This window comes from Lycium barbarum, chromosome 3, assembly GCF_019175385.1.
Source record: "Lycium barbarum isolate Lr01 chromosome 3, ASM1917538v2, whole genome shotgun sequence".
Classification (NCBI taxonomy): domain Eukaryota; kingdom Viridiplantae; phylum Streptophyta; class Magnoliopsida; order Solanales; family Solanaceae; genus Lycium; species Lycium barbarum.
In genome coordinates, this window is record NC_083339.1 from 10,566,306 (window position 1) to 10,638,394 (window position 72,089).

At 34.5% G+C, this 72,089-nt stretch overlaps 4 protein-coding genes and 1 pseudogene across 5 annotated transcripts; 4 read left to right on the forward strand and 1 right to left on the reverse strand.

Annotated features, from left to right (window-relative positions):
• Positions 1–11,464: 11,464 nt before the first annotated feature.
• LOC132630297 (heat shock cognate 70 kDa protein 2-like) lies at positions 11,465–15,898 on the forward strand. Its single transcript, XM_060345884.1, has 2 exons — positions 11,465–11,764; positions 13,974–15,898. Exons 1-2 carry the CDS (start codon positions 11,551–11,553, stop codon positions 15,707–15,709), a joined length of 1,950 nt encoding a protein of 649 aa, XP_060201867.1. The 5' UTR covers positions 11,465–11,550; the 3' UTR covers positions 15,710–15,898.
• A 2,422-nt stretch (positions 15,899–18,320) lies between these two features.
• On the reverse strand, positions 18,321–21,400 carry LOC132630298 (uncharacterized). 2 transcript variants are annotated; one of them, XM_060345885.1, is made up of 3 exons: positions 20,936–21,400; positions 19,651–20,520; positions 18,321–19,429 (listed from the first exon to the last, which is right to left on the reverse strand). In XM_060345885.1, the coding sequence occupies exons 2-3, from the start codon at positions 20,348–20,350 to the stop codon at positions 18,639–18,641; spliced, it is 1,491 nt and encodes a 496-aa protein (XP_060201868.1). In that variant the 5' UTR covers positions 20,351–20,520; positions 20,936–21,400; the 3' UTR covers positions 18,321–18,638. The 2 variants fall into 2 exon arrangements, with proteins under 2 accessions (XP_060201868.1, XP_060201869.1); XM_060345886.1 differs by having other exon boundaries at positions 19,651–20,217; positions 20,936–21,398.
• A 10,973-nt stretch (positions 21,401–32,373) lies between these two features.
• LOC132630286 (glucan 1,3-beta-glucosidase-like) lies at positions 32,374–45,944 on the forward strand (annotated as a pseudogene).
• A 546-nt stretch (positions 45,945–46,490) lies between these two features.
• On the forward strand, positions 46,491–47,063 carry LOC132633728 (RING-H2 finger protein ATL51-like). Its single transcript, XM_060350225.1, has one exon. The coding sequence runs from the start codon at positions 46,547–46,549 to the stop codon at positions 47,027–47,029; it is 483 nt and encodes a 160-aa protein (XP_060206208.1). The 5' UTR covers positions 46,491–46,546; the 3' UTR covers positions 47,030–47,063.
• Positions 47,064–59,132: 12,069 nt separating this feature from the next.
• On the forward strand, positions 59,133–63,438 carry LOC132630299 (beta-glucuronosyltransferase GlcAT14C-like). Its single transcript, XM_060345887.1, has 4 exons — positions 59,133–59,812; positions 61,600–61,675; positions 61,790–61,905; positions 62,880–63,438. The coding sequence occupies exons 1-4, from the start codon at positions 59,251–59,253 to the stop codon at positions 63,392–63,394; spliced, it is 1,269 nt and encodes a 422-aa protein (XP_060201870.1). The 5' UTR covers positions 59,133–59,250; the 3' UTR covers positions 63,395–63,438.
• The last annotated feature ends 8,651 nt before the right edge of the window (positions 63,439–72,089 follow it).

Consider the following 72,089-nt stretch of genomic DNA (forward strand, 5'->3'; position numbering starts at 1 on the left):
GATATTTATAAAACTATAAAAGAACAAGCAAATAACTAAAAAAGTCTATAAGAATTGGGCGGGTTGACTTATGACCATCTTTTTAGCCCATTTCAGCCATATTAGTTTTGGCGAGTCATCTCAACTCATTTTGATTTGCTCAAATTCAGCTCAACCCTCTATTTAGCTTCCCTGGTTAATTCTATAGTATTAAAATTAGTGTTAAGGACAATTTTGATCCAATAGATGAAACAAGGGCAAATTTAAGCCATTTTCATTTCGTTAGGATCATCTTTTACTCTTTTCTTCTATCAATTAACGAATTCTGCCCTTTTTCTTTTCTTTTCTTTCCTTACGATAGGTATAACCAATAACATGTGCCCAAAGCATAATTAGGTGCCTAACCATTTGAAACCCCACGAAAAAATATTTCATAAAGCAAAACTAAATTTTTTTAAATCAGAAGAAGGAACTAAAGGAGAAAAGACAGAGGTATGGAATTTTTTTTCATATAGAATATTACTGCGTTAAAAAATCACAACAAGAATTCCAAGTATTCATTTTTTTTCTTTCGTTGGAAATGCTGTAACACTCTTATTTCTTACTTGATGATTAACTTTTTCTTTTAAAAAAGAGTTCCAATAACAAAACAGCTTATACAACTGCGAATAGAGAATTTGTATTTCTTAAAATTTAATTAAAAATTATATATTAAATAGTAATTGACTTAAACTCTAAGAATGATACGATAAAAGAAATCAAATTCAGTCATACTTTGATACGCTATATTACTTATTGTAATTTTAAGTCATCTCATGTTTCAGTCGAGGACCGATATAATCAATTTAAAAGGAAACAGTAGAATAAATATTTAGTTGACAATTTAATGTCGGTAATCAAATTTTATATTTCATAAAATTCTCAATGGGTAAAAGATTCATTTAAAATACTCAAAGTGATCTCATAATCTCCTATATATTTTTTTTTATATAATTCGTGTCGTAAGTGGCGCCACCTTTTTATTGATTAAGGGAAATATACAAAACAGAGGCAGAGGGGGACTAGGCCAAAAAAACCTCTGTCATCGAGCCTACATTAGGGAACTATACAAGGGTAATTCACGACCCATAGATTGAGGAAAAATAGCAAAAAGTCAACTCTCAAAAAAAATTATTCTTGTGATGTCTGTGTCTTATGGAGGGTAGTTGAATTTTGTCTAGAATATATGGCCCGAACCCAGATATAGGAAGCTCCTTTGAATAAAAAATTCTAATTTCAGCATTGTTTATCCCGTATCTGGCTAAGGCATCCGCAACCTGATTTGATTCTCTTTAGCAGTGTTGAATCTCAGAATCAGTACTTGAGAGAATCATTCTAATATCCATAATGATGTTGTGCAGATTCCACGCCAAATTGACTTTTCCTTTTATCATATTAACAATCAATTGAGAATCACATACTAGGATAAAATTCGAGAAGCCATTTGAGGTACACTAGGAAACCCCTATATATGCAACTTTGGCTTCGGCTAAATTACTGGTGGCTGCTCCAACATTCCTAGAAAAGGCCATAATCAAGCTTCCATCCGAATTTCTCACGACTCCTTCAGCCCCTATTTGATTATCCCCATTGCGACTACTATCCGTATTAATTTTCACCCAGCCTGGCCTAGGTTTAACCCATTTAACCAGAATGGTCTCAGTATGAGGAGTAAGTGAGGAAACTAGATCGCAAATGGATTGCCACTGCCAGGGCCAAGCAACGCTGCCCAAATTCTTAGATATGGCCCATCTCATATGATAAATTACCTGATGCTTCACTCTAGCAAATGAGACTCTGGTAGTCCCATATTTTGAAGTACATCTTGCTTTCCAAATTTCCCAAAAGATGACAATAAGAGTTATTCGAAGGATACTTTGGTGCATAAAATTCAAAGGCTTCATGGACCATCATTTAACAAGCATATTATTAACGAAACTGTAGTCACAGACTACCCCAAGAGAAGAACCAAAATATTGCCATAATCCAACAGCTAGATCCCCCATAAAAAAAGTACGGTGTATAGTTTCATCGCGAGGAGTACTGAAACATGCACAATCAATATCCATTTGTATCCCAAATTTGTCAAGCGTCTCATAGAATGGAAGCTTCCTCTTTACTAATCTCCAAGCCAAGAAGGACATCTTGAATGGAAGGAGTTTGTGCTACAGTCTATCAGAAACGGGATCTTTATCCTGAGCCTGTCTAATACAATTCCAAGAAGAGGAAATAGAAAAGAAACCATTAGTAGAAAGCATCCAAATAGGGGAGTCGGGGATATTATAATTACCACTTTTAATAGAGAGGATATGTTCTGCCAAAAATTTAGGAAAGTTCATATACTCGATGTGCCACTGTCCTTCTTGGATGTTATCCTTCACAGGTTGAGATGTCGGACTGTTAGGGATGATAATTTCTGTATTGGCTCTCATACCAGTCCACTTGTCCCACCACAAGCTCGCATTACAATCATTGATCCTCCAGAGTAAATTATCTTCAGTGATACTCTAACTTTTAGCATCTCCTTCCAACAATGAAAGTGACCTCTTTTCCATTCCCTATTCATAGGATGAGTGATTTTGCAATATTTTGCCTTAAGAAAAGTAGACCAAAGAGAGTTACAAGTAGGGCTGGGCATAAATACCGAAAATCAAAAAACCGAACCGAACAGAATCGAACTTCAAAAAATCGAAACCGAAAGAACCGAACCGAACAAGTTTGATTCGGTGTTCGGTGTCCACTTTCGAAAAATCGAAACCGAAATAACCGAATCGAAGTTTCATAAAAACGAACCGAAGAACCGAATGTCCACCGTAGTTTATTCTCTTCTTGACAAGTATATTCTCTCACATTTGGTGAGAGCTTGGAGAAATTAGGAGCTGTATTGATGTAAAGGCTACTCGAACTAATTTTTTATTAGTAGTTTTAATTATTTTGCCATTACTTGGTAGGACCATATTCTGTGAAATCAACTTAGAGTTGAGATACTCTTAGGTTGATTATAGTTTTTTACTCTTGCAAAGCGTAGTTATTCATTTTGTAATTGATTTCGTTATTTTCATTATTAATAAAAAAATTCACTAAGCTCGCTGCTCAGTGGTATAATATTAGTTAATAATTTTTTTTCGAGCGGAGGTCTATCGGAATATTTCAACAAACTCGAACACTTTATGGTTTACGTTTTCAGAAACTTCAGTGTTCGGTTTTTAGAGTTTGGTTCTTCGGTGTTTCGGTTTAAATCGAAATTTAATACATTACCAAAAAAAATTAAAATAGTCCAAGCCCCATTAAGTTTAAGCCCCAAAAAAACTCAATTGTAACAAGCCCTCTTTTGCTTTTATAACCCTAATTTTCCACTATCCTTAAAAAAGTAAGGTGACTAAGATGTGTCTTTAGGATTAATGTATGTCTTTTATGTGTTTTTTTAATTATTCTTACTGTATGTATATCACACCTAGTAATCCTATATCATAGTTATAGTTTTCAGTTCTTGTGTATCCTGTTTGTTTGATTTTGATTTTAATTTATCAGTTTTATGTTTTATTTCTTTTGAAAATATGAATTAGTGTAAATGGAATCGATTCTAATATCATATCAAAAAGCCCGAATCGAAAAAATCGAAACCGAACCTAACCAAACTTCAAAAAACCAAAATCGAAAGAACTGAACCGAACTAGTTGGGTTCGGTGTTCGGTGTTCAGTGTCCACCTTCAAAAAACCGAAACCGAAATAGCCGAATCGAAGTTTAATAAAACCGAACCGAAGAACCGAACGCCCACTGTTGACACCCAATTTTGTCCCTCCTTTATTTAGTTTTATTCACTCGGGCGTCTAAATTTATTGACGAGCTAAATACTTTATTTCCACTACTACTAATATCATTACTTTTATTTTTGACATTACAAGTATCACTTTCCTACAAATTTCAGATGATTCGTCATCATTTCATTTTTTCGGATTTGGACTCGTTAAATTTATTACAAGACAACACTTTGCAAAATATTTATTTTTACATATTAATTATTTATCGTCTTTACATAACATATATTATACCAGTTATTAATTTGGAAGCCCAAAATAATTAAATAGCGGAGGAAGGATCAACAATTTTCAGCCAAATTAATGGCCCAAAATACCAATGCAATATTATTTCCCTACCCAATTAAACAACCCACATTTTAATACCCAACCCATATCTTCAACCCAACTAAAATACCCAAACGGACCAGCCCATTTTCTATCCTAACGGACCAGCCCAAACGAAATGGATCCGGTCCGGCCCAAATCTTAAATCCCTAATCCCCCTTTCTTTTCCCTCATTTCCTCCGCTCCCTTTCTCCTTCTCTCTCTCCCTCACACCACCTCCATACTCCCCTGTTCCCCACCTTCTCCGCCACCTGCCACTTCCACCACACCTGTTCCACTTACTTCTGTCCCCCTCACGTTCTCTGTCACTCCACCATCGCTATCTCTGCTCCCCACTCACCACTGTCCCCCACGCCTATCTCCCACGCTCCTTTCTTTAATCTAACAAGCGAAACCCTATAAAGAGAACGAAATTTGAGTCGTTTGAGGGAGGGGATTTTTGGGAGCAAAAAGCCGAATCAACTTTAGACAAACAAGATCAAAAACCACGAAAATCCCACAAAACACATGTTTTAATCAACAAAGACAGCGAACGATTACTCTATTTTCTTTCATTTTCTGTTTAAAATTTTAGTTTCTTTAATCGATTTCGAGCTCGTCGTGTCGAGTAGATTCGAGACCTCGTCGACACCCACTTCACTGCACACAAAAGAGGTACACCTCGATACATTGATTGCTCATAATCTTTAGTTTTCTGTTTTGGTTAAGATTTTATTTATACTGATATATGTTTGGTGATTATGTAGTTTCTTTGTGGTCGCGTTATTTGTTTGATGTTTGGGTGCTGTTATGGATAGGATATTAATTGCTAAAATGAATTTGAAAGATGTATACTGTATTTTGGATGTTTAGACTGAATTTCCAGGGCTTAGAACCTATTTCAAGTCGAATATACATAGGATATACAATGGGTTATCAAGGTAAGAAGGAGATATACATTCGATATACATCTGATATACACGCCGCAGTGTGTATATCTTAAGTATATCGTATATGTGATCAAAACAGCTCGACATTGTCCTTTTTTCTCTATTTATTCTAAATAACATATTTGATTATGAATATAATTCATCCCAGTTTAGATATGATGAAACGATTATACGACGTGTCGAATTAGTTAGCTTGAGATTTATGGCGATCTACAGGGTCATGTCTATTCGTTTAGGCTGATAGGATTCATATTGAATGGCTAGCTTGAGACTTAGGTCAGCTTACTATATCATCGCTGTGTGTTTTAAGTCGAATTCGATTAACGCTAAATGATAGTTGTTGGTCTGGTTAGTCATAGTTTTCTTCATCTTAGTTTGTTCTTCATTTAGTTCTGCTTTTTTTTAGATACTCGTAGCTTAGTTCTGTTCTTAATTTTATTTCTGCTTTAGTATGTAATCCTCAGTCCTCTCCCTTTCAATTTCAGCCTTTAATTCTTATTAATATGTGGTTATTGAGTAATCAATCTTAGTCCATAAATGATTGGCGTTTGTACCTCATTCATTTAGTATGGATGCAAGTTAGCTCTGTTTTGTTTGAATAACGACCCTTGTGAACTGTTTGTTATAACTGCAGATTGAGTCTGTTTCCGGAGTTCAACTTTATTTCTTTTCAGTCTCCCTCTCTTGATTTGTTTAAAGAAATGAAAAGATTTTAGCTGGGTGGTCTAAGTTCTTTTTTCTCATTCTTCACTTGAGATATTGGTCTCTTTCGAAATTCGGGACTGAGCAGTTAAGGATAGAGTTGATGCCCTCTGGTTTTTCTTTTCAACTGCACTAATAGAAAGGAACAGGTTATTAGCTAAAAATAGAATTTCTATGCCTAAGATCTTAATCTTCAGTTGCTTTGCAGTTTATAGTTATGTATTACATGTTTTTTTTATATCTTAATAATATATTGTTGTCAATTTGACTTTAATATTTTGTATGCCAAATGAATGATCATCGGCCTAGTGTCCTAATCTGTTGAGGATCACCTAAGTTTGGCCTAAGCCATACTACCAGTTTCTGCCAGATTTTCTTCTCGTTTCAGTTTTGTTTATGTATTACTCTTGTATTTTGTGCTCTGTTTGTTCAATTCGGTTTTACCATATTCATTCCTTAGATTGATTCAGTTGTATGCATAGTATCTAGGCTTTTTCCTTCCTTCTCTTTTGTTTGATCTAGTGATCATGGTTAGTGTAGGTAATCTTATATCTATTTGGCATAATGTTTATGATTCGATTGGCACAGTTATTTGACTGGTCATCTGCCTTCGCGGTCAAATCTAAAAAACACTGCATTCGCATAAAAAATATCATGTGTGGGCTCTGTTCTTCATATGTAAATGAATTTGTTTATTTTCGTTGTGACTCAGTGTACATTTGATTAAGTCAGTTCAGTCCCCGTTCTATTCAGTCTTCCCTTTTCTCGTGCTCTGCTATTATGCCTTATTTGTTTGAAGTTGGAAGATGAAATCTTGATGGTACCAGTTTGAAAGGATTGTGTCCTATGTGCGTCCTACGTTTACTATTGTTTTAGAATGAAGCTAGTGAATCCTCTGCCACCGAATGGCATTCATGTTGGCTAAAGCACTTTTATATCAGATGGTTGTCTATGTGTGAAATATGCGTTTACTCTATTTTTTTTGGTTAGTACCATATAGACATATATCCCGTATTCAATTGGAGCTTAGATGAGCACATAGGGATTTGGTCTTAAAAAAAATAAAAAGGGGACATCGAATCTTAAAACATTGTTAGTGTTTATTGCTGCCATTTTTAGGAGTTGTTTGCTTTATATACTATAATGTAGGCTGTAGTGGAGTCGTGTATATGAATGTATGTGCGAAATATATTTGAATATACATAAGATATACATCACCGATTGAGCTGTCTTGAGTTTATATTTGATTATATACTAATCCCTTTCTTTTTGTTTTTTTTTTATGCATGAACATCGCATACGAGTCCCTCAGACTCGTCTTCCTCCGCATATGGTGTTGGGCTAACAGCCCAACATAATTCTTCTCTTGTCCAGCCCTGTCCACGGCTAAAGATAATAAATGTGAGTTATTGGGCCAAGGCCCAATAAATGGTAACAGCCCACAACAACAGCAAATGGGCCGCAGCAGCAATCCGAGAAATGGGCCTAACCCATTCGCTCTTTACTACTCTCTTCCTTATGTTTATTATTATGTATTTTATTTGCCTTATACGACTAATATTTTATTTTGTCTCATTAGATTAGATGAACCGTAGTGAAGTTACCGAAATTAATGGGTTTGATTTTTTTAATAAAATGGGTAGGAAGAGCCAATGATTAATTGCGTAAGTTTCATTTTCCTCTTTTATGATAAAACTACTTATAGCATCTATACCATTATATTTTCTACTATTGGAATAATTGATTTGCAAAATGGCATGACAACATATTTTAAATCACGGGAATCATGTTATTCTCATGAACTTTAAAGACGTCATTAATACATAAATACTAATCCAAGCGTATATTTTATAAACATTTTCAAGATTTATCCAATTATACACATTTTTAGTCGAAATTAGTTAAATAAAGAGTAGAAAAAAAGAAAAAAAAATCGAAAAGAAATTCATGGACTTTTCATCATATTTAAGAACATAAGTTCAGGCATTTATATACCATCAGATTCATGTAATACCATTTTTATTTAAAGATCACTTTTGCCAAACCATCCTTTAATATGCTATTATCCATAGGCAAATCATTCTATTTTCTACAAATCTTATTTTGGATAGCATTACTATATTTTTCATTTAAGGCCTTAGCAATATCTTTAAGTCTCATTTAACGTTTAGAATCTTCTTTTACGCAAATTATTATGTTTTCAACAAGTATTATTTTAAACAACACTATTATATTTTCGTTTAAAACCCTAACAACATTTATAAGTCGTATTTCAAAAAAAAAAATAGCATTAAAAGTACTCTTTTATACAAATTATTATTTTCTACAAGTTCTATTTTAAATATCATTTTTACATGTCTATCTATAACTTTAGTCATACTTACAAGGCTACTTTCTTTTTTCTATAATATTATATTTACACTTAGCCTAATTAATTATAAGTCTGGTCGGTTAACCATTGTTAATGGGTCTTAAAGGATGCCTAATACCTTCCCTTTAGACTAATTGAACCCTTACCTAGAATCTTAAGTTTCGCAGACCTTAAACAGAGCTAACTTTAGAAAATAACTTTAATAAACTTTAGGTGTCCTAATTCATCATAAATAATTAGGTGGCGACTCCTTAAAACAAAACAAAAATAGGAATCCCCAATATGTCGTACTTCTTACTTTAACCCGGTTAAAATGGGGTATGACACCCACCCCTAGTTACAAGTTCTGAAATGCCACGATTCTTTAATCGTTAATGCATTATTGATATCTGACATAGAACGAAATCCAGCACCCACCCTCAGAAGCAGGATAACACAAGTTAATCCAAGAGCTCCAATGGTGCTTATGTTTCTCCTCAGTCGACCCCCAATAGAATCTTTGCAATTTTCTTTCAATATGTTTGAAAGTAGTTATTGGAGGCTCCATATCAGTTAATAAATGGATGGATTGAGATTGAAGAACATGTTTGATCAAGACAGCTCTTCCTCTACTCGAAAGTAATTTCACTTGCCAACCAGCAATTTTCTTCACAATCTTGCAAACCACATCATTGAAGTGGAGATCAAGTTCCTCCCCACATAAAGGGGGCAACCAAGATACATGATGGGAAAGTTTTTATACTCGTAACCAATTAGGTTATTGATTCTAGTAATTTCAGAGGGGAAAGTTTTGGGAGCTACTAAGAAGCAACTCTTATCATCATTGATCTTCTGCCCGGATATGTTGGCATAACTTTGAAGGGTTTTCCTGATCAGTGTTAGAGACCTCTTATTGCCTGAAGTAAAAATAATAATAGCATCAACATAGGCCAAATGAGTGATTTGTGGTCCCTGTCTAAGCATAGAGAATCTATTAAAACGAGCATTAGTACGAAGATTATTGAGCATCTTGGAAAGTACTTCTGCCCCCATGTTAAAGAGTTTTGGAAAAAGAAGGTCTCTTTGCTTCAAACCTCTGGTGGAATGAAAGAAACCATTCCTTGAGCCATTGATGAGGATAGAATACCATACGTTGTTGGTGGATCTCCTTACCAGGTTTGTCCATCTATCAGAAATGCCAAATCTACCAAGAACAGCTAATAAGAAGTTCCAATCCATTAGATTGTATGCTTTGGACATATCAAGCTTAATGACAACATTTCCTCCATCAAGTATCTTTCTTGATACCATGAATAAGTTCTTGAGCTAAGAGGACATTCTTTGTGATTAGTCTACCATGGATGAACCTCGACTGATTCTCATAAATGATGTTAGGAAGAATTGTAGCCAACCTATCACACAAAATCTTAGAAATAATTTTTTTAGTAAAATTACTAAAGCTAATTGGCCTTAAATCAGAGAAAGAGGTTGGGTTATCAATTTTTGGGAATAAGTAAAAAGATTACTAGTGTAAAATTTTGTAAGTGTTGCCCCATTGAAGTAGCTTTGGACAAAATCAATCAAGTCCTTTTTAATGATAGTCCGGCAAGATTGGTAGAAAACTCCACCATAACCATCAGGTCCGGGACAACTATTAGGATCCATGGCAAAAGCAACATTTTTAATCTCTTCCTCGTTAGGAATTGCAGTCAACATGTCATTATCCTCTTCAGTAATCAACTGATCAATACACTCTAATCCTTGAATCTGAGTTGGCTCATCCGATTTAAAGATGTTTTCAAAATGCTGCACAACTGCTTTAGAAATTTGTCTATAGCTAGTGATCCATTGCCCATGTTGGTCTCTGATTTTATGCAAAGTGAGTCTTTTCCTCTTATCTTTGATGGGAGCATGAAAATATTTGCTATTGGAATCTCCCTCATCTAACCATCTGACATTGGCTTTTTGTCTGAGAATAGATTGTTCACATCTAAGCCATTTGGTGTAATTAGCTTGGGCATGATGCATGTCTTCTCTAGCATCCTCCCCGATGTTGTCTATATACTCAACTTCAAAAGTCTGCATCTTCCTTTTCCACTCCTTAACATTGTCATAAACATTGCCAATATGAGTTCTGGAGCAATTACTAAGAGCGGTGGTCAGGAGTTTCAGCTTTTGATGAAACTACTTCTAGAAAATTTAGCATCCCACTCTTGATTAAAGAAAACTCTATCGAGTCTTTTCCAAATTCTATGAGGAAGACCACCTTTTTCTCATTAGCATCCATAATAACATTAAAGTCTCCACAAATGCACTATGGTCCTTGAATAATATTGTTACAGACTCTCAAACTATCCCAAAGAGGAACTCTTAGGTTCTCCTTGTTCTTAGCGTAAATAAAGCTCTCCCAAAAGAAACCAGTCTCCCCTTTCTTGTTGAATTTCACATTTAAGTGTTGTTGTTCATCAATAATGACCATGGCATCAAAATAAGTTAACCAAAATCACCAAATCTTTCCATTTGGGTTAGAGTAACAGCTGTCCGAACCTATCCTCCTTCTATATTGATCAATCAAACTTTTATCAAGTCTTTAAAATTAAAAGTGACTATTCCGAACTTTAAATGCAGGGCAAAATTTCACCATTTTAAATAGTTCAAGGGAAAATCTGGCTCACTTCCATTTATTTTAGGGTAACCATTAGTAGGAAGGATACACTTAGGTCACTTGGAGGGCATATTTTAAGCCAAAAACATAATTGAGATAAATTTGACCTATTCTAAGGCCCCGTTTGTCCATAGATACCAAAAAAAATTTCACTTTTTTTTGGAATTTTGGAGTTGGAGTTGGAGTTGTGTTTGATCATAGTTTTTGAAATTATAGTTTTTGGTGAAATGTAATTGTAAAAAAGTGATTTTTTTTTGAAAAATAATTTTTTTGAGTTTTTGGTATTTCGGAATACAACTCCAAGTTGTATTCAGAATTTTCATGGCCAAACGCTGATTCCGAAAAAAATTGAAAAAAAAATTCGGAATAAAGTGAATAATTTTTATGGCCAAACGGCAGCTAAATAGTTGATTATTTTTGGCCTATTTTTCACACCCAACAACTTAAGGGTTGTCAAGTGGAAACAACAACCATCTCAAAATATTATTAGTCCGGGTTTAATAGCACCAGTCAAATCTGACTGGCGAAGTCATCCTATTCCACAATCACAGACCGCCCATCTCACAGATCCAACGGTCACAATCTAACTCCCCCTTTTAGGGTTACCGAACATTCTAGAACCCTTCCCCCCTATAAAACCTCAGCCTTCTCTATTCATACTTCCTCCTTACAAACCCTAGTTCCTCAAACCTCTCTTAAACCGCGCCGACACCAAAACCCAAAAGTAGATCGATACAATTATGGCCGGTAAAGGAGAAGGACCGGCAATAGGTATCGATCTAGGCACAACATACTCATGTGTTGGTGTATGGCAACATGATCGTGTTGAAATCATTGCTAATGATCAAGGTAACAGAACAACACCATCGTATGTTGGATTTACTGATACTGAGAGACTTATTGGTGATGCTGCTAAGAATCAAGTTGCTATGAATCCTATCAACACTGTTTTCGGTATGATTTCCAAACTCTCTTTTTATATTTTCATGTGTAATCAAGTAGATCTCGATCTTCGATGGAATATACGTTTTTTTTTTGTTATTTCAATTTGTTTTACAATTTTTGCTTATTGATAGTTAGTTTAGTTAACTTTTTTCGTGCTACATTGGACTAGATTAACTGTAAAATTTAGATTTATATATTCCGAGGCTAGATTAAAATTATTTCTTTAATCTGAGATCTATAGTTTATTTATTGTTGATTTATATATTGTCGTGGTTATTTCAATTTGTTTTACGCTTTTTTTGCTTATTGATAGTAGATCGGACTAGATTTACCGTAAAACTAAAATTAATGTATACAGAGCTACTGCATAAGTATATACTAGAAATTTTCATGCGTACTTGTGCACTTACTAATTTTTTTGGATATAAATCTATACTAGATCTAGTTTTTTTTTTTTTTAAATTTGGATATTAATTAGACGAGAAGTATTAGTTCTGTTTACTAGTATGTGATATTGTTTCCAATTTGTTTGACTTTTTTTTGGCTTATTGATACTTGATAGAAAGTTTAATTTTTTGGTGCTAGATTGGATTAGATTTACTATAAGGTTAAATTTTTTGAGACTAAAGTTGATTTATTTGCTTGAAATTTTCATTTTCTTACTTGTGCATTTACTATAAATCTACTAGATCTAGTCCTTTCAATTATAAATTGGATATTAATTAGTAATAGTCCTATCTTACAAGTTTTTGCTTATTGATAGTCAGTTTAGCTAAATTTTCTCGGTACTCCGATCTACTGTAAAATTTAATTTACTATATTCATAGGCTATAGTAAAAAAAATTCCAACTTGTTTTGCGTTTTTACTTATTGATAGTCAGTTAGGTAATTTGTCGTGATATATCAGACTTAAACATTTAAATTTAAATATTCAGAGGCTAAAGTAAAATTATTTGTCCAACCTGTTTGACGTTTTTGATTATGGATAGTCCGTTTAGTTAACTTTTAGTGCTAGATCGGACTACATTTACTGTAAAAATTAAAATCTATATATTCAGAGGCTAGTCTAGAAATATTTACTTAAGATAATTGTGTGTACTTGCGGGGAGAGGTAATTAGACACGACATGACACAATTACAGCTTACCGAGGACATGACCTTAGATAGGAGGGTTTGGAGGACCCAAATTAGGGTAGAAGGCTAGTAGATAGTCCCGTTATCCGTTCTTATTAGTAGTCGCAGTATCACAATATAATTTCCTGTGCTCTGATTTATGCTATTATCTGCTATTTCGTGTGCTTTCAGACTGCATTATTTTATTTTATATTATTGCTTTGACATGTCGCTTTGAATTTCTTAGCCTCATCTGACTTTTTTTTATGCTTTTATGCTTTTCTTGAGCCGAGGGTCTTTCGGAAACAGCCGTCCTACCTTGGTAGGAGTAAGGTCTGCGTACACTCTACCCTCCCCAGACCCCACGATGTGGGATTTCACTGGGTTGTTGTTGTTGTTGTTGTAATTTTGTGTACTTGTGCAATTACTGATTTTTTGATGTAAATCTACTAGATCTACTTGTATTCAATTAAAATTTGGATATTAAGTAGATGAAAAGTGTTAGTCCTATCTTACAAGTTTCATGTAGTGTATGGTGTCAAATCAACTCTGTATAGGAAGCTCTGCATAAAAATAAGCTTTATATGATGTTTTGACATTGCATGCACAACTTTTTTGTAGCCCGTTTTGTGTTTGACATGTACATTTGAATATTCGAACTATTTTTGTCGCCGGTTCTGTGTTTGACCTGTACTTTTGAAGGTTGGCACTTTTTGTTGGCTGTCTTGTGTTTGATATGTGTTTTTTAAGATTGGTAAAGGTTTGCAAGGCTTGATAGTCTGCTTAGTTTATTGCTGCATCTAGATTCTTGCTCAAGTCCAAAGTCTCTGTCCTTGTATATTCAGCTAGTCTAGTTATTTTGTGTAGATCTCTATGCTTGTTATAGTGGTAATTTGTTACAAGGAGAACAGACTTGGAGAGGGTCTTGTCTTGGTGCTGGAACAATTACATAATATAATATGGTCATTTTATTGGTCAATAAGGCTGTGACTGGAAAACCTTTTTGAAAGTTGAATCTTTAAGTAATTAATAATAGGTAGAGGAAAATTTTGTTTGATTGCAGGTTGTTTTATCTTCTATGTGCTAACCAAAATTTTACATGCAGATGCGAAAAGGTTGATTGGTAGGAGATTCAGTGACTCCACAGTGCAGAGTGACATTAAGCATTGGCCATTTAAGGTCACCCCTGGATCTGGTGACAAGCCAATGATTACTGTCAACTACAAGGGTGAAGAGAAGCAGTTTGCTGCTGAGGAAATCTCTTCTATGGTGCTCATTAAGATGAGGGAGATTGCTGAAGCTTTCCTTGGTTCTACTGTCAAGAACGCTGTGGTTACCGTTCCAGCTTACTTTAATGACTCTCAGCGTCAGGCCACCAAGGATGCTGGTGTTATTGCTGGTCTTAATGTGATGCGTATTATCAATGAGCCTACAGCAGCTGCCATTGCTTATGGTCTGGATAAGAAGGCAACCAGTGTTGGTGAGAAGAACGTCTTGATCTTTGATCTTGGTGGTGGTACCTTTGATGTGTCTCTCCTTACCATTGAGGAAGGTATCTTTGAGGTGAAGGCTACTGCTGGAGACACTCATCTTGGAGGTGAGGACTTTGACAACAGGATGGTCAACCATTTTGTTCAGGAATTCAAGAGGAAGAACAAGAAGGATATCAGCGGTAATCCTAGGGCACTTAGAAGGTTGAGAACTGCTTGTGAGAGGGCGAAGAGGACCCTTTCATCCACTGCTCAGACCACAATTGAAATTGATTCTCTCTTTGAGGGTATTGATTTCTATTCCACCATTACCCGTGCTAGATTTGAAGAGCTTAACATGGATCTGTTCAGAAAGTGTATGGAACCGGTTGAGAAATGTTTGAGAGATGCTAAAATGGACAAGAGCGCTATCCATGATGTTGTACTTGTTGGTGGCTCTACTAGAATTCCCAAGGTTCAGCAACTCCTGCAAGACTTCTTCAATGGTAAGGAGCTCTGCAAGAGCATCAACCCCGATGAAGCTGTTGCCTATGGTGCTGCTGTACAAGCTGCAATTTTGAGTGGTGAAGGAAATGAGAAGGTCCAAGACCTGTTGCTGTTGGATGTTACCCCTCTTTCCCTTGGACTGGAGACTGCTGGTGGTGTCATGACTGTATTGATTCCCAGAAACACCACTATCCCAACCAAGAAAGAGCAGGTCTTCTCAACCTACTCAGACAACCAGCCCGGTGTGTTGATCCAGGTTTATGAAGGTGAGAGAACTAGGACCAGGGACAACAACTTGCTTGGTAAATTTGAGCTCTCTGGTATTCCTCCTGCTCCCAGGGGAGTTCCTCAGATCACAGTGTGCTTCGACATTGATGCCAATGGTATCTTGAATGTTTCTGCTGAGGACAAGACTACTGGACAAAAGAACAAGATCACCATCACCAACGACAAGGGCAGACTCTCCAAGGAGGATATTGAGAAGATGGTTCAGGAGGCAGAGAAATACAAATCTGAGGATGAAGAGCACAAGAAGAAGGTCGAGGCAAAGAATGCTTTGGAGAACTACGCATACAACATGAGGAACACCGTGAAGGACGAGAAGATTGCATCCAAATTGCCTGAAGCAGACAAGAAGAAGATTGAGGATGCCGTTGAGCAGGCAATCCAGTGGCTTGATGCCAACCAGCTCGCTGAGTCCGATGAATTTGAGGACAAGATGAAGGAATTGGAGAGCATTTGCAATCCAATTATTGCCAAGATGTACCAAGGTGCCGGTGGTGACATGGGTGCTGACATGGGTGATGATGCTCCTGCTCCTAGCGGCGGCAGTGGTGCTGGCCCCAAGATTGAGGAGGTCGACTAAGTTGTTGCTGTCCCCCATGTTTTTGGTGTATCAGTTATTTTTTCCCCAAGAACTACATTTTATGATTTCTGCATGGTAGTTAGTAGGTGATGGATAATTTTGCGTATTTTGACTTGTTTATCAAGTACACTATCATTTTTCGGATTTATAATTTTCAGTTTTTGCTATAAAGTTGGCCCATTTGAGCTATGCCTTTAATATCTACTGTTTATCTTGTTTGTTTTATTAGCCTTATGATGTTTTGTGCTTTGTGGCCACCGCTAGATAGGGCTCTCTTTTGGGTAAGAAGTGTTGTGAATGAGAACCGTATGTGTGTCTACCGAGCGAAGACAGATGTACAGTATCGTAGTGTAATTTCTCTTTCAAAACTTAAAAAGTCTTCTCATTTTTGAGAAAAGGACAAAAATGATCCTTTAACTATGATAGTAGGTTTAAAATAGTCCCTTAACTATGAACTTAACGGTTTTAGTCCTTTAAGTTTGTTACAAGTTAACAAAAATGGTCCCTTAACTATGAGAGTAGGTTCAAAATAGTCCCTTAACTATGCACTTAACAGTTTTGGTCCTTTAAGTTTGTCATGAGTTGACAGTTTTAGTCTCGACAAAATATTCATCGAACTCTATTTGTTAGATTTGACGAGAACTATAAATAAAAGGGAAAAATTAGTGAGAACTCTAGATCGGTCAAATATCTCGGGACAAAATCGACGTTAGTCGGTTGTAGGAAAAAACTGAGGAAAAACCTACAGACTTGATAATGTTAAAAAATAGTGTCTCGGAGCACAAAGACCGATGGATTCTGTCGATTAAAATCGAGGTAGTCCATTCGCTAAGTAAAATACACTAGATTCGTTTTTACTGAAAACTAGAGAAAAATAAATACTTCCAGTGTAGTGATTCTTTTTTTTTTTAAATAGTTTCCGCGCATTTTTCCTCAAAAATAACCGATGGACTTTTGTTGGTTTTCGTAAAAAACAATAAAAATAAAAATAAAATAAAAAATAGTGTCCCTCGATTTTATCCATCGGTTTCCGTCCATCATTTTTTTCGCTTGTTTTTGGTAGTGACAACTTTTTTAGTTTCTGCTATTTCTAATGTATTTCTAAAGTCTAGTGTATTTTATTTAGTCGATGGATTCCCTCAGTTTTAATCGATAGAGTCCGTCGGCCTTTGTGTTTCGAGACACCATTTTCTGACATTATCAAGTCTGTAGGTTTTTTCCTATAACCGACTGACGTCTGTCAATTTTGTCCCGAGGTATTTGACCATTTCTTTAATAATGTGTACCTCTCGATGTGAGTTCTCGTAATTTTTTCCTTTTTTTTTTTACAGTTCTAGTCAAATCTAACAAACAGAATTCGATGAATAGTTTGTCGGAGACTAAAACTGTTAACTTTTGGTGAACTTAAGGAACAAAACCGTTAAGTGCATACTTAAGGGACTATTTTTAACCAACCCTCATAGTTAAGGGACCATTTTGTCAACTTATGGCAAACTTAAAGGACCAAAACCGTTAAGTGCATAGTTAAGGGACTATTTTGAACCTACTCTCATAGTTAAGGGACCATTTTTGTTAACTTGTAACAAACTTAAAGGACTAAAACCGTTAAGTGCATAGTTAAGGGACTATTTTGAACCTACTATCATAGTTGAGGGACCATTTTTGTCCTTTTCTCTCTCATGTTTCATTTGAGGATAAGGTTTTCATTAAAGTTTACTTGTTCTGGACGTCGATAAGTTTGTTAGTGTATATATACTATTATTTACTCTTTAAATTGAGACAAGGAAGGTCAACTATGATAATAGGACGATTGCTGATCTGAAAGGTCGAATTGCAAATGAGAGCCTATGGGCCTCTTTTATTTGTTTCACGTTATTTAGGAACTCGTATACTCACCTCTTTATTCCACTATCCCAAGAAAAGTGGAATAAGAAATTAGCACGTATTACCTAGATGACAATTTCTTTCTACACTTATTTAAGAAAGCACAATATTAAAAAGGAAAAGCACTTCATCCAATCAAGAAAGGCTCAAATGGGGACCAACTAAAATCAGTGGATAGCAGCAGTTGCCACCATTGACCACAACCTTTTTGCAATTTGATGATGACATGCACTTGTACAGAAAAAAGCAAGCAAATTTTGATTCAGCTTCCTTCTACTATTATTGCCACATGCTTCACCTGGTCGTATCTTCATCCATTCATAATTACTCAATGCTAGGAGGTCCCGTAGCTACAAGATAGGCGCTCCAAAGTATCATTGATTGAGGTTCATTTAGGTTAACATCGAAAAAGCTCATATACCCTATTTAATCATCAGTACAAAATTCTTCATCCACATATCATTTTCGATGGAGTAATCCTTTTTCTTGTTATCCAAAGAAACACGATTTCAGAAAATTGAACGCTTAAACTATTAAAGTATAATAAACTCAAGTCAGATAAGCTAAAAAGTGTGTGTGTCTGAAAGCTCGAGATTGTAAATAGACAAAGTAACCACCCTAGACGGCTATTTACTTCTTTATCTTGCCTCCAACGCCATATTACGAATACAGGTATACAGTCACATATTTGCAATCAAATCTTGAATACCAATGACCAACTACTGTGTAACACAACATAATGTCCTGTTCCTCTTTCAACCTTTCATAAGAGTGGTAAACTGGCATCGAGTTTCAAGCAACTCTAGAACCTACCAAAATATCAATTACTCCTACTATCTACTTAAAAAACAGGCATCAAATTTCAAAGCAAATAGTGTTGCAACAGAAGCTAAAGCTAGTCTAGAAAACCTACCAACAACACCTAGTGCATGCAAATCGAATATAACATCATACAGTTGCATAAGACCACATTATATGAAAACTAAGTTGGTGCATAATGAAGCACCCTCCCTAACAGCCAACATTACGTTCCATCTCCACTTCTTTAGGTCAACATGAGGTCGTTTCCCCCAAGGTGAGGACGGAGGCAAACACGAACTTCATGTTCTTCAGGCCCTTCACAAAGTTTTGGCACCAACATCTCGAGCACAGTTCCCGATTCATCATAATACGCTTCAATTTTAGCATCTTCCGGAATTCTGGTTGAGAGAGGAATTTCCCTGACAAACTCCCCTGGAGGGCAGTGTTCTGAGGATGAATCGTCAAGCTTGAAAGTTCTGTTCTGTCTGTTGATGAATGGCATCCGAGATGTGCTTAAACAAGACACCTTTATTATCCCGTGTGTGAGCGTGTTTCGCCAGGAAACTTTCACCCTTTGAAGATCTACAAATGGCAAGCTGAGTACGATTAAGAAACCTTGTTCATCTTCATATATGCTTTTTGCAGCTGTGACAGGCCCGTACACATCCCTCATCACCCCACTGAAGTCATGTAACCACTGCGGTTCAGTTGGGTGAACTTCAAGATCAGGAGTTTGATAGGAAGGAGGATTTACTTGCAGATAACACTCGTCTTCATTATTTCCGTGAGGGAAGAAATCCTTTTTCCTTTTGCTGCCATTGGCAGGTAGTAGATCCATTGCGTCCCCGTTGCTGTGACTGGATGGCTGAGTTAACAAATTAAGCCCTGATCCATTTGCCAGTTTCTTCGGATTGGAATGCGAATTACTCTTGATCGACGGGAGTGGTCGTTCAAGCTCAAATTCCGTGTTGGGGAGGTTTCTCCATGAACTGTAATCGCTCGCTTCGTCTGGAATACTGAAGTTGAGTTCCTTACCTGTGAGCAGAGGTGGCAAAATTAGCCCATGAAAACATGACCCACTCAAGTTTGGGCTGTGGTCATTGACCCGCCCATTTCAACCCAACCCATTTCAGTCCATCAAAAAGTTGGGCTGATATGTAGTCCAAATTGACCCATGAGAAATCTTGTCAAAGTATTTTCAAAAAGTCAATTTTTTTATTTTGATATGTTATATATATCGTCATAATAAGCCCTACCTGTGAGTTCCATCCATCTTTTGCGCTCTTCCTCATCAAGAACCATGAGACTGGGAGACCGAACGACCTCAATCCCGTGTATACACTGAGGATTTGATAGGCCCCTGTAGTGCTTCCTCTGCATTCTATGAGATCGAACGAAACCCTTGTCGGCACTGAACGGAAACGGACGCTCCCCTTGACGAGAATGCCCATTCATGTAACTCCGGAGCTGCATCTTACCCAGTGCACTCTCGGGCCTTTCCTTGAAAACCCACATATATAAATTCTCCATGTCATGCTGAACCTTGAATACATCAAGATTGAGATCCGACTTATCAAACCCGGAATATCCATTACTATCCCGTACCATCTTTGCCTTGGAGTTCTCTTTTAGCACGGGCTTAAAATAAAAGCTAAAGAAAACCCAAGCTCCCCAAATGCTATCCAAGCGTTTCGCACATTTCCTTCCAACTTTAGGTGCGGCAAGAGCAGTTTCAGTCTCGTATACTTGGGTTCCAAGCCCAACATCAAGAATATCACAGTGTTCCGAGTTAATCCATGGCTGCGGAGGAGGGCTACGCTCAACTGACAAAGGCAAATTAATGTCAGGGGGACAAGTTATGACTACTTGTCGATTCATCTCGAGGTCTAATTCATCATGTGAAGAAGAGGCACTCGAATCCATGGACAAACGGGTCGAAGGGTGATGATTCTCCATCGACAGTACAGTACCAAAATATAATCTTCTCTTTTCTTGGGGTGCACAAGTTTTACTAACTCACAAATTCTGAACTAGGAATTGACACAATTGCTAATGACAAAAAAAGACTTAATCTTTACAAACAGACCCTAAACTTATTCAACAGAGAATTATTACCTGACAAAACCCTGATTGGAAAAACCAAATATCAGCAAATTCAAGAGAAAATGAATATGGAATTTTGTGGAGCAAAGGAAACCAACAAGATTCACAAAAACCCCTAATTATTATGCAACAAAAGAATGAGATGCTAACAACTGCAATAGAAAATAAAAAAAAGATGCAGAAATGAAATTATCCCTATTTATAGTCAACCCAAATCCAAGAAGTCAACCCTGTAAAGTGCATAAGCTTTCCCCCACAATATAAAAATTGAATCTTGATCACTAACTATGGAAATTATATACTAGTACAAGTTTTTTTTTCCCTGTTCTTTAATAATAAAACTTTATGTAATAGTGGATGGGGATGAGGTAATATTACCAATCAATGAAACCAAAGCCCAAGAAAAGGACTAAATCTGAAGTAATTTTGGAAGAATACCTTAAAGCAGCAGCAACAACAAGGTGGAGGAAAAGAGAAGAAGAAGGGAAATCAATGGACCTAATTAGCAATCCCATATCTTATCTCTTTAGTTTTTTTTTTTTTCTTTTTTCTTTTTCTTTTCTGACTTAGTCGTCGTTGTCTTGGTTTAAGAATTCGTCATACATACGCATACACTAGGCGGAGATAGAGATAGAGAGAGATAAAAAAAAAGATGGGGTTTTTTTTGTGAATTTAAGAGAGAAAGACCAAATGAGGAAGGAGCTTGGAAGATCGGTTTGTAACTGTTGTGGGGGCTGAAAACGGTTCCTGTGGGGGAAGACCCGGTTGTTGGTTTCTGCTGAGATAACACCTAAATATCAAGAATCATCACCGTTTCCCAACCGTGTTTCCCTAAACTTAATCGTGCATATAATATCCAGTCTTACCTCATTAGTGGTGGGGTTGGGTTGGGGTATTTTCAAATTTCAGTTTCGATACATAGGTAATGGGTATTGAAAGTAGATAATGAGTATCCAACTTTTAAAGTTTGGTCCGGTACGGTAAATAAAATTTCGATACCGTATATCTCAAGGGAGTAATAAATATCAAAATTTTAAAGTTCGGTACGATATATTGTGATTCGGCTTGATAATTTGATTTTCGGTGATTTATGCTCATCCTTAATTATTATAGTGAAATGTTCTTATAAAGGATATCTGTTTATAGAGAGGTCTAGGGGTAACTCTTATTGGACTACACAGTGTTTTAAAAGGCAAAGGCGTGGGTGTTAGGGGGGACGTTTTACTTAGTACGGGGCGAGGCGTAAGCCCCAGGCATGAGGCATAAGCCCCATGAATCTTTTAATTTTTAATGTAGTAAAATAGTATAATAACACACAAATTATAAAAAATATATTACTAATTTTTAAAAAATTAAAAACATGATTAAAGAAGCTCATAGAAAAGAAAACTTCTAACATGATTTTACAAGTATAATTAATACAATGATTTAAAACTTATTATGAGATGCAACCAACTCTCACATCTTAACTTTCAAATAATAAAAGAAATCACAATTTCTAAAAACAAGCTACTATCATACTATGATTTACATCCCTAAAAGAAAATAATTAATAAACTTTATCATATTATAATTAAGACATCACTCCTTCATGAATAAAAATAAAATTACTTTCAATTTAAAAAATAATTAATTATGATAATTTTGAGACATAGGACAAATACGTGAAGACCAATGATAAGTAAAGAAGTGAAATTCGGCTATGTATTTTTAAAAGAAATGTTAAGTGATATTCACCATCACAGTGTTCACAAATAGTAAATATGCAATACTACAATTTATTATTTGAGTTACTCTCAATCACCTTATTTCTATAGATGAATAAAATTATTAAGCATCATTCATCTGATAAAGAATTATGAGGGTCAATAATATTAATTGAGCAATTTGACACATAATTTGTGTAAGAACTCTTAGGTAAGCCCTAAGAGTTGGGTGTTAGACGTGTTTAGGGCATCCACTCGGGCACTTAGGGCATAAGCCTCACAGAACTAAGCCCCACACGAAAGCCTCGAGGCATTTTACCAGTGCCCCGCCCAGGGGCGAGCCCCAAGGCGAGTCCCAGAACTGCCTTTTAAAGCACTGGGACTACATAAATCAATATGGACCAGTTCTAAAGATCCGGTGGTGCTGATTTCCTTCTTTGTTTTAAAGGATGTCTTGACTTGTTTCCCTCTTGCACAAGCACTACACACTTTATCGTCGTTGACCTTAATGTTAGGCAACCCAATTACTAAATTTTGGAGACTAATTTGTTCAATTGACCTAGGCCAACATGTCCCAGTAATATTGTCAAGAATGGAAGAAGATTTTGTCCAGCGACTAGCCTTTTCAAGATCGTTTTTAGTTCTAACTAGTTCTGTGCACACTTTTCTAGATCTTTCCTTTTCAAGTTGCAACTAGGTTCTAATCCTTTTCAATTCACTATCAACCTTGAGATGTTGAGTGTTACTAAGATCCTTTCCCTTAGCAGCTAATTTGGATTTCAGTTCCCAATTGGATGAATCAAGTTGTTTAACCTATTCCTTCAGTGAGCAGTTTTTCTTTTCAATTTTGTCTTTACTAGCTTTTATTTCAATAAACTCATATTTTAGACTGGTAAATGCACCGAACAAGTAATCTCTCTTTAAACTCATGTCATGATATTCATCATTAACGGTGATTAGTAAGGAGGTTAGGTTCTTTTAAATAGCATTTCAAGTTTACCTTTTAGGTTTAGAGTGTTTACCTCAGTGTCTTCTTCAATGTTTGAATTTGAGTCTTCGACAACCATGAAAGTTGAGTGAGCAACTTCATTCTCAAAGTCATCACTGGAGCCCGTGTAGATTTCATAGCCTTTGGGTTTCCTTTAATCTTCCTTTCCTGAGTCTTTTCCATCTGCTTTTCCTTATCAGCTCTTTTCCTTCTCCACTCTATCCCCCAAAAGAGGGGTGATCAATCTTTCCACATTTGAAGCAACCACCATTTTGAGATTTGTCACTTCTTCCCTTCCTATAGGTGTTTCCTCTGCTAGTATGTCTTTCGTTTTTGAAATTTTATGAAATTTCTTGAGATCAACGCCATGTCATCCTCATCTGCTTCAGACCATCGCTTTCAGTAGCTTTGAGAGCTATCGACCTTTTAATATTTATTTTCTCATCCCTGGAGTTTTTCATGTCCATTTCATATGTCTTCAAGTTTCCTACAAGTTCATCCAAAAACATGACTCCTATGTCTTTTGCTTCTTTTATTGCAGTGACTTTCATTTTGAATGATGTTGGCACAGTTCTCAAAATTTTGTGAACTGAATTTTCAGTGGTAATGATCTTACCAAGAGAAGTTAATTCACTTACTAGGTATGTGTATCGAGTGAACATCTCAGAGACTCTCTCCCCTGACTTCATCCTAAAGTTTTTATAGCCAGTGGCAAACATAACTTTTCTGAACTTCCTGACTTGACTGGTTCCTTCATAAGCATTTACTAGAGCATCCCGGATTTGTTTGGTAGTTGTACACCCAGAAATTCTATTGTACTCATCTGGTTTAAGTCCACAGATTAAATCATATTTAGCCTTAGCATTCTTCTCAAGCATCTTGTAATCACTTTTTTCATACACTTTTTTTCTTTCTTGACCTTTAACACCATCAAGACCCTTCTTGGTGGGATACTTAGGACCATCAATAATCCTATCCCGCAGTTCAAAGTCTTCAGCATATAAGTCGTCTTCCATTCGAGCTTTCCACAATCCATAGTACTTTCCGTTGAACATTGGTGGTCTGTAGGTTGATTGATCTTAGTCGTGTCCAATTGGTGGTGCAACATTCATCATGGTCTTCTCTTAAGGTGTTAGCCTTTTAAGGAGAGCCCGCTCTAATACTAATTGATATACTGCACTACTCGTTGTTTATCTTATTTTATACCGGATTTTCGCCTAAGAATAGACCATGTTACCCTACCTGTCCAAGCTAGCGTTTGCAGAATAGTAAAGAACAGTAAAGTAAAGACACAATAATTTTACGTCAAAACTACCCGTCTCAAAAAGGGTGAAAAAATCACGACCTACACCTCTGTAGGATTTTCTCTAAACTTCACTACAATAGTGACCTTTACAAATTCAAGTTACAACCTTTGAAACATAGGAACTAAACTCTAATTCCTATCTCAACAATCTCCCTAGACTATTGAGCCCATTCCAAATTATCCCAACTTGAAGTTGAATTTGACTAACGTTTATACCTATACTAATTGTTTCTATGAAAGCTGATAAAGGTACAACTGGATAAACAATCCTAATACATGAATCTAGGCTCAAGAACTGTAAAACATAAACTCGGTTAAACAGGTTCATCAATCTTCTTCCATGTATTAGGGCACACTACAATAGTCAGAACTCTTAATCTCTTTTACTGAAAATATTCGCTCAAGCTCTAATTTTCTCTCTGTGTAAGTGCGTAAATATTTTTCATGGAATTACTTTTACATTTATATATAATACTAGGTTTGCATCAAGTCGACTGAATTCAATCCCTACAAGGTAAGGCCCATTATGAGAGTTAGGGTTTAAGTTGACTTAAGATTCTTGCATTCACACGTCTTCATTGTCCTTGTAGAAGTATGAAGTATATCGATAATTATGGCAAGAAATCCTGCAAACTTGTCCGCCAAGTGTTTACCACAAAACACAAATCCTACTCGAAGTAGGACTCTAAGCTGGAACATGTTCTTGGACTTGGTTCAAGCACATGATTCTTCCTTCTCTGAATCTTCTCTCTGTCTAAGATGGAACATGTCCATGGACATGTTTCATTCACCCTTGTCTTGCAATTATCTCTGATCTATTCACACCTAGCTCATTAGACCTGGTATACTTGCCTTGTTCATTTACTTTGTCAATTATCAAAACTCACACGTGCTAATGCCAGTAACTGATCTTCGCTGCCCTCTTAATGTGGGAGGGGGAGAGGGAAAGTTATGTGCTTTTACTAATATATCTACTACAAATTAATCACATTAATTATAGGGAATGGAGAAAAGAGGAGTTATAGTGATCTTAGACGTGGGAGAAGGAAAGTTCTTTGCTTTTACTATAGATTTAGTAAAATATACAAATTAACCACATTAATTATAGGTAAGGAAAAAAATAACAAAAAGATTTAGAGATTAAAAACTCAAAAAAAGGAGAAAAAAGATAAATAGGTTTCTTGTTCATAGAGAGTTGTCACATCACCTTGTCTATGCCTAGCTTTATATAGATATATAGATTTTCCTATAACAATTAAAAAATATCCAAACAAACTATGTTATTATAGAAAGAATTTACTTGTGTCAAACAAAATGAATGTAAGATAAGAGTATATATGTTTTACTTAATTATGATTAATGATATATATTCGTATTTAAAATTTTTAATTGCTAAATTGAAATTACTCAGTTGGATAAAAATATCAAGTGCAAGTAAGTATTTACCGTTTCATATTACGTTAGTTGATTTCTAGTATTTGTTCTTAATCTTAACGGAGCTTAACCAGAAAGAACAAACAATTTTTTTAAATTATAGTAAAAAAAATATAGGAATAAAGTTGAATCTCTTTTAACATATTTTAACGTGGGTAATTTATCCGGTTTATGTTGGAGATGCATTAACATTCAAGGTAAATATAAGATGATTTGTTAACGATAAAGATTTGAACGATCCTAAACTATAATGAAGGGTTTAAATATAGTGGAGGAATAATATTCTTTTTAAAACTTTTTCCTAAAGATTGGTTTGAGGTCAATTAATTGGTCAAGTACAAATGAAAAAATATTTGTTTTTTTGATGAATAAATATTTTTCACACTCAATGTGCATACTGAATTATACTTATTTATTTTTAAGTATTAATTTAATTCTACTTATTTATTTATTTATTTATTTATTTTTAAGTATTAATTTAATATGAAACACATAGTATTAATTTAATATGAAACACATAGTAAGACTGCGTACATCTTACCCTCCTCATACCCCACTATTGTGGGATTACACTGGGTAGTGACCATAGTATTAACTATTTATGATCGGATAAAATTTGTGTAAAAGCACATAAAAGTATCACATACTCATGCTTAGCGATTGGAACGTTGGTACTCGAGTACCAACCGTGTGGATAAGTACTGAGTACTACTGTCTGGAAGCATCAAGTGAATTCTTTTATGTCTATTAATCACTTCAAGTCCAAATTGGATTTGTGAGCATATGATACGGCAAATGACTAGTACAAAAGAAAGCTAAAAGTCTTCATTATCATTCACATGTAATTATGGGATTTTTTTCTCATTTGCACCGATCAAAAAGGCTTCTTTATAGCGAATATTTTTTATTTATTTACAAATAGATAAGGCTATAGTACTTATCTCCTGTTGTCTGCTAGTATAAGTAAGGGGGTTCTCTACGATATACCTTGTAGTTAAGTTGAGTCAAATATGTAAATTCTTTTAATTTATGATGCTTTAGTTAAGTCCGTTTTAATTTAATGTTACTCTAAATTATTAGTTTCTTTTTGGGAAGAGGACGTATATTACTTTGAACAATCCATTATCTTAGTAATGTCTTCATTATGTGACTACTTTTTCTTCTTTTTAATAGGAGAAAGTGGGAAAACTAGGTAACGTGTGAAAGTAGGATAACTTTTAAACACTTCTTATAAGTTTTTTGAAAACCACGTATAGAAGAGTTAAATGAAGAGAAATCATTAAAGGGAGGATCTAAAAACGTGAGAAAGCACTGAGGTTTTTGAATTCTGACTCTTAGGATGAAACATCTTTGAAACTTTTATAGAAAATTAATAAATGTTTTAAGATGTGCATCCTTATTAGGATTATCATCTTCTAGGGAGCTAAATGATATTTTCTTATGATTAAGTAACATTATAAAGAAAGACAAAGACAGGCAGAATCTGGTAATGCATGATTAGTGTAAAATAATTGGTTACTTTTTATTGATTGAAATAGGGAAAAAACTAAAATAAGTACAATTCTGATTGACCACTTGTGGTTTTAATAGTTTATGAAAAGTGCATGCACATGTTTTCCCTAAAATACAGACTTAGAAAGACTTGTTTATAAATAATTCAGAACATTTAAATTTAAATTTAAAAATAAAAGAGAGTAGTTTTTCTGGTTTCAGACACCATACAAGGAAAACGTGGGAGTCAAGGGCGGACTATGTTTAGGTAAGGGGTTCAATTGGATCCTTTTGTCGAAAAATTACACTTCGCACATGTGACAATGATTTTTTCAGTTAATATAAATTGCTGAATAGTAGAAAGAAATGTTCTAGTATAATAGTAAAAGGGTTCAAAAATTGTTTTAACTCATAGGTTTAAATCTCAAATGTGACATTCTTTTTATTTTATTATATATATATATATATATATATATATATATATATATATATATATATATATATATACACGGGAGTCACTTTTGCTTTATAGTTTAATATAAAATCACGTTGTGTCAAATAACTTCACAATGTTAACTGAAATATTTTAAAAGCAACAAGCACACTCTAGGCACAAAAAAAGAAGAAGAGAAAATAAGGAACAAAAGAGAGAAGTGTCAATTCGTTTCATATCAATAATCGTTTTATATAACACCCACTACCTATACGTGTCTTGGTTAATTGGAATTGGAAATGATCGATCCCTACTTTTATCTTTTAAAAGCAATTATTTTCCACTATTGAATTTGGTACAGATCTTCTCATCTGATAAAGAGTTCACTTTCTCAAAGAAAAAGTAGTAAATGTATATTAAAACCAAATAAGTGTTGTTTAGTAAAGAAGCAAAATGAATTGTGGAAATGTGAATCATAATAATCTTTTTCTTGGCTAAACATGACTACTTAATGATGGCGTAACAATAGTTATTTTTTCATAACAGAAAAAGTGGACTATTTGTAAATTTTACCAAGCGTATGCACTCATTAGCCCAAAGGGTCCAAGCTAACATTGGGTAGGATGGTCAGTTTTTAAGCCCACAATCAAAGTGTAGATATCATTCAAATGTAATTAGAAAGTAGCCACATTTTAATGTGAAGGAAGAACTTCAGCACACGATGGGAGTTCAAAACTTTGATAAGTGTAACACCAATCAGTAGTGAAGCCAGAAATTTCACGAAGGGCATTCAAACTTTGAATAGTAAATTTTTTTACGAGTGGGTGCACCAAAAATTATAAAATTAAACTACACAATATTAGTAAATAATTCTGTTGTATGAATGAGTGCATCGAAATTTTTAAAATCACTTCACAATATTTAACTTTAAAAAGAACCAAAAATTTATTCATTTTTTAATCTAACATGAAGTGAACGGATAGAGAAAAAAAAAGAGAAACAAAGAAGGAAAATCAACCTAGAATCAAACAATTTTTAGGCTTTAAGATTTCACCGGTCTCTGGCGATGGTAACACTAGCAACGAGACATGAAGAATGGAGAGCAGAACCAAATGAGGTTTTTATTAATTTCTTTGTAGAGCCGTTTTTGCTTTCAATTTCCACAGAGTTGTAGAGAGTTTTTGCGATATAATTACTTACTATTAAATAGTATCTTTTAATTAATAATCAATTTTAAGTATTGTTTAGAAAACTTAATGAAAAAAAAAAGAGAATTCAAAGACATATAGGTTGGAACCCAAATGGATATTGGCACTTTTGTTTTGTAAATGAGAAAGTTGGGTGTGAGGTTTGTACTAGTGCTGCTTTCTAACCTACAAGGTGCTTAAAAACAGCTGCCGAGGATCAAACCGGCGCGTATGCAACTTCAGCTCTTCCTGAACACCCTTCAACCAATGGGCTACCACGCTAAGTTGAGTCTAAGGGTGTTCAAAACGAAGTATATATTCATTTAGCGCGTGACATTTTTTTATATACGCGGTATAATTCTCCGGCGAAGGGTGTTCGCCTGAATACCCTTGAAACAGTGTAGCTCCGCTCCTGACACCAATACAATGTGTTGGAGTTCGAATAGTTCTCGGAGTTCAAACTCCAGGAACGATTCATGGAGTTTGAACGTATAAAGGTTCAAATTTCAGGAATTTTTTTTAACATGCGTATTATGGGTGAAATCAATAAAAATTTAAAATATGTATCATGAGTGAAAATATATAAAATATATAAATTTTAAAATAGGTATCATTACGAGAAATAAGGTTATTTTACCTATGGTGCTTCTTTTGAATCCAATGACAATGTCCTCGAGTTCCAACTTATATCCTCCATAGTGTTCTGGAGTTCCAAAAGAGCTAACGGTTGTAAAATAATGTGTAAGTTAAAACTCCATGATTGTGTCCTGGAGTTCGAACAATCTTGTAATAAAAATTGTAGCCAGGAGTTATATTTTATAAATTGGGTTGGAGCATTGATAAATTGGGATTTTAATTTACCAACTTATTTGCATCTTTACATGATTTTTTTGTAGTCTTTAAGTAATGAATATGATTAGATTCTTACATAAGTTGCGTGATTTCAAGTTGTATCTGTTGTGGAGTTAAGAAGAGGGAAAGAATGAAAGGAAATGATCAAAAGAGCCACAATCATGCTAACTTTGGATGTTAACTGAGAAGTTCCATCAGCTAAGGAAGATCGTTAATCGCATTTAAAAATTGCTAATAACAGTTTAAATTGCTAAAGGTGAAACGATGTAATGAAAAGCAAAAATTAGGCCAAGTGACAACTTTTAGAAGTCTAGAATCATCATTGACAGTAGTAGGGGTGTACATGGACCAGGTTGGTTCGGATTTTTTAAACACCAAACCAAACTAATTGCGTCGGGTTTTTAAATTTATATACCAAACCAATAAAATTCGGGTTTTTCAACCTCGGGTTTTCTCGGGTTATTCGGTTTTCACGGGTTTTTCGGGTTATTCGGTTTTCACGGGTTTTTCGGGTTTTTTTTTCCGGAATAGTCTTGATACAAAACATATAACTTTTACTTCAAATATTTCTTTAGTCCTAGTAAGGTACAACTATATAATTAAGTTGTTTCTTAAGAAAATAACACAAAATGTGAGAAAAGTGATGACATTGTATTAAAATATTTAACAAAAGCTAATAAAATCGGTTAAAATAAATATTGCTAATTAACAAGTCATAAAGAAAATGATCATAATCTAAAAATATTAAGTCATGCTAAAATAAGTACAACAAATAAGTATTAATTACATGACAGAGAAAAAAAACTTAAGTTATGTATTTTCACTCTCTAAATCAATTATGCAAAACTAAAGAATAGATATCCAACATTATTGTCATTCCTAATGGTAAATTGAATTTCTTTTGTTAGCATTAGTGTTGAGTTGGTTTTGGTTTGGACTTTATTTGAGTTACTAACATTCATAGGATATAAAACTTATTACAAAATTCTAAATTCAAGCTTGAATAATACGATAATAGATAAAAAATTACGAAAAAATTTAAGAAATATTTATAAATTACATTACAAATAAATATTTTTATGTATAAAATATTTTAAAAATTGAATACATGTAATGTCGGGTTGGTTTGGTTCGATTTGACTTTTTTTAGTTAAAACCAAACCAAACCAATTATGGTCGGGTTTTTTTTTTCAACACCAAACCAAATCAAACCAAACCACTAGTCGGGTTTTTTTCTCGGTTTGACTCAGTTTATCGATTTGGTGCGGTTTGTCGGTTTACTTTGTACACCCCTAATTGACAGAGGCTGAAACGCTAATACGGATGCTAAATCGCCATTGACGGGGATGAAATCGCCACTGACAGGATCAAAATGGCTAAAAGTGATTCAAAATTGCTAATACCGATCTAGGTTGCTTTTAGTGGAAATCAGACTTTCAGAGTGAAGAAAGCAATTCGCTTTTAGCGAAATTCAACTGCTAAAAGCTATCCGGAAAGCGTAATTGAGCATGTATACATGTCTTAATTAAGCCCATAGAGTATAAATAGAATATCTTTTTGTTACTTAGAGAACTTTGGTCGCAGATAATCTTACGGGAGCACCTTGAGGAAATGGGGAAAATGTTCACTTTTGACAAATTTAAAGAATCAAGACTGCTCAGTTAATACTTAAGAAACTATTTTAAACCTACTATCAAAGATAAGAGACAATTTTTATTTTTTTCCTCGGAGTATTACATTAGCATAATCCTCAAGCACTGTCCCGGAAATTTCTAAATTCTCTAAATTGGTTTTAGCTGCTTGTAGCCAAGATTTCTACACCTTCGAGTAATAACCTGGAAACATCAGCTTGCATTTTCGTTTTTTTTCTTCTTCAATTAGCTCTTAAATTTGTGAAAAATGACCCAGAGTGGACTGCTACAGCTCTTTTTATTTTCTCCCTAACCAAATGAAATATTTCTTCAAAAGTAAAACTTAATGTAAGTAATCACACACCACAATATTGAGGTCAAAGAGTTTCATCTCACAAGAGTAATGTTACAGATAAGATCAAGTCCTTGAACCTAATTGCCACAATGGTTTTCCAGTTGACTTTATATATATATAATTAGAGTGATTTTATATAGACAAAAAATAGTTTAATGACTTTTATAAAATAAAAAAAAGCTATAAGTTCGATAATCATTTAGGAACTTAACTCTTTCAACGTAACTGTCAGAGCAAGATGACCTATCGATTAACTGCACCACAATATTTAAAGGCAGAGGACGGACGTTCTATATATGTAGTGTGTACCACGATGTTTGTTAGAAGCGAATATTTTTTGAGTTGACCAATAATTCAAGCCTAATAAACTAACCAGGAATCTGACTTTTTCTTTCATTCAAATTTAAAGTCACGTCCTAATAATATGCTTTTGTTGCTTGACTTGTTACATAAAGTCTTGCTTGAGATCTCTTTAGACCATAACAATTCCAATATGGAACGCAACTTAGAGCCATTAAAGGCAGTAAATCTTGGGGCTTGGCTTGTGTCTGAGGGCTGGATGACACTACCTTGGCTCTTTGATAACATTGTTAACAAAGATCTTTTGGTAACGTCATATTATTTGCTTTCTTCGTCTTATTTTATGTGAAGCTGTTACTGTTTGGAAAGTCAAACAATTTTTTCTTTTACTATAATTTCTTAAAACTTTTTAAAAATATTTTGAATCATTAGCTATGTTGACTTGTAGTATTATTTTGTGTAGTTATCAAACGTGTAAATTTCATTTTTGGGAGTGTTTGGTATGACCAAAAAAGTTTTTCAAGAAAATATTTTCTCAGAAACTAAGTGATTTTCCTACTCATTTTCTTGTGTTTGGTACGCAAGTCGAAAAATGTCATTTTAAGAGCATTTGCATATATTCAAAGCAAAACACTATGAGATTTTTGAATTCGAAGTGTAACTTTTGGTGGTGGGGGTAGGTGGAATGGAAGAGGGGGGAGGGGGGAGGGTAAGGGGCGGGTGAAGGTAGGGGAGGGGTTGGAGGTAGGGCTAAGGGGTAGGTAGGGGGTGGGGTGGGTGGAGGTAGGTGGGGTAGGGGAAAAAATGGACCGTTTTATACTTAAGAAACAAGCATAAAAAAATAGATTGATCACTTTTGGGGGTAGGGGTGGGGGTAGGTAGGTGGTGGGGTAGGCAGGTTGGCAGATGGGTGGATGCGTTGTTGTGGTTTTATTGATCGAAAAATGTTTTCGCTCAAATTTTTAAGAAAAACATTTTCTCCTATTTTGAGGAAAACATTTTTCAAGAGAAAAATAAAAAATAAAAAATTCCATCATACCAAACACACCCTAAATATTGAATAATCTATACTTGAATTCATAGTCAAAATTAAGTGTTTTGTTTCCCGCAGAACTCCTTCACATAAATTGGAGGGAGTACTAAATTGAAAATTAAAGGTTGCAATCTTTTATTTCCATTCTTGTACTGATTTATATTGTTGGTTGATTGTACTACTCTAGGATGGAACTCAAATCCAACTAAAGTCAACGATGCTGAATAAATATGTTACTGCAGAGAATAGTGGGGGTACAAATGTGTTTGCAAACCGTGACAACCCATCTGGTTGGGAAACTTTTACTGTTAAGTTCCTAATCTTTGCCAATTACTCTTCATCGTGTTTATTAATGGTTACAACCCATGTGATCTAGTTTACAGAATATGACTAAATGTATAGGTGTTGTATATTTATATGTATAATATACATATATTATACTTACAATATACATATACTATACATATAATATACATAATCGGTGTATACATTTCGTATATTTCAGTCATATTGGTAAATAAGTTTGGTCAAACTGTACATATTGGTAAGTTTCCGTTTATTAATTCTTTCCTTCATAACACTAACTTCTTTTTGGGGTTTATTGAAGTTATGGAGAGTGAATGACACTTTCTTCAACCTGAAAGTTGTTAACAAACAGTTCGTTGGGAAGTCTAGCCAAGAAGGTAATGCAATTGCAGTAGCAACAATCCCTGGTGATACTGAAACCTTTGAAATTATAAGAAATCCCAATGATCCATCTAAAGTTCACCTTAAAGCTTCCAATGGCCAATTTCTACAGGTCTTTTCCCTTATCTTTGTCCCCATATTGTATTTCAAATTCTCTATTATTCTTTCTATGCATCTACGATTTTAATTCACTATTAAACATATAAAAGCGAAAATATTCTAGAGCAAATAATAAATAAAAAGACTATGCATTTACCAATAGATGGTTTTTAGTATTAGTAATGCGAGGATTAGCTACATAAAATAACTTATATATTATTTTATGCAGGAATTAATTATTCCATCTTTTATTCTGCTTGGAAGACTGCAGGCAGGGCAGGTTTAGAGTGGTTGACTCGACTCTTTAATGTCATCTTTAAGACGGCTAAGATGCCTGAAGAATGGCGATGCAGTACAATGATTCCATTGTACAAGAACAAGGGCGACATTCAAAGTTGCAACAACTACAGAGGGATCAAGCTGCTTGTTATACCCCATTTTAACCGGGTTAAATTAGGAGTACAACATATTGGAGATTCCTAAATTGCTTATTTTAAGGAGTCGCCACCTAATTAGTTTTAAGGTGAATTAGGGCACCTAACTTATTAACTAAGGTAAAGCTAACTAAACCCCGTTAATGGTCTGCTTAAATTCTAATTCTAGGTAAGGGTTCTAATTATCCTAAAGGGAAGGGGTTAGGCAGCCTTTAGAATCCGTTAACTACGGTTTACCGGCCAAACTTAGGTTAATTAATTAATGCTAAATAAGATGCTTAAAATTTAAGAAAATAGCTTGTAAATATTATTAAGGTTTTAAACGTAATAACCCATTTAAACTAACGTAATAACCCATTTAAACTAACTTGTAGAAAAATATAGTAATTTGCATAAAGGAAATGCTTTAAAAAAAAATGAGACTTATAAATGCTGTTAAAATCTTAAATGAAAATAGTAATGCTATCTTAAAATAAGACTTGTAGAAAAAAATATATAATAATTTGCATAAAAGAATGCTTTAGATGATATTTTAAAATAAGACTCTCAAATGTTGTTAAGGTTTAGAAGAAAGAATATAATAATGCTGTTTAAACAAGACTTGTATAATAGTTTGCATAAGAGAATATTTCCAATGCTATTAAAATAAGATTTATAAATATTGTTAAGGCTTTAAATGAAAGTATAATGCCATTTAAGATAATACTTGTAGAAAACACAATAATAGCTTTTAAGAGAAGATTTAACAAACGTGAACTTTAGATAAAAAATTATATTGTATGAATATTGCGATGTGAAAAAGCCTAGACTTATTTTAATATGACGAAAGGGCATGAATTTCTTTCTCTTTTATTAACTTTTTATTTAACTATTTCGGCTAAAATATGTATAATCGGATTTATCCTAAATGTTATAAAGTATACTTGGATTAGTATTTGCATATTAGGGACGTTTTGAAATTCTAAGATAATAAGCATAAATCATGGTTCCTCTAGCTCAAAATATGTAGTCATACTATTTTGAAAAATCAATTGTTCTAATAAAGATAAATACTATAGGTATTATAAATAGTTTTAACGTAAATAAAAGAGAATGAAAATTATGGAATTAATTAGTAACCTCCTTAGATTGACTACCCACCACACTAATTCCCTATAATTCATCTAAGCTAAAAAATAAACAAAGTAGAGGGTTAGTTGCATAATACAAGTTAGATGCATAAAAAAAATAAAAAAATAAAGGGGCAGATAAGGTTAAATGGGGTTTAGCCTATTTTTAGGACTGCTGCAATCTGTTTGCTATTTGGGCTTCGGCCCAGCGAATTTCATATGCTGTTGCTGTGGGCTGTTCCAGTCTATTGGGCTTTGGCCCAGAGTTTTTATGGACTATTTTGCTGCGGACAGAGGGCTTGGACGGAGAGAGGTTATGTTGGGCTTTTAGCCCAACTCCGAATGCGGGAGAAGACGAGTCTCTTGGACTCGTATGCGAGGTTCATGCAAAAAAATGAAAGAGAAAAAGATCAGTATACGATCAATGAATTATGCTAAACATATAAAATATAAACTCAGACAAACCAGCAGATTGTGTATATTCTATATATATTTTAAGTATACCATATATATACACAGTTCAACCACTATACACTTATAACATAGAAAAACAAGGCAACACTCAGACATAGGCAAACCGAGGAATACTCGACCATACGACAAAAATAGACTATTATTGGATTAAGTTTTTCAGATAATGATGGAAACTAAAAAGAATCAAAATGCCAGATTTGTTCACTTTTAAACTGGAAAAGCAGTAACCAAAAAAATAGAAATTACTGCAACTATATTATTATTATTTTAGAAATAACAGTCGGTTATCAACAACAATTAATCAGCAATAGAAGGAGGTTGAAACTTGAGGCGATTTGTTTTGAAATCAAAGCCGACTGTTCTTTCCAAGAGTAGATAAACATAACACAAAGAGGACAAACACCAATAGCTGAACACATTAAATATATCGGCAAGTGCAGATTTAAACCAATCCCACAATTCAACAGACTAAGGAAAGCATTTAAAGGCCTCTATCATTTATAATTCCACTTGGATTCGATCAAACTGCTGTCATACCCCATTTTAACCGGGTTATGGTTTGGGTACAACATATTGGTGATTCCTATTTATTTTGTTTTAAGGAGTCGCCACCTAATTAATTTAACGGTGAATTAGGACACCTAGAGGTTAACTAAGGCAAAGTTAAAACTAAACCTCAATTAATAGTCTGCTTAACCAGTATGATTCTAGGTAAGGGCTCTATATTATCCTAAAGGGAAGGGGTTAGGCATCCTTTAGAATCCGTTAACTTACGGTTATCCGGCCAAACTTAGGTTAATTAATTCAGATTAAATATAATGCTTAACTCTTAAGAAAAATAGGTTATAAATATTATTGAGGTTTTAAAGGAAAAACATAATTATGCTATTTAAACTGACTTGAAGAAATGCATAGTAATCCACTTAAAAATAAAAATTTATAAATGTTGTTAATAATAATTTTTATTATAAAAGTGAGACTGGCAAAATATAATGATTTGTATATAAATAGAAGCTTTTAAGAAAAAACCTAGCCAATATGACATTATATCAGTATAATAGCGTAAGAAATCTAGACTTGTTTTAAAAAAATAGAATGCAGAGATGATGAATTTCTCTCTTTTTTACTGATTTATTTAATTATACTCGGCTAAAAATAGACGTGGTTGATTCAAACTTGAAGAGTTATTTATAATATGTTTGAATTTATGTTTGCATATTAATGATGTTTTGAAATTAAGATAATAAAAATATAACTCCTTTAATTAAAAAAATATGAATTTTATACTATCAACTATTCTAGAAGTAAATATTATGGATACTATAAATGACTTTAATATAAAAAGAAGAAAATGGAATTTATGGAATTGATTGTTAGTCTCTCTTAAACTAACTACCCATTACTAAAACTGAATCTACTAATTCATTAGGATTCATCTAAGTTAATAAAATAAGATAAGGTTAGTCGTACAAGGCAAATAAAAAATACACAACAATAAAGTAAGGAAGAGAGAGAAGGAAAAAGATGAAATGGATCTAGCCCATTTTAAGGCCCAACTGCTGGAACTGTGCACATGATTGGGCTTAGGCCCAGTTTGGATTGCTGCGATCCATAGCTGCTATTGGGCTTGAGCCCAGAATTTTTTTAGCTTCTTATTTTGACTGCGGACAGGGGCTGATTTAGAGATGACTCGAGAAGATTTCGTTAGGCTTTAGCCCAACAACGAATGCAGGAGAAGATCGAGTCTCTCGGACTCGTATGCGATGGTCATGCATAAAATGAAAGGAAAAGGATTAGTACCCAATTGACAAATAAGGCTAAACACACACAATGTAAATAAAATGGATCAGTGGAGTATACTTGCAATATACAAACGCCTATTAAATGTAAAGAGGTATACTGGCCATATCATTTGTTCACCAAAAACCACCACAGATCCCACATAACTAGCGATATACACTAGACAAACAGATCACTTAAAGAAAATTAGGAGTCTTTAGAGACAGGGATACTCTAACTCAAACACTTATTCATACACAAGCAGTTCCCTGTACACAAACTCCTAGACTTCTAATTCATTAAGATATAGCCGCTTTCATCAGACAAAACAATTCCTAATCATGAGTCATTTTAACAAAACACCTTACCATATACCATAAATCAAACCAACATATATACCAAGTTCAACATTATTCTTTAATCATTATTCAAGCACTTCGACAAGATTAACCGTTTAAACTGAAATATGCATAACAGATCGACTTAAAAGAGAGTAAAATCATCATAATAGATCATACATCAATAGAGCAGTCCTCGGGGCTTATCTATTTCCATGATTTGTTTTAACATGATGTTATCACAAAGCATTTATGCAGGTTTATAACATTCGGGTAAAGTCTCGAAAAGAAATCACCCAGGACATGAGGGAGAAAAGGAGAGTTCTAGTTTAAGGAAAAGAAGGAACTAGTTTTAAAACATATTTCGCCTCATCTTAAGTACTGAGCTGGAAAGAACACCTTTTACACATGGAGCATAGCCAAACTAAACTCTATAGTCTGTTAGAAGTTCCAGAAATGATTATTAAGTTAAGCTGCTTCATTAAACAGCAGTCAAACTACACAAATGCTGATGCCCTAACAAACAGGAATCAAACCCAATAAGGCAAAGAAACACATATGAACAATACTAATAACCTAAAACTATCTGGATAAACATGTTTGAACAGGACATGAACATAACTTGAACATGCTTATAATAATCTTAACAGGCACAATAATTAGCTATTAGCATAATCTATTCAAGCCACAAAAGCATGTTGATACTAGACCAATTATACAATTTGAGCAGTATGAAATGTTATAGACACGCTAATGACTACAATAAAACTACCAGCAAGTTAACGACTAGGCTAATATAACCCATACTTAATCCAATAGCAGTTGAACTAAATCAAACTAAGTAACATACTGACAACTGAGCCACCCGAACCAACATGGCATTCTCAAACTACTCCAATATCAAACAAGAAACAATGGGTTATACTGACAACAGGCCAAATCAAAGCGTAACCAAAGTAAACTTGTTTAAGCTAACTGATCATAAGGCTAATGCATACGAACAGGATGGGCAGACTAGCTAGTCCACACCGACACGTGATTAGTCTAATAACATACCAGCAAACAAAGGCAAACTTGCAGCATAAGGGTCAATTTAAACCAGCATATAGAGCTAAAATAGTCACAAAACTAAATTGAACCGGACTAAACCTGTATAACACGACCAGAATAACTGCAAACGAAACTGAAATATGACTAAACAAACAAATCGCACAAACAGTTTCAAACATCCAATCAAATACTAAAACAACTCAAAGGAAAGAAAATACCTTCTCCGAGTGCAGCGAAGTGGGTACGAGCTTCGATATCCACTCGAACACTACAGAAATTCGAACTTGCGTATGCTCGGATTCAAACGAACATCCACAGCAAAAAAAAAATTAATTTTGTGACGATATCGAAAAATTAAAAGTCGATATTTTGAAGGGGAACTGGAACAATTAAAGACTTGTGTTTCGAAATGACTATCAAGAAGTATTAAGGTATTTCTTAGGGGGTTTCTGAATCGAAAAAAAACCTCAGTTTCCTTGGGGAATTTTTTAATCGAAAACCTCTCGGTTCTTGGGGGAATTTTCTGAATCAAAAGAACTCCGTTTTTTGAGGGGGTTTTACTTTCAAAAATCTTATATTTCTTGGGGTAATTTCCTGAACCAGAAAAATCATCCTCTCACCGATTCCACTCCACAACATATTTATAGGTTTTCTTAGGTTTTTTTTTTTTTTTTTGTGTTGAAGAAAGAGGAAAGGGAGCGGGGACAACGAGGAGTGGTGGTGACAGAGGAAACGTGGGGGGAACAGACGCGTGGGGGACAAGGCGGAGTGGGGTGGCAGTGGCGTGAGGAGTGGAGGCGGCAGAGGGAGTGGGGGTGTCAGAGGGCACGGTGGTGAGTGATGGGCAAAAAAAAAAGGGAAAGGGGAGAGAAGAGAGAGAAGGAAACGGGGAGGGGAAGCAGCGGAGGGATGGGAAAAAATGAGGGAAACCCCTAGGGGTTTCCCTTGTTAAATGGGAAATGGGCCGTCCGGGTCGGGTAATAATTTGGGTTGGACTGGTCCGTTTTGAAATATTGGGCTGGTACTTGAGTGTGGATTGGGCATTAAAATGGGTTGGGCTGAATTAAAATGGGCTGGTAAATTAAAATGTGGACTGATTTTGTGAATTGGTCCGAAAATAATATGAGTTGATTGGGCTACTACATTTAAATAAAAGACCTATTTAAATAACTTGTGTTAAAATATTACTTAATATAAAATATGCAATTATTAGTGCTCAGATAAAAAATGGCGTTGTAATAGCCGTGTAATAATATTTCGAAAATCCACAGTAAATAAACACTATTATTTAATTATGCAAAGATAAATGCGATGCGTGTGCGTAAGCTGGTAAAATGCCGAAAATGATAATAATAATAATAATAATAATAATAATAATAATCAGTGCGGTAATAGAATAGTGAAACGCCGGTATTGATAAGAGGCTAGTAATTATAGTAAGATATAATATATATATTTTTTAATTTTCCAAAAATATTAGAAGCGTAAATAGGTATTTCGGAGGAGAGGCGGGACAAAATTGGGTGTCAACAACTGCAGCAAAGCGAAGGGCAATATACAAGGGGAAACCAAGCCGCATGCATGATATACCAGATTTCTGCTTATTTGTTAATACTCAAAGGGGTTCTAGGCAATTCAGTACCTAATTTAAGCTTGACAAGACAAGCAATAGGACCTAGGTGAGCTAAATACTCAATGTTAGCATATTTCATATATTCAGAGCTTCAACACTTATTTTAAATTTTGATGGAAACACCAACGCAGTATTACAGAGGCAGAACTGATTTTAAAGAAAATTTCAATAGTTTATAAGACCACAAAGATCCATTTGATGTCTGGTTAGTCCATTTGATGTGAACGAATATGGTATCGAAAACTATCTTATTCCTACTTCTTCAAATCAAGAACACATAACGAAATGAAGATATGTAATTCCATCATTTCTCGGGTAAAACCAACATTCCAGATGAAATCAATAATCACAGAGGAAAGCATGCTGAACATTCATTTTTTTTTTAATAAAGGAGCAGGACTCAAATATTGCCATCTGGAGATCAAACATGCTAACGAAACCAGCAAGTGCTTTAAATCAAACATGGTCCAATTAATCAACGGACAGGCTACTTAAATGGACATTTGGTGAAAACATTTGATTAAACAACATTCTAAGGACTCCTAGTCAAGCTTATTAATAACATTCTTATGATTTTACCCAAACAACACAATCGTATTAGCATGTCTTTACCCTAAACATGCTCATTACATAACATCTAAACAATAATTCTAGCTAAGCAATATAGGCATACAAGCATTTAACCACTAATCATGCTTACTACTATAATTATAGCTAAACAAATAACATGATTTAATTCCCATAATGCTTATTACTGTAACTCTAACAAAACAACATAATTATCCTAATCAAGCTTACTCTAACACAGGATTAAACACATAGCATAAACAATATAAACAACAACTTAAACAAACAGAAATAACTAAGGAAAGGGGTTTACTGACCTTCTTCGGGTGGTAAATGGGCTGGTCCGAAAATATTAGCTCATTTGGACTCGGATTTGGAGCTCTTTATTGGGCTGATGTGAGGCCTTTTTGGGTTAAAAATATTTCTTCTTACACTGCTTTGAGTTTCTAAATTTAAATAAAAGACCCATTTTAATTAATTATATATTAACGGGTGCCAAAATATTATTTAATATAAAAGTGCGTAATTATTAGTGCTCAGATAACAATAAAATTATGACGTCGTAATAGCCGTGCAATAATATTTTAAAAGTTCAACAGTAAATAAACGCTATTGTTAAATTGTGCAAAATAAATGCGATGCGTGTGCATAAGATGATAAAAACGCTGAAATGATTATAATGCAAATTATGATAATACTGGTAATAATAATGACAACTATAATAATAATAATAATAATAATAATAATAATAATAATAATAATAATAATAATAATAATAATAATAATAATAATAATAATAATGGTAATAATAATGATAAGGATAAGTAACAGCTAATGACGACAATAGAAATAATGAGACGCCAGTAAAAATTTAATAATTATAGTAAAATATAAATAATTACTTCTTAATTTGCTAAAACTATTAGAAGCGTAAATAAATATTTTGGGGAAGACGGGACAAAATTAGATGTCAACACTGCTAAGCCACACTATGAAAGTGTGGGAAAGGGTGTTGGAGATGAGGGTGAGGAGAGGCGTGTCTATCTCAGAGAACCAGTTCGGATTCATGCCGGGGCGCTCAACTACAGAAGCTATTCATCTTATACAGAGACTGGTGGAGCAATATAGGGAGAGGAAGAGGGATTTGCACATGGTATTCATAGACCTAGAAAAGGCATACGACAAAGTGCCGAGAGAGGTTCTATGGAGATGCTTGGAGGCTAGAGGTGTACCTGTGGCGTACATTAGGGCGATCAAGGACATGTATGACGGGGCCAAGACCAGGGTAAGGACTATGGGAGGAGACTCAGAGCACTTCCCAGTGGTGATGGGGTTGCACCAGGGATCAACTCTTAGCCCATTTTTATTCTCCTTGGTGATCGATGGATTGACGCGGCAAATTCAGGGTGAGGTGCCATGGTGTATGTTATTTGCGGATGACATAGTCCTGATTGACGAGTCTCGCAGCGGGGTTAACGCTAAGCTGGAGGTTTGGAGACAAACTCTGGAGTCTAAAGGGTTCAAGTTGAGTAGGACCAAGACAGAGTACTTGGAGTGCAAGTTCAGTGATATAATGCATGAGGCTGACGTGGAAGTGAAGCTTGACACCCAGGTCATACAGAAGAAAGATAGTTTCAAGTATCTTGGGTCTATTATACAAGAAAATGGGGAGATTGATGATGACGTCACACACCGTATTGGTGCAGGGTGGATGAAATGGAGGCTTGCCTCCGGAGTGTTGTGTGACAAGAAGGTGTCACCAAAACTTAAAGGCAAGTTCTACCAAGTGGTGGTTAGACCAACTATGTTGTATGGGGCGGAGTGTTGGCCAGTCAAGAAATCCTATGTTCAGAAGATGAAAGTGGCGGAAATGAGAATGCTGCGATGGATGTTTGGGCACACTAGGAGCGATAGGATTAGGAATGAAGTCATCCGAGATAAGGTTGGAATAGCCTCAGTGAAAGACAAGATGCGGGAAGCGAGACTGAGATGGTTTGGGCATGTGATGCGGAGAGATGCAAATGCCCCAGTGCGGAGGTGCGAGAGGTTGGCCAGCGACGGTTTCAGAAGAAGTAGAGGTAGGCCGAAGAAGTATTGGGGGGAAGTGATTAGACAGGACATGGCGCATTTCCTGCTTACCGAGGACATGACCTTAGATAGGAGGGTATGGAGGACTCATATTAGGGTAGAAGGCTAGTAGGTAGTCGCGTTTATCCTTTCTTACGAGTAGTTATGTTGCTCTATAGTTTCTTGTCTCTTGATTTCTGCAAGTATCTGTTGGTTTATAATGGCTTATTTACTTTCATTGTTTTCATTTTCATAATTGCTTTGATTTGTTTGCCCGTATCTGACCTTTCTTATGCTTTTTCTTGAGCCGAGGGTCTTCCGGAAACAGCCTCCCTACCTAACGTGGGGGTAAGGTCTGCGTACACTCTACCCTCCCCAGACCCTACGTTGTGGGATTCACTGGGTATGTTGTTGTTGTTGTTGTTGTTGTTTATTCTGCATAAAATAATACATAGATTCCCTCATAACTTATACATGTATTAGTTATATATGCGGGTTTCTAAATTTCAAACCAAACATCTATTAGATGTGTTGAATTTTATATATAGCAAAGAAAATGCTACCAAAGATGGTAGTATTACTTATGCATGATTTAATACATGAATAACTTAACTCCTAAATAGCAACCAAACGACTCCTTTTGGCTACCCATTTTCTGTTAAGAAACTTGAACAATATGTTGTTTAACTCAGTTTCCTGTATTTGCATATTTTTTTTCTTCTTTTTAAATTTTGAAGGCAAAATGGGGATCTTCAGTGATGATAGATTAAAAAGGCAGTACTGACTGGTCGGACCAAAATCCATATGTATTTGATATGACCGTTGTTTCCTTGTTACCAGGAGAAAAGCAATTACAGGGAGAATACCAATTAACTAACGGATATGGCCCTGAGAATGCTCCCCAAGTTATGCAGGTAAGTAACAAATGATACTTTTTTTAATCTTATGAAACAATCTTGGGTTTTAGGCCACAATATTGTATAAATCTTTTTCCTCATTTTGCAGTATTCTTGTGTGCAGAACCATTGGAACACTTATATTAAGGAAGATTATTTTGAATTCATGTCCCAAAATGGGATTAATGCAGTTAGAATTCCAGTAGGATGGTGGATCATATATGATCAGACACCACCAAAACCATTTGTTGGAGGTTCACTTCAAGTTTTAGATAATGCTTTTAATTGGGTTGAGTAAGCTTCTTAACTTCATAGCTAAGTATCATTTTAAAATAGAGTGAATACGTTAAAAACCTTCTAAACTAACACCGATGTGCGAGTTTGATCATACCTATACTATTGGTGTTCACTGAACCCCTGAACTATCATGGATTATTCGTGCCATGTGGACTCATTTTTAAGTTCTTTTTTCATCTCCCACACGCCTCTCAGCATCTTATCCCAAACATTTTGTCACATCAACCTCGGTGTTTTAATCTAAAGCGAGTTACAGCCCAAGGGTAATATAGCCACCCAATAGTTTAGGTATGAAACTCGCAAAATGGTGATAGTTTAGGGGGATTTTAACCTATTCATTTTTTAACATAAGGTACCACAATGTAAAGGTCTAAATTTCTCAAAATCTTTTTGGCAGGAAACACAATATAAAGGTCATAATAGACCTTCACGCAGTTCCAGGTCACAAAATGGGCATGAGCATAGTGGAACTAGAGATGGATCTGCAGAGTGGGGAGATTCCTACATTGAAGAAACAGTTGAAGCCATAGACTTCTTAACGAAAAGGTTATTATACATAAAAAGAATTCATCAATCCATTTTGAGCAAATTTTAAAATTAATCAAAAGTAGTTAGCTAAATGACTTTGTCAATTGACAAGTAAAATTTCAGGTATGCTAATAAGCCAGGCCTTGTAGCAATGCAACTTATGAATGAGCCTCAAGCACAACATGTTCCTTTGAATACGCTAATCAAGTACTACCAAGCTGGTTATGACAAAGTGAGGAAGTATACTAGTACTACCTACGCGATCTTATCAAATAGATTGGGTAATGCAGTAAACACAGAGCTCCTTTCGTTTGCTCGAGGCCTTTCTCGCTCAGTTATAGATGTCCATTACTACAATCTCTTCTCGGACGAGTTTGAACAATTTAATGTACAACAGAACATAGACTACATAAAGAACCAACGGGCATCAACACTTGAAGAACTTACTCAATCTAATGGCCCCTTAACCTTTGTTGGTGAGTCCCAAAGTTTAGTTCAAGAATTATACTAATGATTTTGCATGTTCATCTTATTAATATGTCGAATGAATTGCAGGAGAATGGGTTAATGAGTTTGCAAATAGGGAGCCTAAATCAAAACAAGATTATCAGAAGTTTGGCAAAGCCCAGTTAGATGTGTATGGCAATGCAACCTTTGGATGGGCATATTGGTCATACAAGTGTATACATGATCATTGGAGTCTAAAGTATATGATTGAGAAGGGAATCATAAATCTGAAGAAAGATCAGTCTTGCGCTTGTGTGGTCCTTTAATAGCATGCTAAGTAATTTCATCAATTGTCTTCAGCTTCTTGGCTGCGAGCAGAGATATTATTGATTGAGCAATCAATGATGTAGAATTTTATTTGAATCACATATAAATAAAGCAATCATATAATATGAGCGATAATTAAGTATCACGTATATGTGATTAACTTTCTTACAGTTTTTATGTAATGTATTATCTTTGCATTTCATATAGTTGCTGAGTGATAATTATCATGCAAGGCCAAACAACGAGAGGCCATAACTAATGTTACAGTACTGGATTAATGTTTCTCTTTTCAATAGAAAAATAGATATTTCAATAGTTAAATTCAAATTATTAAGTAATGCAAGTAATGGTTATCTGGCTACAAAATAATAGTCCTTGAGTCCGAGTTATAAAGTACTATATATGGTAACTAGAGCGTGCATCTACCGCGATGCAAAATACAACAAGTATCACAAAATTCCAAGTATAGACTTGTATATATAGACAAATATATAAGTACAAAAGCTCAAGCCTTCTTAGACTTAATTTCTTACAAATCTTCCAGTCATGGTTTTCATACTGCTAAAATCAAAACCTTATTGATCAACCCATTCTTCTAATCATGGGAGAAGATAGAGGACTTGAAATCACCCCTGCTTTAGTTGGCGTTCTTGGTGTCATAGCTGGTGCTATAATCGTCGTTATTATAGGTTTTGTAATAGTGACATGGTGCAAAAATAATACTTCACCTGATCCTCCTGAGCAAAGCACGACGATCCCAGTAACGCAAAGTCAAAATCCCTCTCGTGCTAATGCTCAACGAGAGATATCTAGTAGCACGAGCACAAGCACGAGCAATTCAATGGTGCAACTGATTGTTGTGTCGAGTTACAACAAAAATTCTAAAGAAGATATGTGCTCTATATGTTTGGGTGAGTTTATGGAAGGGGATGAAGTTAGGGTACTGTCTCAATGCTTGCATATTTTTCATGTGTCATGCATTGATGTGTGGCTGCATTCTCACCGGAATTGCCCGCTTTGTCGTGCAGACACTACAACGATTCCTCCACAACGGCGTTTAACACTGTTGTTGCCAGAGTCCTAGAGGCAAATTTATAACTTATAGTCAGTGGATTCAGAACGAGTCTTTTGTATAAGCGTGTGACATTACCAAAATAAGATTCTGTTTCATATGTACTTACAGGTCGAGCCAAATAATGGATTCACAAGAAATGTTATGAGTTCATTTCTTTGGAGGATATATATGGTTTCCTTACTATCTATGAATGCTTACGTGCCTTTTGGTTTACGTTTTTTGATGGATAAGTTGTTAGTGGAAGAATTTTGTATGCATCTTTGTAAGTGGGTCATTGGCACAAATGCCCTTATTTTGGGTTGGTCTTTAAATTTTTGTCCCACACATCTGAATGTTTTAATTTTTATACTTGGTACTTTAAGTCAATAATATTAGGACGAAACTACTCCTCTGATCTCACGTAGCTCAGGTTCTTCCCCAATCTCCTCTTTATCTCCTCCTTGAGCTTCAATTATCAACAATGACGGATTTCAGATCATCCATATAAACGCAGTTGAGATGAAATCATATAAGTCTTGACTTATCTAGCTCGCGTAATTATAGAGAAGGATAAAAACCAAGCTCTTTAAAATGACAGTAGAATACAGAGAATTGGCAAGCAAAAACTGTTTGGAGAAAGAGTACAATTTTTGTTTGTTTGTTTTTTGTTTAATCAACCGAGGCTGCAACCAAGCATTCTGAAAATCAATTTCACATCCCTAATTGTTTATTATTTTGGAAGAGTAAATTCTAAGTTACAATATTTAATGTAATTTCAAGAGAGATGGACTATATTTAGCGAAATAAAATGAGTGTTTAGAGATGGTTTGGAATCAGGGGCGGATCCATATAGTGGCGTGGGAGTGTCACGCCACCACACGCCTCAGTTGGTACTATTTATATGAATGTATATATGTGTAAGATATATTATAAAAGATCATAGTTCCACCCAGAATAACAATGAAGGCTATGGTGCCAATGGTTAGGCGCCTGATTTTCCACTGCAGGGGCACAGGTTTCCACTGCTATACTTCCTTTTCTTCCTTTTTTCTTTCTCACATGAATATGGTAATATACTTAACAAATGAACAAATTTTTATTTATCTTCTTCCATTTCTCTTCCTTTTTTTTTTTTAAGCATACAATCTCAGCAAGACAGTAAATAATTTTCTTCTTCCATAAAAACTCTTTCTCTTCTCCTGAATATTCTCATCTCTCTTTCTCAAATTTTAATAATTGTTTCCCTGCTGCTCTTCCATCATTGTTTCTTATCTCTGATTTTACAAGTTATTTTATTTTATTTAAATGGTTTAACAAAATACAAAAGAAAAGGGTATGCATAGTTTTGGTTCACGCTAATTAAAAAAATAATTATGTTATATTAGCAATTATGCTTGTAAGCTTGAGTTGATGTACCTATATGAGTGTAATTTTTTCTATATAATATTTTTCTACGTAAATCAAAAGACAAATTACCAATCTGCAATCCAAAATTGATAAAACCGATCAAACGTTTAATTACTTTATTAATTGGACCGTGTAAATTGCGATACATCTACATTTACAGCACAGTGGCACCCGAAACCTCCAAATTCTGGATTCGCCTCCAAATTCTGGATTCGCCTTTGGTTGGAATCAAGGTAGAATAGAAGTCTTGGAAAGTGATGCAAGAAAAGAGGGTTACAATCTCAATGAGTGCTGTGAACATTACTTGGGGATCACGATTGCCCTTATTCGGGGGTTCCAGGGGGGGGGGGGGGGTTGGTCTTTAATTTTTGCCCTTGTAAGGTAGAGTTTCGTAGCAAAGTAGGTATATTCGGGCAAAAGTTAGGTCTTAAGGCAGACTTTTGCCTTGAAAAGTTTTAAAAAAAAAAAAATTAAAGAATTCTGCCTTAAGGCAGACTTTTGCCTTAAGGCAAACATCTGCCTCAAAACAGACTTTTGCCTGAATAAGCCTACTTTGCTACGAAACTCCGCCTTGCAATTTTTGTTTTTTTTACTGAGCAGGGGTTTTATACCCAGAACCTCGGGATATTTTCGGCCACTTTTTTAAGCGAAAGACAAAAATTAAAAACCAGCAATTTGAGGGGCAAAAAAATTAAAGACCGGCGCCTTTGAAGGGCAATCCGTGCATAAAGCAAACTTAACTTGAAGATTATTTAATTTACTTTTTGTATAAAAACTCAACTAGTTTTGCCTTAAGGCAAAACTTCCCATTATTTACACTTAGAAGTTTTGCCCAATACGGAAAACTTAGCTTGAAACTTATTCATTTTTTGCACGGATTGCCCTTCTTCTGGGGTGGTCTTTAATTTTGCCCCTCAAATTGTTGGTCTTTAATTTGCCCTTCGTCTGTTCTGGGTTCGAACCTCAGCTCAGTAAATAAAAAAAAAAAGAATTTCGGAAGGCAAAGGTTTGGATTCGCAAGGCAGAATTTTGCCCAAAGATAAAATTCTGCCTTAACTACTGGCTTCTTTCTCTTCAGGCAGTAAAGTATGCACTATACATGCTGCATTATTGCTTGCTAAAAGCAGTAAAAAGCTCAGTTGCAATTTTTCTTCCACAAGTACTTACACAAAGAATGAAGGCCCTACTTAGTTTCAGCCACATAATTTGACCAACTCCTCCTGTATGATGTAGGATGAACATCATTTGGATGTTGATTAACTGCTCATATCTAGCTGCTTCAACCTCAGCTCAATCATATTGAATTACCTCGTGATCTAGACGATGTTGGTTGTCTTCAAGGCAGAACTTTCAAGCCAAATTCTGCCTTAAGGCAGAGTATTACCTAAAATTCTGCCTTAAGGCAGAGTTGAAACTCTACCCGAATTATGCAAAATTTTACCTTGCGAATCCAAACTCTGTCTTGTGATATTTTTTTAAATTTTTGATTGAGCTAGGTTCGAATCCAAAACTAAGGCGTTCTAACGAAGGCCAAAAATTAAAGACCACCAATTTAATGGTAAAAAATTAAAGACCACCCAAAATAAGGTCATTCCTGCGAATTGCCCAAACTTATTCAATTTATTTTTTTATCTAAAAATTCAATTAGTTTTACCTTATGGCAAAACTTGCCGTTATATACACTTACAAATTTTGCCCAATAAGACAAACTTAGCTTGAAAATTATTTAATTTACTTTTTTATATATAAAAATACAACTATTTTATGCCCTAAGGCAAAACTTCCTGTTATATAAACTTAGAAGTTTTGCCCAAAAAGGCAAACTTAGCTTGTTAGATTATTTAATTTATTTTTCTATATGAAAATTTAACTAGTTTTGCCTTAAGGCAAAACTTCCCATTATTTACACTTAGAATTTTGCCTAATAAGGCAAACTGAGCTTGACGTTTATTTAATTTATATAAAAATTCAACTAGTTTTTCCTTAAGGCAAAACTTCTCATTATTTACACTTAGAAATTTTGGGGCAATTTGCACGATTGCCCTTATTCAGGGGTGGTCTTTAATTTTTTGGCTCTCAAATTGTTGGTCTTCGCTTAATGCCCTGAGATTCTGCTTTTGAAATCTAGCTCAGTCAAAAAAGCAAAAAAAAGGAAAATTGCAAGGCAGAATTTCGTAGCAAAATTAGGCCTATTCGGGCAAAAATTAGATCTTAAGGCAGATGTTTGCCTTTTTTGTCCAAAATTAGGCCTATTCGGACAAAAGTCAGGCCTTAAGGCAGAGGTTTGCCTTCCTTTGTCTAAAATTAGGCCTATTCGGACAAAAGTCAGGCCTTGAGGCCTAACTTTTGCCCAAAATTAGACTTATTCAGGCAAAAGTTAAGCCTTAAGGCAGAGGTTTTTCTTAGGACAAACTTTTGTGCGTACTATAACCAGATCTAAAACTAACACATCAATCATTGCAATTTCCATCGCAATCTCCTTCAATTTCAAGGGTATTTCACTTTATAATAATCACACTGTACAAATCAACATTTCTCTGTTTCCATCTCATATTTTTTCCCATCCATTTCATATTTTAGTTTGATTTATAGTCTATATTTTGACAAGTCAAAGACTCTATTTTATATCAATACTTATCTTTGATAGAGTTTTAAATTATTCATCACTATTTAATTCAATTATTATCAAGATATCTTGGTAAATGATAACATTTCTTAGAGAGTAATTTGTTAGGAAGTGTTATACTGGAATATAGTCGTTGAGATACATGTTTGTCAGTGTGTCGCAAACGAAAAAATCGACAAGAACCCAACCGATTAAAATCATCTTAATTGATTTGATTTCAGAAAATTAAAGATCGACTCAAATTAAACCATACCGTGAATACCCCTACCAGCCAGTCACAAATAATAATATTAACTTATAGACAAACTGAAAACCTTATTTGAAATCTTAATACTCAAAACAAAGGGTTACATTGTTACACTTTAACAAAATAAACGGTAACGTTTATGTGAAAATATGTTTGTTTTGTTTCTATCGATATTCCAAACAGATTATAAATTTTATGCACTGACATGTAAAAGATTATTGACACAAAAAAAATTGCTCATAAGGTAATTATAGAAGAATATCTATAATAACACTAAATAATAACTTAATAAAAATAATAAATAATTAATTATCACATATTAAATTACACCATCACATATTATATAATTTAAATTCTTTCAACATTGCAATTTTTGTTCCTGCAACGTGGCTTTTCGTGAAAGATCCGCAATATCTCCATGTAAAAACCAAATCATCATCAAACACAATATTGTTTAAGAATTTCATAATTAAATAATGTCATAAAATCAGTAACTTTATCCAACTCCCAACCGACTCGTCAATTAAAAATTAGAACGTCCTCCGTCTCAATTTATTTGACACTCTCGCTTTTCGAGAATCAGTTAGATTAAAGTTTGAAGCTAATAGATTAACTCAATATTTTAACAATAAAATTTATATGTTTGAAAACAACATGAAAAGTACTAGGCTTAATTCATATGCAACCCCCTGAACTTGTCTCTTTTATCCATTTTGGCATCTTAACTAAGTGTTGTTCCTATTGAACTCCTGAATTCGTCCTCATGTGTGTCTATCAAACACAATCTGACTTACATAGTACTCTAACTTCAATGTAGCAACAAGCTAACATATATTCTAATTTAATTATGTCATCTTATAGCTAAGATTAGCAGCAATTGAGAGGGAAAAAAGAGTAAGCTCTTAATTAAGCTGGCAGTGGAAGAGCAAAACCAGCAGAAGCTGACACATCCATGACCTAAAGAATAGCTCGCCACACATCTAAAATATTACTTCACCTTCATTACCACAATTTAATTTTTGCTTCTAATAAAAATCAGATTTAAAGGGTTTGATAGACACACTTGAGGACAAGTTCAGGAGTTCAATAGGAACAACACTTAGTTGAGGTGCCAAAATAGAAAAAAAAAAAAAAACTGACAAGTTTAGGGGGCTGTATATGCATTAAGCCAAAGTACTATAAGCTGCAACTTTTCTCATATCAATTTAGTGAAAAGATACATCTTAAAATGTTGGTCAAAATTCATGCAGTTTGAATCTCGGAAAGTGAAAAGTGCCATATAAATTGGGACACACGAGTAACATTTTAGTATCTCAGTAATTTATACTCTTCCTATCCTAATTTATATGATATTTTTTGGTATTCGAGATTCAATTTGACTAAATTTTGAAGCTAAATATTATTAGGTTAACTCAACATTTTAAGATTAAAATTTATATATTTGAAAACTATATGAAAAGTATATAAGTTACAACTTTTCTCATATCAATTTGATGAAAAAAAATATCTTAAAATATTGATCAAAATTCATATAGTTTGAATCTCGAAAAGTGAGAAGTATGACACATATTGGGACAGATGGAATACTACTTATCTACTCCTTTTTTGTACCTAAAAAAAAGGTTCATCATGTAGTATTTTTCTCGGAATTTTTATCTCATTTCATGTATGATGTTACACTATTTTGTCGTTTATTTTACCCTTTTAACTATCCTTATTATTATCTCAATAATTCCACATAAAACAATTTAGATAATATAGTACTCCTATAATGCATGTACACTTGTCTAGAAAAACCAAACAACCCAAAACAAAATAAATTAAAAAAAAAGGACCACTAGATAGTGATACATTATCAATTGGTATCATGCACAATTCCTCCAACACTAATACCTCAAAACTATACCTCTCTCCCTTCGCCGGAGCTCCAACATGTCCCTTTTATTTGCAATTATCTCTCTAATCATACTCATAATCATACTAACTCTCATATATGCTCTTATCTATGCTCTAAAGTGCCCGGAAAATCTTTTCCGAAGTGAAAATTCCGGTGACTCAAAAACCGGAATTATTACACATCATACGGATATGGTTTTAACCATAAAGTACGAGAAAAAAACGCCGTCCGAGGATACCGGACACGAGTGTCCGGTATGTTTGACGGCGTTTACTGAAGGAGAAGAAGTTAGAGAGTTGAAGACTTGTAAACATGTTTTCCATGTTTCTTGTATTGATAAGTGGTTATGTTCTAAATCTAGTTGTCCTGTTTGTCGTGCTTCTGTCACCGTTAAGCGTCCTAAACGGTCGGTGGTGAATTATGATGATGATTTCCAACAAGGTTTGCCGGATGCTTCTTCCTTAGTCTGATGAGATAGTGGTTAAAAACATATCTGAACTATCTCTTTTTTCGCGAATTTCACAACTCAGCTATCAGTTGTTCCTTTTTTCTATCTGAACTATCATCATCTATGTATTAAAACACATCTAGTTGAGTAGATGATGATAATTCAGGTAGAAAAAAAAAACGATTGATAACTAGAGTGTAAAACTCGCGAAAAAATGATATTAGTTCAGATGCGTTTTTTTGACCATTAACTCTAATTTGATTAATATACTCCATTTGTTTACGTTTTGTTCTCCACTCTAATCCATTTCGCGTGAGTTTCTATAGTTCCAGTGGCACACTTAGTTGCCAATTTAGGACAATTCGTTGTTGAAGTAGCTGCAAGTTTAGGACACATTCAGTGTTGAAGTGAAATTACTTTCGACTTGAGTTATGTATAAATATGAAAATTAAAATGTTTGTGTATAAATTTTGAATATAGTAAGTTTAAATCTTAAATTTGTCTCACTAGATTCACTCTTTCTACAACTTTGTTGTATTTTAGACATGGAGATCTTACATAGACTCCATATGTTACATAGTAATTGTTTGTAAATGCTTAGTCCTATTAGAATAAGAATAAGAATTTTGCAATTTGAGATATTCTAACTGTTAGTTTCATATTTTATAGGTAAGCTAATTTATTTTTTGAACTGATATATATATCTTTAAATAATTAGTCACTGATTAAAGGTTTTTATTTTCTAATGCGTTCAGAATAGGTTATAGAAATTTCTTTTGACTCAAAAGCATTAGGCTGTTAGTATACATATTCTGCTCTTATGTGTTCCGTTAGATCTTAGAACTTACTGTATACTTTTATAGGCCTCTGGAGAATATTTGGTTGATTTTTTTTTTTTAAAGTAAGAGGTTAAAGTTAAAAGAGAATATTCAAAAGTTAAGGTTGTGCTTCGATGATAATTGTTCGGATTATTCCTAGAACTTCGAATTGTTCAACCAAATAGTATCAAAATAAAGTGAATTACTTTATGGAGAGAGCTTACTTATCACTCCAGGCAAAAGTTTCTCCTGAAACAAGCTTATCATTAGTTCAAATTCCTTTAATTGGTATTATAAGCGAATTTGTATTAGATGAGTCAAAATCCAAAAAAGAAAAAATCAAAGCCCGTAGAGAAAATAAACTAACAATTTTACTTTATAGTGGAAAAGAAAAAGAAGGATACGTCAGTAGCTAGCGTAGTTTGTTGCAATTTGAGTAAATGCATTAAATAACCAAATTCAATCAACTTGCGTGGTTGTCATATTAATTGAAGTGGGGGTTATTCAAGAAGTCCTAACAAATCATAGAAACAAATAAAATACGGACACGTATTCTTTTTTAATATCACTATTAGGCAATCTAATTCTTGTTTGGAGTATATTGAAAGACCCATCATTGTGAACTGTGAAGTGACAATTACGTGTGCCAAATCTCAGCTGTTAGTGTGAAGGTTGTACTGTTTAATACAATGTCCAAATCCATTTTGAAGTTTGCTTCTATCCATAATCCACGAGTTTCAAACAACTAAACAACATACGTCCAATCTCTAAAGAGTTGTAGGTCTGGCTCTTAAAATTTTGCTTCTTTGGTGAACGTAATAAAGAAGTTCGGTATGATCTCCATGTGGTCTCGTCCCATTTGGACCTTTCAAAATCTTGTTTAAACCCAACATTTCTTGGATAACATGATTAATTAATTCTAAAATTGACTTCTCGTCCTTCTGAAAAAGCGGTTTTGGCACACTTATCAAGCTATTTTTGTCTTAAGCTTATTTCAAAATTGACGATAGGACTAGTTTTTGCTCAATTACTCAACTTCGATCACTACCATTACTAGGTCTAGATAATCTGTGAAGCCTCGTGTTATTTTAACGCTCTTTAGTATTTAGAAGTTATACTTGTTTGATGATAAATATGTGGAAGACTAAATCTTTAAGTCCAAAAATGATATAATGTACAAATAAGTATTAAAGAATGATTCGGGGCAAAGTTGGATATGTATAATTGCTAAGGGAAGCTAAAAATTAGTTGGAAAATGGACTTAATTAACCCCTAGGCAAACTTGACACAACCCTTCATCGCGACCTTCACCTCGAGCTAAACCTGTAGGTGGGAAATGATCCTCGTGTCGTGATGCTTGCACAAAAAATTTCCTTAAAAATAATCCTCGTATGTCGAAGCATGATAATTTAAATATTCAATTCTAGAGAGAGATAAATTAGAACTATTATCCATTACTTACAATCATGATCACCAACCACCATTACAATCACCAATCACTATCGACAATCACCACAATCCGTCACCACTATATATTGTCAACCAATATCATCATTCGCCATTACCAGTAACTATTACATATTATCCGTCACAATTAGTTGACACCGCCAACTACCATATCAACAACCATTATTAATTACAGTCAGTCACCATCAACACTAACTACTATCCACCACCATAAGCAACACAATCCCCTTCAACCACTAGCAGTATCAACTGCTAAATAATTTTAAAAATATTTTATTGATATAGTATTAGATTGATTTAGTATTTATTCAAATTTTATATTTATTAATTGTTAGATAAAAATAAATTCTATATATTCAGAGGTTAAGAAAAAACAGTCTTTAATTATTTAGTATTAATCAAATTGTAATATACTTTCTTAATATTTAGATGTATATTCAAATTCAAATTTATAAATGTTACTCTCTCTGTTTCAAAATAAGTGGCCGGTACTTTTATTTGTTTCATTTTCTTTCAAAATAAGTGATGTTTCACTAAATCAAGAAGATGTTAATTTTTTTCTTCCAATTTCCCCTTATTGAAATAAGTGGATTTTTACATGGCTAAGAAATCATTAAAGAACTATTTTTTTTTTCATATCATTTGATGAAGGGTAAGTTAGTAGGTAAAGCAGTTCTTACTTTTCAGGAGTAAGTAATTTTCTTAAGGGGTGTGTTCAAACTAAAAACTCACTTATTATGAACTGAAGGAAGTAATGAACATCTTAACAACCATATGGTTCATCGAGACTCAAACATTTTAACCTTAATAAAAACAAATGAAGTCAATTCCTCAAATGGTCACTCAACTTAAGTAAATTATCTAATAAAGTCATTTATCTATCCTTTGTTCCTCATATGGTCATTGAAGTTTATACATTTTCCTTACAAAGTAACAAGGGTTAAAAGTCACTTTACAAATAAAAGAAAAAGGGTCAAAGTAGTTCCTCATGTTTGCATTTTCAACTAATATAGTCTTATTCTTTAACATAAAAAACTAAGAACCTTTTAATGATACAAAATAGTACAGTTTTATTTCAACTCTAATTGTGGTATTAAAAGTAACGAAACACACAAAAAATTGTGACTAATAACTTTAGAAATGAAAAAAAACTTTTTCATTAAAAGAATGTGAAATAGCCTATATGTACTCTGTTAGCTTGGAACCTTAGGAGTTCAACAATAAAATAATGTTTTCTATTTATTCATTTTATGATTAATCTTTATTTGATAAAACAGTTTAAATTAGTTGTTAGTTTCTTCTACGGTAAAAATTATTGCCAGGACATTCATAATTAATAAGGAAGACGATGAATTCCTTCAAACAAAAAAACTAGGTCCTAATAAGGAAAAAAATCATATGTAAAAATTAATCATAAAACGTTTTTGTAAAGAAAAACACATAGATGCATATGGAAGGATATCATCATAATAATATAAGTCATTTGATATCACATGAAATAAGGATTCTATATCATCATTGTGTAATTCAAATATTATTTTTGTCAATTTTGTAATATTAGTTGGGTGAAAATTATTTCCCCCCTACAACCCTGCTAAAAAAATTAAATAGCTCTCGCAACTTTGAACAATAATTGTTCCTCCCTTTATCTCATTTAAAAAATTTAGTACTTATTTTACCCTCTGCATTAACACTCTTCATTTCTTTTTTACATTTAAACATAATGATTTGTTTCTTTTTTCTTTTTTATAATTTATATTATGAACTTACCTATATGACGAACACAATCTAATTTACAAAGTAAGAAAGTGAAAAATTGTTGGAGGACTATTATTTTTTGGTGTTAAAAAAATAAGGAATGTGTTTACTCTAAATCCAAACTTAAGGGACTAGTTTGGTCCTTTTTCTTTTATTTTTAAAGTGACTTTTGACTCTTGTTATTTTATAAGATAAATGCATAAACTTTAATGATCATATGAGGAATAAAGAAAAGATAAATGACTTTCATAGGTAAATTTCTTATGACCATATAAGGAACTGACTCAAACAAATGCACGCTAAGCCTAGCATAGCACAACGAATGAATTTATACCATATTTCTAAATTTGTTCTTATGCGGCATGTCAATTAAGCATTATGAATGAATGAGATGACATGTAATATGTAATATTTATAATGGACGCAGTATTGATTAATTTATTATTTTAAAAAATATAAAATAATTACTATATAATTTTTAAAATTTGAATGATCATTTAAATAAGACATGATACACAGAATAACTAAACACGAATACACATTTAGACACCTCAATTCGTTCAACTTTAACTCATGTACTCCGATGCTGATGTGACATAAATGTTGAAGGTGCCTAGATGATCATTTGTAAGTTGGAGTGTTTAACTGACACAATGAAGATAAATCGGTATACCTAGTTGATCATTTTGTAAGTTGAGCGTTCAACTGACACAGTAGCACAAGTTGAGGTGTCTAGATGATCATTTTGTAAGTTGACGTGTTCAACTAACAACAAAGACAAGTTTAGGTGACTATGTATATATTACATGTTTTTTTAAAAGTTACCTAAGGTATGTAAAAAGAATTAATCACAGAAATAAATAAACTTGGAAGATAATTTTTGTTTTTAGATAATGATTAAAAACAAACCTCAAGTATCACTTTTTTGATGAGTTTTCCACCTGAGGTATCAGGTATGAAAGTTTCTTACTTTAACTATCACCAACTAGTTAGTAAAACACACCTCAATTATTAACTGTTTACTTTTTTTATCTGATAATTGAGATAGAAAAAATAAACAACTAACTGTTAAAGTGTGTTTTGCTAATAAGTTGATGAAAGTTTAGGTACTCAAATCTCACTCCTAATAGTTCATGTAAGAATATAAAGTGTTTTTGATTTTTTTTTTATTACTCCCTCTGTTTCAATATATGCAAATCTATTTCATTTTTAGTCTGTACAAAAAAGAATGACCTCTTTTCATATTTGGAAACAATTTACTTTTATATAATAATTTATAGCCACACAAAATATATATTCCTTATTTTATACCACAAATTCAAAGGTCTTTTTTTTCCCTTAAATTTCGTTTCCAATCAAATGTGTTCGCATAAATTGAAACTTTTTTTTTTTTTGTACGTAACCTGGAAGATATCGGCTACAGGCAACATGTCAACTTCTGCCCCAACGTGTACACCTCTGACCACACCACACATCACTATCCTCCAACCTTTACCTCTAACCTCCAATTTTCCCCTTCAAATTCTTCAAATCTAAGCTAACACAAATTAGTTTTTTTTTTTTTCACAAAATCAAGAACCCAAATGAACATTTTTCACAAAGAATCAATGAAAAGAACTCAGCTTAGATTCACCCACCATAAAAAATGGTCAACACCCATTCTTGTATTCACAATCATAGTTCTAATACTCCTTTTCACACTAATTTTCACTAACACCATTTCCTCATTTAGCTCTAAATCATCAACCCCAAATTCAAAATCAACACTTTCTAATGAAAAATCTGAAATCTTGCCTGAACTGCCTAGATTAGCTTACTTAATTTCAGGTACAAAAAATGATGTTGTAAGAATAAAAAGGCTACTCCAAGCAGTGTACCATCCAAGAAATTATTATTTATTGCATCTTGATTTGGAAGCTTTAGATAGTGAGAGATTAGAGCTGGCTAAGTATGTTAAGTTTGAGGTTGTTTTTAGGGATTTTGGGAATGTTAAGGTTGTTGGAAAATCAGATCTGGTTACTTATAAAGGGCCTACTATGTTGGCTTCTATGTTGCATGCTGTTGCTATTCTGTTGAAGATGAATAAGAGATGGGATTGGTTTATTAATCTTAGTGCATCTGATTATCCACTTATGACACAAGATGGTTAGTACTCTGATACCCCTAATTCCTTTTGTTTTCTTTTAAAGGATGTAATTTAATTTGTTTGAAGTCTAAAAACTATATTTGGCTTGCATTCTATATATAGTTGAAATGTATATGTTTGTGCTAAGTCAGCACTTATTGTCATGATGGAGTTGTTAATGTAGTGATACTCTGCACTAGGAGTGGCAAATGGGCGGGTCGAAAATGGGTTAAACAAAAATTGATATAATTTCGGACCCGCTCATATTCAACACCGTTTAAAAAAATGGGTTAACGACGGATTTATCCGTGGCTTAAGGAATAGTCCGGTGAGAACACAAGCTAAAAGCAAAAATAAGCTTAGACTCCAAGTAAGCAAGAACTCGTGAAAAATAACAAGCTGACAAATGGGTATGATAATATGGATATCCATTTTTTTTAGTGGATAATATCCACATTTGATCCGTTTTAAAAAATTGGTTATCGAACCCATGTCTAATGGGTGGGATCAGATGTACTTGTTTTTTTTAAGCATTTTGCCAGTCCTTGTTTGAAGTGTAAAAACTATATTTTGCTCGAATTATCTATATAGTTGAAATATTTTGAAATGTGTATATGGTACTAAGTCAGCACTTACTGTCATGAAGGAGTAGTTAATTTAGTGATATTCTGCACCTACTGACTGAATCTTGAATCTTCCCTAATGATAATGAACTTGATCCAAATGTTGCTCCGCAGCAACACAATGATAGAGGTGGATCCAGGATTTTTACCACTGTACTCATTACACGCTTAGAATTATGGGTTCAAAATATAGTCTTTATTGAAATGTTGGTGATTTTTACCGGTATATTTAAGCTCCGTATTAAAAGTACTGGGTTCAATTGAATCCTTAGTTTGTTAGCTACATCCCCCACTAAGCACACGTACTCACAAATTTTTAAAATGATTGGCTCACCCTACTTTGTTATTTGGACTTTATAGGAAGTGTAATCTCTATATGGTGAATGTTAAGGAGAAGTTAAGTCTGCTTAAGTTTGATTGAGTTCATACTCTATTCTAGTCTAGTTTTAATATTGTATTTTTTCCCCCTCCTTTCCCTTTCTATTTGGTACATGGGAAAGGAGTAATGTTTATTAATTAAGTTTAATAGTTTATTACTTGAATCTTTGCACTTTTAAGTGGAAGATCTTGAAAAATCTATATTATGCTATATAGTCTCTTTCAGTTGATTATTCCAAATATTTTACAGCTAGTAGAATCTTATTATCACCACGCTATTGAAAGAACATAGTTTATATGCTAATACAAGTGATTATAACTTCTGCTAAAGCTGTGTAATCTTGAGATTCAGGTATGGTGTATGTAAGGAACATTATACTGTGGACAAGATTGAATGAGTTCAGTAGTTATTGCATCTCTGTTCTTTGTAACGTTAGAATACATTATGTTATCAAATAAATGCAAAAGAATCACGTCTTATTTCTACTTGTATGGTTAAATGCTAATTTGTATTATTTACAATAAATTTGATTCTGTTCTTATTTACCCCTCTAGTATTTGGTAAAGAAACCAAACAGCCACTAACATTCAATCAGTTTTTCATCTTGTCATTTTCCTTTATTTATTGCTTTCCCAGGTTGCTTGTTGCTGTCGCTTTTCCAGCTTCTTTGTTGTCTTGGCCAAAACTGATCACTGCCTATTGTTTACTTTTAATGTGGTCAAATTTATAGCAATTCGCAGCTTCCAGTTATCGACCTTAGTTAGTATTATCTTTATTCATCTAGTATCTTTTCTTTTTGTTTCAGATATACTCCACATTTTCTCATACTTGCCTAGGGATCTGAATTTTCTTGAGCACTCAAGTAATATTGGTTATAAAGAGTGAGCATACTATGACTTGACTCCGTTTCATAGGATCTTCTTTCTGAAGGCAAACATATTTTGTCTTTGATGACTGCTGTTGAGTAACTTTGAGTTACCTGTTCTATTTTCTAGGTTCTCGAGGGTCAGGCCTATTATTATAGATCCTGGTTTATATCATCTGAAGAAATCCGGTGTGTTCTGGGCTAAGGAGAAAAGATCTATGCCTGCTTCTTTCAAGGTGTTTATGGGTACTGCTCGATATTTGCTTCCTTTTCTGTATATACACATATAATATGCATGCATATGTGTACAGTGTGCTCTACATTGTAGTGATTCGTTTACTTTTCTTACTCCACTGATAGGTTATTGATTTGTTTTTGAGAAGGAAAGTGGGAATAGAATAAAGATTAGTACTCAATTATTCATAAGTTCTCTTAAGATGGATAGCAAAATTGCATAATAAAAATTTGCTAGTGATTAGTTTCTATTGAAGTATTGTAAGGGCAAATGATAAAAAAACAGAGCTATGAGGGCATGCATCGAGCGGAGTAACATGCTTCCTTGCCAGTATCTAGTGTTAAAGTAACAGATGTTGTACAATGATTACTTTGGCATTACTTGGATAACAAACCTCTTCCTTTTTGTTTTTTTTCTCTTTTTTTTTTTTTTCATAAAGCGTCATAATAATGGCGTTTACTGTTTGTTCTTGATTCGACACACTTCCACTGTGGGGGGTGTGTGACAGACTGGGTAGGGGGTCGTGGGGCTAGATGCTTTTTTGTCAGCCATTTTTCGTCTTCCTTTGTGACTCCATAACTTGTTACCTTCTAAAGCGGAATGCATGTAGACGTCACGACATGCAGATTTGGACAGAGAGAGTAGATAGCTTTCAAGATGATTTTCTAATAGTGTTCTGATAATTTCTGTTTATAAATTATAATCGAACTAGGAGTGAGTTCAATGGATCAGGATTCTGCTTTCCTCTTGATGATTTTGTATCAAATATATGCTTGATGCCTTCCAAATTCTGAGCAAAATAGAGTGGCAACAAATGAGTTAGGGCCAATCTTTTGGCGATTAATTGACACTCGTTTATGCTTTCCAACAAAATATATCAAAGAGCATATTTCAATGTAGAATATGTTAGCTGTTAGCTCCTTTTCTTTTAAAAGAAAGTTTTGTTCCCTCAAATAGTCATTTGTTGTTTTGATTTCACTTCCAGGTTCTGAATGGGTGATGCTCTCAAGGTCATTCCTCGAGTTTTGTATTTGGGGCTGGGACAATCTCCCGCGCACTCTTCTTATGTACTACACAAATTTCTTGTATTCTCTCGAGGGCTACTTCCACACCATTGTCTGCAATCACAAAGACTACCAGAACACGACAGTGAACCACGACTTGCATTACATCAAATGGGACAATCCCCCGAGGCAGTATCCTATCAATTTAACACTCGAGCACTTTGAGGACATGGTCCAGAGTGGTGTTCCTTTTGCTCGTACTTTTGCTACAGATGATCCGGTTCTTGATAAAATTGACAAGAACATCTTGAGGAGATCGTCTAGTCGATTTTCACCCGGGGCTTGGTGTGTGGGAAATTCTGGCTTAGGTAAAGATCCTTGTATAGTTTATGGAAGTATTGATGCTGTTAAACCATCAGCAGGCTCAAGAAGTCTAGAAAAACTTGTACTTAAGCTCCTTGATACTGAAAATTTCAGGTCAAGACAATGTAAATAAATTATATACTCTTTTTCCTCTTGAAAATCTTTCTTCTCTTTTTATTTTCTTTTTGTCTCTTTGCTTTGTTTAATTATTTGGCATGTTGAGCAGGATGTGAATCAAAACCCTTTTGTATGTTACTTGGATGACAATTTAAATTAGAGGTCCACCAAATATGATTACAGTTTCAGAAAAAGAAAAACAACTTTAGTCCAGTATTTCTTACCTTTTTCCTCTTCTTAATTTTTTTTTCTTTTTTTTTCTTATAGTGTTTTATGCAGTATGAAATTAGTGGTTTAACTTGTGTCTTTTTTTTTCTTTTTTCTTTTTTTTCTCTCTTTTATTTCCTGATGTAGTTAATGAACGAGTAACAACCAACTGGGGAGTTCGAACTCATGAAACAACAACATAACCCATATTTCAATTTTAAACGAGCACTCAAAAAAAAAAAAAAAAAAAAAAACCACTAACACACATCCACGTCACAACAAACGTACCATCACTTTTCCATTTCAATTTTTAGAGGGCAATGGCGCGAATGCCCCTCTTTTTGGGCTGGTCTTTAGATTTGCCCCTCTTTTTGGGCTGGTCTTTAGATTTGCCCCTCAAAATGGTGGTCTTTAATCATTACCCTTCTGAGCAAAAACAACATAGTACAAAGACATTACTATCCCTAACCGTTGCATATAAACAAATATCGTTATTCAAATCTACCCTTATTCAAATCCTTCCCTTCTTTCATATCGTTAACACAAACTTCGTTCCCAATTTTTTACATTATTCAAATCATTGTTTCAAGCCAGATTTGTCAATGGATTTTGCTTCTACAAATCAGTAAAAGGTACAAATCTTAATTCAACTCAATTTATTGAGTTTAGATTGTTAATATTTCAAAAAAATAATAAAAATCATCTTCTACGACCTGATTATTAAGAAACAGTTGACATACAGCTCAGATTGAACTTTGCGCATGATAAAATTACTCAGCAAAATAGAATTGATTGGATTTATTGCTTTGTTCTGATTTTAATTACTTTATACCTTACTTAAATTAGTATACAATGCTCATTGACTTGAAATTGTAATTATAGTAAATTCAATATAAATCAGGCAATGCTTATCGATTTAAACTTGAATTAAGGCAAATTGTGAACAAATTTTGAATAAGTATGCCGAATGAGGCAAAAGTTCAATTTGTTTAGGAGTACATTTTGCCATTACAGGCAAAGTCCATTATCTTAACCAAAACAAAAAGTGCTTATGCCGGAGGAGGCAAAAGCTCAATTTGCAAAAGAGTAGAGTATGCCGTTATCGGCAAAGTTCTGAACAAACTTCATAACAAGTATGCCATAGAGGGAAAAAGTTCTGGTTTATATAGCAGTATAAATCAGTCCATTTTAAATTGGAATAACTGTTGCATGGATTTGATTTATATTGCATGAAGATAGAGGAGGTTTTTCATTTTTTTTAACCAAAAACAGTTACTGCATTATCATAAGCAAAACAAAAAGTACTTATGCCGGAGGAGGCAAAAATTTAATTTACAAAAGAGTAGAGTATACCGTTACCGGCAAAGTTGAGAACAAAACTTCATAACAAGTATGCCGGAGAAGCCAAAAGTTCTATTTTATATAGAAGTATAAATTAGTCCAGTTGCATCAATCCTCTAATTGGAATAACTATTGCAGGGATTTGATTTAAATTGGATGAAGATAGAGGAGGTTTTTCAATTTTTTTTAACCAAAAACAGTTACTGCATTATCATAAGCAAAACAAAAAGTGCTTATGCCGGAAGAGGCAAAAGTTCAATTTACAAAAGAGTAGAGTATGCCGTTACCGGCGAAGTTCTGAACAAAATTTCACAACAAATATGCCGGAGAAGGCAAAAGTTCTGGTTTATATAGAAGTATAAATTAGTCCAGTTGCGTCAATCCACTAATTGGAATAACTGTTGCAGGCATTTGATTTATATTGCATGAAGATAGAGGAGGTTTTTCAGTTTTTTACCAAAAATAGTTACTGCATTATCATAAGCAAAATAAAAAGTACTTATGTCGAAGGAGGCAAAAGTACAATTTACAAAGGAGTAGAGTATGTCGTTACAGGCAAAGTTCTGAACAAACTTCTAAACAGGTATGCCGGAGAAGGCAATACTTCTGTTTAGAAGCCATTAAAGTAAAATTCTACAAACCTAAAGAAACTTAGACTTCATTAAGATACATTTAAATATATATGTCCACAAAACATAAAATCCTAACTTCATAAGTACCAAACTACCGTCATCAGTTCTAATTTCATGTGTACCCATTCCAAATTGCCCCATCGTCAATTTGACCAGTGTGCTGGAATAACTTTTGCCTTACAAATCGTAATTCTCTTTGTAGATCATCATTTTCTCTACTTAGAGCACCGTAAAGAGCCCTCAGAAAATCTATGTCTCTTTTGATATCAACAATTTCTTGAGTAATTTGCAAAGTTGCAATATTGGGATGGATTTGGTTATGAAGATAGGCATGTTCATGTGCTTGCCCGTGGGCACCATTACCATGTACAATATGTTGATTTTGGTTCATTTTGTATGTGATTATATCTGGTTTTCAGAAGTAAAGTGTTTTTTTTCTTCTTCCAAATGTTGTGTTGGTTTATATAGAAGTATAAATTAATCCATTTTAAATTGGAGTAACTGTTGCATGGATTTGATTTAAATTGGATAAAGACAGAGGAGGTTTTTCAGTTTCATGGAAATAACTGTTGCAGAAACAATTACTCCTTTTTTGAAGAATGCTGGTAGGGACAGAACTTATGTTTACAAAATGGTATAGTATGTCGTTTGAGGCATACTTCATGACTTTACATACAAAGTCAGCTGGGAAGGGCAGAACTTAAATTTTCAAAAATAACAACTTAAATACATTGCATTTTGTTTTTTTCTCAAGTGAATCTCTCTTTATGCAGGAAGTATAACAAAAAATGACACCAAGATGCATCTACATAGCCTTCAACGGCAAATGGGATGCCACCTACAATTATGTCAATCATGAAACCAAGCTAATACTTGTCAACGATGGTGTAAATTTTCAAAAATTCACTCAACAGATATTTGCGGGGCATACACAAGATACTCAGCAAAAAGAGGTCAACATATGGTTTGACACCAGTGAGAAAACATCCAAAGGGATGCATGGAACAAACGACATTGATCTTCACACTTGCTTGTGCCTGCTCAACAACAATGACAGCTTCAGAAATTTCCATTTCATATTAGAGTTCAATTCAACTGATGCGGAGAACAAATTACAAGAACATCATAATGACTCTATCCTAATAACAGAAGGACAAACCATAGAGGAAATTGACAGACACCTCTGTATTGCTTATGAAGAAGACATGTCTGAAGTTGGATTGGATGATGAACAACACAGCCCTATTGGACATAACCTTGGGATTCCACATGAGCAGAGCGAGATAGTAACTCCTAACCAGACACCTGAGCAGCTACAATGGCAACCGCCAAACATTGAACAAGTTGTAAATAATGACCTTCCTCAGCATCCAACTTCAATGAATGTTGTATCACTTACTCCGAGCATGACAGTTGAAGAGACACAAATACATCCATGCAACAAAAGAAAGACACTAAAGAGAAAGAGGATACAAAATGATACACAAATTTTGACACCTAGTGCATCGATTGATCAAATAGAAGTTGGTATTTTATTCAAAGACAAAGATGTCGTGAAAAAGTGCATGAATAACATTGCAATTACTCGTCATCAACAGTACAAGGTAGAAAAGTCATGCATGCAACGGTATTACATCAGATGTGTTGACCCAACCTGCATTTGGCGTTTCCACAGTTTAAGGTTCAGAGGATCAGAACTTTTCAAAGTAGTTAACTTTGAAAAGAGACATAGTTGTTCAATAAATTTCATCACCTCTGACATGAGGAATGCAACTTCAAAAGTCATAGCGGAATACATTACAGACCTAGTACGCCATACACTACAAGAGATAACACCCAAATTTGTGATTGAAGAAATGAGAAGCAGATATGGCTTGCACATTGGTTACCACAAAGCATGGTGTTCCCTTCAACACGCTTATAATGTCATAAGAGGAAGCCTAGAAAATAACTACACACTTCTACCGCAATATCTTCACATGATGAAATTAAGAAATCCTGGAACAGTTGCTAACACCAAATAGACCCCTGACAATAAGTTTAAGTATGTTTTTTTCGCTTATGGAGCATCAATTGAGGGTTGGAAACACTGCAGACCAGTAATGATGGTGGATGCAACCTTTTTGAAATCAAAATACTGCGGTGTGCTCATGATAGCAGTAGCAAAGGATGGCAACAACATCATATTTCCTATCGCATTTGGTATTGCAGACTCTGAGAATACTGAATCCTACAGGTGGTTCTTCAGACACGTGAAAAAGGTGTTTGGCACGCGCAAAGACCTATCAATTCTTTCCGATCGCCACGCATCAATTGCAACTGCAATCAAAGAACTGTATCCAGATACCCAGCATGGAATATGCATCTACCACATGGAGAAGAACTTGTAGAAATATTTCCCATCCGAAGCGATCTTATCACTGTTCTACAATGCAGCAACTACCTACAAACAGGCAGAGTTTCGTACCTATATGTCACAGATTCAACAAATCGACCCAAAAGCTGCAGAATACATAGAAGAAGAACCACCGGAAAGATGGGCACGTTCATTCCACACGAACAGGCGTTACAACATGCTCACAACAAACAATGTAGAGACAATGAATTCTGTATTGAGGAAAGCAAGGGAGTTGCCAATAATGGCATGTATTGATTACATCCAAAACAAGCTGCAAAATTAGTTTTACCAGAGAAGATTGGATGCAACAGGACCGTCCTATGACCTGACATGTTAGGCTAAAAAGATTCTGCTTGAAAAGATAAGTAGAGGCTTCACAATAAAATGTCACGACCCAACCCCGTAGGCCGTGACTAGTACCCGATCTGGGCACCCAAACACATCTATCCAATGCTATCTCAACTGTTATCAAACGCATTCAAGTATAAAGCAGAAGCCGTCAAGGCTATATTTCAAATTTAAATAATTTCCAGAAAAATTTTGGCAGAGTTTCCTTTGTTTTACAGACTATCCAAAATAACCCTGGGCACAGAAAATACCAACAAAGGCCACACCGGCCAACAAAGCAACATATAAACATATGCGGACCGGCCGCGGCGGCGAATGGGATCGCCCCAAACACAACATATACACACATCCGTACAGAAAGACCCTAACCCACAAACATATCTACAGGCCTCTAACAGACATACAGAGTCATATGACGGGACAGGGCCCCGCCGTACCCGGAGTTGCCATACATACCGAATATACAGAAGACAGAAGATATATACCAAAAGTACACGCTCCGGAACAAAGGAGCTCTTCAAAATAGCAGAATCTGAGCCCTAGACTGGCGGCGTATCTTCAGGTGCGTCTGTACCTGCGGGCATGTAACGCAGCCCCCGAAGAACCGGGGGTCAGTACGAAAAATGTACCGAGTATGTAAAGCAGAAACATAACAAACATAATCATAGTCTGAACCGGAAGCACAGAAATATAGCGGACAGAACCATAAATCAAACGGACGGATAGGATCATGGTCCAGACGGACGGGCAGAATCACAATCCATACGGACAGACAGAATCAGAACAGGGCACAGGAACGTGGTCGCCACTCCTGTCTTTGGCGCCACAACATATCATATTTCAGAAGATTTCATATCTTCGAACATCTCCGTCACATAACACATCACATCATAACCACGGTAACCCCGGGGAAAGATCACACGCCGGGAAACCGGACACATCATACTTCGTAACATATTCACGGTCGCCGGGGACGGACATATACCACAGTACCCCGGAACTGGACACATCATACTTCGGAATTCATACATGGGACCCGGCCCCCGACAAGGGACTCGGCGGCCCATCCGCACGATATAAACCGGCCCGGGATCCGGTGAAAGGAAGCTTTGAGACATCCACGAACAGATTAATGAGAAACCACATACATACAGATCGTTATACCAACTCAATCAAACTGAAGTAGGCCAAATGGCAAGTCAAATCAGAGTATTCGGATAGCGTTCATAATATGCGCCTATATCCTGCTTGGGAAGGCACGACGGATTATTACCAGAATCAGATTTTCAAATGTCAAAGCCATTTTGTAAAATTTATATAAAAAATAGTCATAGCATGATCAGAATAATAGTCCAGATGTTGCCTGTGAGAAACGGACAGAAATAGGGCAATTTAGGTCATACAAAAAGTGTCGGGGCCTTGTGGGCCCACCTCGGACCAACCCGAGGAGGCGTACATAAATTACAGATAGTAGACCTTATGAGGTCGTCCATAATGATTAGGAAGTATTCCGACTCCATTTAGGAAGGTTGCATACTTAAGGCTCACTTTGAAGACAAGTTATAAGAAAATGGATTCAATCTTACTGAAGGAATTGGAGCGGATTTCCATCTCGAATTCCGAGGAACGGAGTCGTATTTAAGGCTCGCGGCCGAGCCTATTATGTTCAGAACATGCCTAAGAATGAAGGGGTAGGCTTTACATACCTCAATTGTGCCTTATACTCGCTTAGCTTCACTTCCAATTTCGTCTAGAATCTACAAATGGTCAAGTTTACCAATTGTCAATTCAAGCCTTTAAGATTCCATACTCAATCACATAATTGCCTACCGAAATTTCGGCAGCATTTCCCCTATATATGTGACATCCCCGAGACTTAGCTCGGCTTAATATATCAACACAGCAACCCAACAACAACATCAATAACAACAACAAGCATTACAAAACACATAATATGGCATAACATAACATCTTTCATTCCGACCTTACACTTCCAAACCCATCTTACCATTTTCATATTCGTCACTCATCAAGATCATTACAACATAATTCGGAGGCACATCCTATTGTTTTCAACAAATATACATAAGGTATACACAATATACAAGCTTACTACCAAAGTCATATTTTACCCACAACTTCCAATCTTTAGCATATATGTTCATGACATATTTCTATCTTCCAACTTCATCAATGGCAATCATAATTTACCTCTTACTACTTTTCTTTCGATATTTACATAAGTTACAATAAATTTGCATAATTTCTTACAACAACTTAACAACAAGTTTTCCATGACAACAAGAACCATTATCCTTCCATTCATTTCACAATAACACAATTAACATACTAACGGAATTTAATTCACATTCCATCATCACCATAGCATCACACGACCACATGCTATATTTTCCAACTTCCCCTAATTCATTCAACTTTCACTTCCAATATAAATTCCATCATAATCACAACTAGGATACAATACAAAATTCAACACATCTCAACCACACAATTATGCACACACACGGCCATACATGCACATACCCTTAATACATAAAATTTCCATGCTTTTTAATCATTTCCACACACTACAACGTGCATACATCTCCCATAACATAACAATGGCATGAAATCCTTACCTTTCCTTCAAGTTCTTCACTTGCCACTAGAGTTGTCCTCTTGCCAAGATAATTGTACCAAGTTGTAGAGAATCTTGTACTTAGTAATAATCCCACAAGAAATGGATTTTTGAACCAAGGATTTAGCTCCAAGAATTTTTTTTCCCTTTCTTTCCTTTCTTTCTCTCTTGGCCGAAATGCTCTCTTTCTTTTTCTCTTATTCTTTTTTGTTCTTGTTCTCTCTAGAATTTTCTATGGATATAGATGACTTGGTCATCTTATATTAATTCATCACATGAATTAATTAAGGTGGGCTTGGGCCATATGCACATGGCCGGCCACCTTTTATAATTGGGCCTCAATTTTTCTTGAATTATTTGAGCCCAATTCATTAGGAATCTTACTTTGTAATTCCCGAAACAAATTTCCAAAATTCCAATTTTTGCCCTTGGCCTCCTTTCGTAATTCCACACCAATGTATTCTTAGCCGACACATTCATACCAAGTAAGGTCCAAATATGGCCTCATTCATTACAAGCCAAGTTATCTCGATTTTGTTTTTTCGAATATGCAAAAATGCCGGATGTAACATAAAAGTAAGTACATTTTACCAACACACACTTCAATATTAGTTTGGTGAGCAATGCATAGTTTAATTTTAACCAAACACAAAAGTGATGCTGGACAAAGGAACAACTATGACCCTATTTTTATACTTAGTTCTGCCGGAAGGGGCAGACTCTTATTTTAACTAGCCTGGAATTATGCCGGTAAGGGCATAACTATAACACTGTTTTTATGCTCACAATAAAAGTAAGTAGCTTTTACCGACACATACTTCAATCTTAGCTTTATGAGCAATGTATAGTTTAAATTTAACCAAACACAAAAGTTATGCTGGACAAAGGAACAACTATGACCCTATTTTATACTTAGTTCTGCCGGAAGAGGCAGACTCTTATTTTCACTGTACAGGAAGTATGCCGGAAAGGGCATAACTCTCACGTAATCTGAAAATTGCCACAAAAATATCACTCATTTATATTGTTAATTTCCACAGGTAGAAAACATAACTCCAGTCAAATTTGTTGTGAAAGATGAAGGATATCAATACAATGTAGACCTGAGGAATATGACTTGTGAGTGCATGAAGTTCCAAACTGACGA

What these genes read in the sequence shown, in the direction of transcription:
- LOC132630297 (XM_060345884.1), top strand. Translation starts at nt 11,551, where the DNA reads ATGGCCGGTAAAGGAGAAGGACCGGCAATAGGTATCGATCTAGGCACA. An exon ending in TCCTATCAACACTGTTTTCG is followed by an intron (nt 11,765 to 13,973) that starts GTATGATTTCCA and finishes TTTTACATGCAG; the next exon opens with ATGCGAAAAGGTTGATTGGT.
- LOC132630298 (XM_060345885.1), bottom strand. Translation starts at nt 20,350, where the DNA reads ATGGAGAATCATCACCCTTCGACCCGTTTGTCCATGGATTCGAGTGCC. An exon ending in AAGATGGATGGAACTCACAG is followed by an intron (nt 19,430 to 19,650) that starts GTAGGGCTTATT and finishes CTCTGCTCACAG; the next exon opens with GTAAGGAACTCAACTTCAGT.
- LOC132633728 (XM_060350225.1), top strand. Translation starts at nt 46,547, where the DNA reads ATGGGAGAAGATAGAGGACTTGAAATCACCCCTGCTTTAGTTGGCGTT.
- LOC132630299 (XM_060345887.1), top strand. Translation starts at nt 59,251, where the DNA reads ATGAACATTTTTCACAAAGAATCAATGAAAAGAACTCAGCTTAGATTC. An exon ending in TCCACTTATGACACAAGATG is followed by an intron (nt 59,813 to 61,599) that starts GTTAGTACTCTG and finishes TTTTTGTTTCAG; the next exon opens with ATATACTCCACATTTTCTCA. An exon ending in AGTAATATTGGTTATAAAGA is followed by an intron (nt 61,676 to 61,789) that starts GTGAGCATACTA and finishes TCTATTTTCTAG; the next exon opens with GTTCTCGAGGGTCAGGCCTA.